The sequence below is a fragment of the Scomber scombrus genome, chromosome 1, assembly GCF_963691925.1.
Source record: "Scomber scombrus chromosome 1, fScoSco1.1, whole genome shotgun sequence".
Classification (NCBI taxonomy): domain Eukaryota; kingdom Metazoa; phylum Chordata; class Actinopteri; order Scombriformes; family Scombridae; genus Scomber; species Scomber scombrus.
The window spans coordinates 18237379-18308009 of record NC_084970.1 but is presented as its reverse complement, the minus strand read 5'-3'; the positions used below and the strand labels follow the sequence as shown (position 1 = coordinate 18308009).

The window sequence follows — 70631 nt, the reverse complement described above, 5'->3', positions numbered from 1 at the left end:
CCTTAGGGTAGCTTAAGTTAAGTGCATAAATCAGTCCGAAGAGCATCATGCATCCAAGGGTGACACTTTGTAGGTTTTGCAGAACTTCCACACCTTCAAGTACAACACCAACATCTGCATATATCTCGTCTCCAGGTTCAGCACCATCCACCCGAATGACGTAGATGCCCATTGTTGTTTGTGCAATCCCCAACTCAGCCTCTGCACACTCGCTGTCCTGGAGAATAGACAAAGAAAATGAGTTGTGTTCATTCATTTTTTAAAGGCATGTGGTTTTAAAACTTCACAGGGAGTGTTCTCCAAAATGAGTAAAATGGATATGGCCCACCAAAACGACTTTAAGAGGCAATCCAAAGCTAAAGTTTTGAAGGATGCACAAGACTCACTAATATTGCTTCTTTCCAGCCCTCACATTTGCTAACCAGTAGTACTACTCTATCCCTACACAAGCGCTCCAACCACAAATTACTACAACAGACAGTGTTGAGTACAACTGATACAGGAACAAAATCCACTATTTTGCAAGCATGAGGGCTGAAAGAAAGTCCTTCTTCTTCTCTAGTGAGTGACTCTGAATTTGAATTTCAAAGGCCGTTGACACACCAGTTGCATTACCGCCACCTACTGGACTGGAGGGTGGAGCATGGACGTACTAAAATTACATAAACCTAATGGAAACCAGTCTCATAAATTTTAACTAAATGAACCTTGGTTGAGCCACAGCTCATCATATTTAAACTATATTCATACGTTTTAACTGATTACATTTCATTGGTTTTGCAATTAACAGATTTATGTTGATTTTAAGGAATCTGAATAAATAAATTCTTAAAATTGTATTATTTAAATAAAATCAAATAGATGCAAATACTTAAAAATAAACTATGGGATAATTCATTTTTCTGAGTGTACTTGATTCCCCTGTCCCTCACTATTTAGCTGTGCTGTCTCTGGCCTCCCTCTCACCATCTCCTCATCTGTCCTTTATTCTGTCACTTTTCTGCCCTGTCATCTGATGCAAAGTCAATGGGATGTACGTAGATGTTTTTGTCCTGCACTAAAAATATATTTTTGTGTTTATGCCCTAATAAAAATGACCTATGCCTCACACCAAAATGTCCTATAAAACCTCCATGTTTGTATGTGTTGCAGGGTCTCCCGTGAGAGAGGACAGTCCAGCTGGCTCACCGTACGCTCTGTCAGCCAGCAGTCCCGAGCACTCCTTCTCCTCCCTCTCCCCACCCAGCTCCCGCCATAGAATCCACAGGGAGAGCCCTGACCTGAGGGAGCCCGATGATGACCACCACACGGTAAATGAACATAAAGACTCTACACACTTTCTCAGGAATGACTGAAAAGTGCATCAGAAAGGGACAGTTTTGTTCTGTGAAGTCTCCTTATTCTACCTTAAAGCATGATGCCAGTTTTTGGTGATAATATTGAGATTCTTTAAAATGGTCAACATTTTTTTTTTTTTAATTTCAAAATCAGATTTGACTTTTTGAAATTTAAGTAAATTCATCACAATCAATGATTTCAAGAACATGTTTTAGCTGTTAATGAATGCAGACAAAAAAACTATAGGTTTCAGGCCTCTAGACAGGAAACAACTACTTAGAGTCCACTACTGTAAAATCAATTTATACTCACGTGATAAAATGTTACTTAGTCATTCTGAGCTTGCAGTTTAGTGAAATGTATCTTGTTTTATCTCACTGTTCTGTCTCTATCCTTCTTGTCTGCCTGTCACAGATGAGCAATCACAGCTCTGACCCTGAAGAGGAAATATGAGGGTGGAAAAAGAGAAAATGTAGAAGACGTGGATAAAGTGCCAAACATTGAGGAAGAGAACAACAACCGTCAAGCCAACACCCATATCAGAGTGTGCATATCATATAACACTTCAGTACATTCAGTTTTATCACAGCAGGTCAGTTTCCATGACCATACTTTTAAATAAAACAAAAACACATAACATGTGATTTATACTGTATACACCCAGCACTCGTACATGTGATGGAGAATAATGTGTTAGATCAGACAAAAGAGGGAGTGATCTTGGAGTAGTTACATAAAGCTTGTGGCAGAGTGGTGAATTCAAATCCCACCTCAGCAGGCATTCCTGTTGTACTGTACAAGTGAGACTGTAGAAACACAAATATCCCAGTTTTAATCCAACTATTGCAGTATTAATCCAAATGAGACAATATACTTCCCGGAGTAAAACATTATGTAAGCAGCTTATAATTTATCACATTCATTAAAGTCTTCTTCTGAAAATAGGCAGAATATGCCAGCATCAAACTGTACAGTTCTTATTAATGTGTGGAGTCATGGGGTTTACTAGAAGTGTGAGAATGTTTCTGCTGCTTCACCAGTTTCTCACAGGAAGGAAACAAAACTTAATGAGTCTCTATTTATAAAGGACTTTTAATTAGACTTATGCACAAAAAATGTAGAACCACGAATACTGATGAAGTGTGGGCTTTTTCGATACGGGAAATCTGGGATTCTGTGCATATGTACTGTCAAAATTAAAATTATTTCTTTCTGCAAAAAAAAAAAAATCTATACACTGTCAAGTTTGATCTTTCAATTTTTAATCGAACTTGACTCACATTTTAACTTCAACCTTCAAGGTATCACAATTCAAACATTTAAAGTAACCCAATCTTTATGAGATTGGACAGTCATGCTGGTCAGTTAGCAAAGAAACCAGTTGTTTTCTGTATGCTTCTTCTCTGAGTGTGCTTCTCTGACAAACTTGTAAACCACCTTTCACACCTTTTCAGATGTACTTTCTCTACTTTAAATGTGTTAGAGGAAAGTTAGCACTCTCTTCCACCATGTACTTGGCACTAAGTTGTGCAGAGGCCCAGGTCAGTGTGTAATATTGTGTATTATTGTAAACTCTACTGTAATTGTTCAGCTGTCTGATTTTAATCTTGATTTAGGACTTACTCATATGTTTTTTTTTAAAGAAAACAATGTTATTATGATTCGTATGGTGGTACCTGTTTTTGTTTGCATTCTTAAGATAAGCCAAGTGGAAATACTCATTGTCACAGTAGTAAAGGTATTTTCATATTGACTATAAATAGAGTGTGTGTTTTTATTATGCCGAATACAGACACAGAAGAAAATGTTTCAAAACTTGATCAAGTCAAGTATTCAACTAATCAGAAGTGTATATTATATGATGACTGAGTTCCTATTGTAGGCCATAATGGTAATATTATCTATTGGATGTAATTGTGCACAGCAGTATTCATATTGTGTTCAGTGCATTGAGGACTACTGTGTGTCTAGTTCTGGATGATGCCACCAGCAGACTCAGACAGAAGCAGTTTCCTCTGTCAATATCATAACACAGCAGCCAGGTCTGAAACAGGTCAAAGAAAAAAATAATATTTCCAGTCTGCCCTTCTCATCAACAGCATGTGGTTTCCTGCTGACTCACTACAATGAAACAAAATCTGCGACATTCTGTCTGGAAAAAGGACATTTCCTACCTGCAGCCTACCACCAGCTGTTTCTCTGGAAAACCAGCTCAGTCTGAGTAAAACAATTAAGTTAAGAGGAGACATTGGCAGAGTTAATACCTGAGATTCTGAGTCTGTAGAGGAAGAAAATTGTCTATACCAATCAGCTGCTCCTATGTATGTATAGGGTCATGTATACAATATTTTGGTGTAGCATAAAATGCAAAAGTGAGACATTGATATGATATAAAGTAAGTAATTGACAAACTGGAAAGACATTTGATAGTAACAGAAACTATGTCAAATCACATCAGGTAATTTAGTTTGGAATAATTCATGTTAATTGCTGACACCAATGAATTATTTATTCTATTGTAAGATGAAAACCTATAAAATACTACTACAGTCTCAATTTATGATTTATGACTGATAAAGACAGACGACAAAAAAAATCTAAACGTGTGATTCAAAATGCTTGATTAGGAAGTTCTCATCAGAAATAAAGGGTAGAAAAATACATGAGCCAGATCATCTTCTGGCATGACAAAAAATGTTATAATTTTTCATTATAATATAATCAGCAATGTATATTAGACTATTTAGTAGTATATTGTTGTCTTTGGATCAAAAGCCAGCACAATCACCATGATTTAACCTTGTTATAGTCATGCTTGTTGTCAAGGTTGTCGCCCCAAAAGACCCTCCATATTGAAACATTATATTTAGCACATTATAATAAGCACATGAGCACACATTTATGGAATTCAAGCAGGAAGTTGTACGTGGCCAGCAGTCAAATAATATCATTACATAAAAAATACTTTTTAAAAAGATCCACTAACCGTGCTCATCTGCATGTGCCTCAGCCACAGAGCAGTCTAGTTTGATCACCCATTTCCCCTAAGTTCAATGTCCTGAAAGCAAAGTGTGACAAAAGAAGCTCTTGCACAACTGGTCTCATGTTGACAAAAAGATAAGATCATGTGTACTGAGTGTCACACTGAATAGAACAGCGTGCAGAACTGCATGAGGGTTATGTGAAAGCTGATGCTGTGACTTAAACCTTGTAATTACAATTTTCGGTCAGGACTGCTGACCCAGTACCTTATTCATCAGCACAAATGAGTGCATACAGGCTGCAGCAACTCAAGGGTCATCTTGTGGCCGAAAATAAGGTAGGCTAAGCAAAATACCTTGAAAATAGAGATTTCAAGAGATTTTAATTGAATGGGATAACTGTAAAGTCATACTGTATCATACTGTATATTCAGTATAGTATATTGTATAGTACTGCATTAGTACTGTATTTTGTAGCACCTACTGTGGCTCAGGAGGTAGAGCGGTCATCCAACAATCAAACGTTTGGCGGTTCGATTCCCTCCAGTCCATATGTCGATGTGTCCTTGCTCCCGTTGCTGTGCCAACGTTGTATGAATGGCTAGTTTCCCTCTGATGAGCAGGTTGGCACCCTGCGTGGTAGCTCCTGCCAGTGTATGAATGTGTGTGAATGAGATGTAGTGGAAAAGCGCTTTGAGTGGTCATAGTGACTAGAAAAGCACTATATAAGTACAGTCCATTTACCATTTACATGAAATCTGTGGCGGAGATGTTTTGTGAGAGGTAAGAAGCTTCAAAAGGAGCAAGCAATAGCACTGAAATAACAAATCATTTGACTTAATAATTGTTCAAATTTGGACATAGAAATGTAAAATCCTATATCCAGAGTTGCTGTTAACAACCATTTTAGAGTCATATGTTGTGGCTTCTTTAAAGACACAGTATTAGACACCACCTTGTACTGTAGCTATTAGAGGTTATTCATTTATCCTCAGTATTTATACATAATACATCTCAACATGCATGTTTGACTTAATACTTTCATTTCAGTTTTTCACATTTTGATAAATGACAGACAAAAAAAATATGAATGTTGGCAAACATCATTACTATCATTTGATTTTCATTCTGCATTCCCAAATAACTCCAACACGTTGTTTCAAATTATCACAGCATGTATCAATGTTTTTGTTCCAGGGTAGTGAGGGTCATTTTTTTTCATTTTTTCCTAAAAGTATAGAAAATGGCTATTATTGCCTTCAAATTTTGCTTTTGTGACAAGTGATTGCTTATTTTTCATGGGAAAATTGACATATTTTCATTTACATGCTTGTTTTCCCATTTGAAATTGGCTAATATTTAAGGGAATAACAGCCATTTTCTATATTTTTCAGTCATAAGAAATTAGGAAATAACACTTACTACAAAGGAACAAAAAGTGTGTTACATATTTTTCTCATCTCTGGATTTAAAGGTTTCCTTTTTAAATGATGTACAATTATTAATATCATGGTCTAATATGATAGCTTCAAATTTAAGCTGATCCAAAAAAGTCTTGTCTTGTAGACCGCATCAATGGCAAGCTCACAGAGTCCTCTGACCACCCATGTGCTGAACACTGCAATGGGTATCCCTGGATCAAACATGACCCTCAATCTCTACCGACAGGACCCCTCAACTAAGGCCTGGAGTTTGATTATCACGCGGTAAAAACCTGAAAATGCAATCACATGAATAATAGCAAGTGACCACCGAGTATAATCACAGATACATCTCAAACATTACTACTCCAAGATGTTCGTTCATCTTTCACCATATTTTTTCTCAACAGGACCACTAATGATGATGGTCGTTGCCCAGGACTCATCACAAAACAAATGTTTATACCTGGTGTGTATAAAATGCATTTTGACACTGCACAGTACTGGGAGAGTATGGGTCAGGCCAGCTTTTATCCCTATGTTGAGGTGAGAAATGGTTCATGATATAAATCCATCCTCAGCTGCCATTGTTAATCAGATTCTTCAGTCTATGATGCTGTCGTTAATAATCTTTATCAGTCTTACATGAAATAGCTGATCTATTTTATGTTGTTTTTTGTTTTGTTTCAGATTGTCTTCACTATAAATGACCCTAGCCAAAAGTACCATGTCCCTCTGCTCCTGAGTCGTTTCTCTTACAGTACGTACAGAGGAAGCTAGAGGTCAAGCATGATGAACCTCTTAAGGCTACCCCCCTCTATCAGTGGTCATTAATAGGCCACTTCCCCAGGAACATTCATCTCAGCACCAGTTCAACTGTCACATTCCTGATAAGACATTATACTCCAGTTGAATACATTCAACATCATCTTTGAAATGAAACAAACCATATTACTTATTTTACACTTAGGCTATTACATTTAACATCTCTCGAACAGTTTAAGATGTGTAATATCTAAATAAATATGCTACATGTTCACTGTCAAATGTCTTTTCCTTTTGTAAACAGTCTGAATCAATCCACTAATATTTTTTCCCCTGATAGTTCCTTTATAAGATAAGAAAGATAAGATGAGAAGTACTTTATTAATCCCTTAGAGGGGAAATTGAATGTCACCTTCACACAAAGACAGCCAACCAGTAAGGAAACATACAGACTCAGGCAGTACAAGATAAGTGCAAGGCACCACATCAACATCAATCAAACAATCCACAACCTTCAGCAGTCAGAATAGTAGCATTTTGTTCCAGAAAGTGATTACACAGATGTTTCTAGTCGGTTAGGGAACTTTGCTACCACAAACAACATAGAAGAATAAAAAATAGAACAAGAGTAAGGTATTATAATACACCGAACACTGCATTCGCTACGGGATGCATGGGGGACAATTGGGCAGGTTTGGTTGTTGTTGTTGTTGCTGTTGTTGTATCTGGCTTAGATATCCTATTCTGATAAAATCAAATGACCAAAAGATACACAGACTCTTTGTACAATATGGTACCTTTTATAAACAAGACTTGGTTAACCATATTTGGTAGCATGCATTCTTTCATCCTTTTCAGCTTCTACCAATCAAGGCTTTCCTCTTAATACCTGAAAAACTAAAACTAAATAAAAACTAAACTAAAACTCAGAATAAAACTAAAACTACTTAATCACTTGTTAAACTAACTAAACTAAACTGAAAAATAAATAAATAAAACTAATGAAAATGTCAAAACTATAATAACCCTGATTTGGGCTCCTCAGTTCATTTTCCTTCAGTTCAATATGATCCTGACTCTGTGCTCAATAGCTTCAGCCTGATGATGTGGTTATCGATGTTGATTACTCTCCCCTGAGCGAGGCAGGGCCCGTACAGTCAATGATAGGGCCTGATGAGAGTTTAGTGTGCGCACAATAACGCTGTCTCATCCAGTTTCAGTTTTTTAGGTCTACATTATTGTTACAAACAATGGCAGACGACGAATTAGAGGCGATTAGGAGGCAGAGGATGGCGGAGCTACAGGCAAAGCACGGGGTAAGGACAAAACATGAGCAGGAAAGCGTGTTTTGTTCACCTTATAAGGAGATGCTGCTACACGGACATGTCGCTAGCTAGTGTAGCTAAACCAGCCACCACGTCTCAAACTAATTTAGCTGTCACCCAGAGGATATACATAGCTCACATGTGAGAGTCATGCTCAATGTAAATGGACTGTAACAAGCTAATTAAAATAGCTCAGCAGTTAGATAAATAAGTGGGGTAACCAGCATTAGCTTTGTCGAAAGGACAGCGCACACCCCTCTGACGTTAGCGGACCCAAACTATACTAACTACAATGTTATTTAAAATCCAAGAAAAATGAAGCTATTAGAGTGTATTTGGCAAAAGTCACAAATAAATAGTGAAAAAGGTGTGCTTAGTTGGGGTATATTGTGTTTCTCTGTAGAAATCAAGGGTTTAAATAATAAGCTGACCAATTAGTCAAAGGTACGTTAAGTACTTTGTTGTATGACTGTAATAGATATATTTTAATTCTGAGTGGCGACATTTACAGTGACACATGTCATTCCTCCTGTTCTTACTGACCATTAGAAGATCCCTTCATAATGTAGAGGTGGAGACCAACATCTACAAGCCTCCTTCTGGTGCAAAATATATTTAAAGGTTAACTGAAGCTAATATGAAGCTTCAGCTGTCCAAATTAGTCAAATAAAGTAAATATCGTTCAACATTACAATCTTAGTTTCTATAGTGTCAGAGTCCTTCTTTTTGTCACTATACTTTGACCACAGCTGGACAGGGAAACGCTGTCCTAGGAAACATGAACAGGGAATTTGATGCTAAAAAATCTGTAAATGTGGCGGATATCCACATGATATGACTAACGCAGACTGCTGAAGCCTAATATAAGCTCCACATCAACTTTTAAATGCATTTTTGCACAAACTATGTGGACACACTTCAGATTTAGTCCCTCATCACTTACATTGAAAGCGCATATGAAATTAATCTTCTTAATAGCCAGTATGAAAAGAAATAATGATTACAGTGAGGAAAACCTCCTTCAGTGTTCATATGGACATCTGTTTGATGTCTTAAGACAAATGTGGAAAATGATGATTATTTAATGCATAAAATGGTAAGATCTTACTTTTTTTAAAAACAGGTTCCAATCAGTGCCCCTAGACTTTACCTAACTGAATACACAGTATGTTGGTGTGTTACTGAGCCTAAACTATGTAGAGCTGAGCAGAGAGAACTGCACACCAAGTAGCTCCTGTTTAAAGGAGAGAGGCCAAGACTGTAGCTTGCATACAGAGCATTTTCTTAGCTCAGTTTAACCACCCTCACATAGAAAGAAATTACAATATCAAAGGTGTTATTTCATGTTCTGCTGCTAATGTCATATACATGCTCATGTGGACTGGCACATAATGGTAAGACCACCAGACCTCTAAAAACCTGAATCACTAAACACTGTAGTGCTACCAGAAATAATTTAATATCTAGTCCTGTGGCTGTACATTTTTCCAAGACAAAACGCAACACTTCCAGTTTCAGATAAGTGTGGATTGAAGTTATAAAGCATTCACACAGAGGGGTAGACACTAAATCTTTGCTCCTAGAACATGAGCTGTTCTGGATACATATACTGGCCACTTTGGCCCCAAAAGGCCTTATGAGGACTTTGACAACCATTTTTGTAAATGCGTGCTCTATTTGTCAAGTCTCTAACAGTAATATTGCCTTTCTGTATGTTGTCATCTTTTCAGAGCCTGACAGATGAATTTACTGAGCCAGCATTTTGGCAAATGTTAGCATATCACAGATATATTGGTATTTGCACAAACATTAACTTAGAACTAACAAAAATGTGTTATATCTTTCAGAGTGAGAACTGACAAGTTTATCTTTGAACTGGGGTTGCATATCTTGTTACACATAAGCAGCAGTTTTAAAATTAAATTGAAGAGATGCTTTTCAGAAATGTTTCCTCATGTTATGAACATAATATGTTACAGAACTAATATTGGTTGATATATTGTTTCCAAATGTCATCCTCAAGTGTCAGTCTCTAAATCCAGATTTGATGGGGCTTTAGTGCTCAGGGCTCCTGATTTCTGTCGTCCCTCACCTCACTGAGTTAGGCCAATTTCAGGCTGATAATATCAGCTGACTGATATATCAGAAAGGCTCTGATTCCTACTTAATGTAAATAAGAATAGGATGCAAAATTGTAAAAAAAAAAAAAATGGTTTGCAGGGATTGTGCCAAATTTTGATGAAAACAGTACACAGAGATTGCTTTGGTTAGTGGATTATTTTCTAATATATAATATACAACATATAAGACTAATGTGATTGTCCTACCTTCTTTTATATTCTTTCAGGATTCCTCAAATAATCAGCAAGGAGAAGAGGCCAAACAAAGGTAAACTTCATAAATCATTTACATGCACACAAGTATAGAGATGAAATCTTAGTTATATGCAATGTTTTTTGGATGAAAGATTTTTATGGAAAAAATGCTGTATCATCAGCTGATTTGTTTTTTTACTTTTCTTTTTTTATTACCTCAATTCATATTTTTTAAACTAAATATATTTCATGAATTATCTGCAAAATATTGTAAGCAAACTACTGTTACACAAGCCATTTGGAAACCTAGGGTTAAATCCAGGGTTTCTGCAAATGTATTGCAAACCTGGTGACCTGCGAGGCCTGAGCATTGGGAAGTTGAAAAAAAGCAGTGTTTTTAAGATGTTTTTTAAACTAAAATGTGTTCTACACGTAACAGTTCCTTTAAGGAATAGCTTCGTATGTTGATTATGTGCTTACTGAGCAGTCAAGAGAGAGAGTGTGCGCATGACAGTGATTGTGAAGTTATAGCAGTAACATTATAGCTTTGAGTGTGGCAGTGTGTGTACAGTTTAGGCAATTTGTCGGTGTATAAATGCTACAACTCCTCAAGACCCAGGCTAGGCCATGTTTCCATGTCTTACTTGCCACCCAGCTGAAGTGAAGTGCAAATCTTCATTGCTGCGTTACCAGTCTCAGATCCAAGCAGCTGTGGTAATGATGTTGTGGTACTTTTTATTCACAGAGACACAGACATGAGAAACTCCATACTAGCCCAAGTTCTAGACCAGTCTGCCCGTGCCAGATGTAAGTGTGCTCTCAAATTCATTGTGTAGCCGAATTTTCCCTTATAGAATAATATGAATAGATGTTCTCATTTAAAATGCTGTACAAAAATGAACTCATATGCCAGATGATGTTAACTAATTGCATAACAAAGACTCTAAAAGCTTTTAAAAATATTATATATGCATAAAGCCACTTATGAATAATGTAGTAAATATTCATAACAAAATTTGTAACTTACTTTTGGTTTCAGTTACACAAATGACAGCATTATACAGGATTTACTAATTGCTTTTAAGACTCTGAGTTTTGAAAATTGTTATTTAAACTATATTGTGTGATGTTTGGGTGGTAATACACTACATACTTATTACTGCTAATCAACCATAAACACACAGTGGTAAAATTATTTTCTCTTTGCAGTGAATAATCTTGCTTTGGTGAAGCCAGAGAAGGCCAATGCAGTTGAGAACTATCTCATTCAAATGGCTCGTTTTGGAAAGTTAGGAGGAAAGGTAAGAAAATGACCTCTGATGCTTGAAATATTATTGTGGATTCTCTTCCACATTGCAGCAGTGCAACAAATGTTTTCTCTCCTGTCAGATTTCAGAGTCAGGCTTGATCGAGATCCTAGAAAAAGTCAGTCAGCAAACAGAGAAAAAGACAACTGTCAAGGTAAGTTCCACTGAAATATCACCTATTTTTATTCATCATCAACCACTCGTCTATCTTACATTTATTTTAATGTTGTGTCCTTTTCAGTTCAACAGACGGAAGGTGATGGACTCAGATGATGATGATGATGATTACTAACTTTCAACTGGAGCCCTGGAATGAGCCAAGAAGTTGGGAGGGGATCTGCTTCACTGGGACTCTTATTAGCATCTTTGACTAGCCTGTTCCTGTTAGCTGAATCCTTGGATGCCACACTATCCTCTGTGTGTCTCTGGAAACTACAAACCAAGAGGGAGGAACAAGGATGTGAAGTTGATATGATGGCAAAAGGGATTGGGGGGGTAAAATACACAGTGTCTAATAAGCAACTTGCTTTTTTCAAGCAGGTGCTAAAAAGTTGCACTGTTTGTGTTGTACTCCTGACACCCCATGGCACTATTTGCCTCCCCTGGTCCTTCTCAGTTACTCTTTTTTCCTTTATTTTTTTCTGTTTTTCAAACACAAAATACTAGACAAAATGCAAAACATAAGTGCTGCTGCTGCATTTTATCTAGACTGTGTGAATAATATACAGTACATTTTTCTCCATTCAGGGCCACCAACTTTGGATGTTGCACTTGGATGTTTTCTTTTTGCTGACATGAATCTTGAAAGTTTACAAAAAAAAAAGGCTAGCATATAAAACTTCTAGTATACCTTTTTTTCCAGTTCAGTTATAAGAATTTGTGTTTAACCCTCTTAAAAAGTTTTCTATTTGAGATGATATTCCAAGGCTCAGATTTATCACGGTTGTAAGAATGGTCAATGAAAAATCTTTGCAGTATCATAAACTCATGATTCTTACCACCTAACAAAAAGTTTGACTGTATCTGTATGGGTTTGTTTTTTTGTTTTGTTTAGTTTGTTTTTTACAATCTACAATTTCAAGTTCTGGATTTCATTTCAGAAATAAGAGTTAACAGATTGCCAAATGTATCCAACTTCTTTTCAAATAAAAGGCATAAAGGAGAAACATGGTTTTATTGTTTGTACCCAAATGCTCTGTGTTATTATTTAACACGCAAATGACGTTAAAAATTCAAATCTGATTTACCAAATAAATGCTTTGTAAAATTTATATACTGCCCCTTTGGCATTATTTTTTGTAAACACTACAAGTAAGTGACATTTCTAGTAATCTTTATATCTTAAATGTTATCATTGCTTTGAGTATTTGTGTTCCCATTGCCAAGTAAAGGAGAGGAGACATCCACTTCTTCAGTCTTCTAGAAAAGGAGTTTCCGATTGACTTAACAGTTGTGTTGTCAGCAGTGGAAGTTTATAGATCCTTCATTGTAGTAAAATTAACTACCACTGTGTTAAAATGCTCCATGACAAGTAAAAGCCATGCATTAAACATTTTTAATAAAAGTTAATTAAAAAAAAAAAAAAAAAAAAAAGACCAAGTATTGCAACATGTACAGAAAGTAAAGGAGTAGCAGAGTTAATTGTAATTTGGTACTTAAATGTATGGCAATGTATATTTAATTTCGCAGTGTATGTGTTGTTTGTAACTAGTGTACTCGCCAAATAATGGATTCAAAAGTAGTTTGCCTGTAAAACGTAGTGAGGAAAAAGTCTTAAGGACTAAAATGGAGAAAATGGAAATCCTGAAGTACAGTACATGAGTACTTTAGAATAGCATAGCCCAATTCATTTTATATTTCAATGTTTACATCTATCTAACTGCAACTTTAGATATAATTTACAGTCGTTGAGATATTTTTCTTCACAATCTCCATATTTTCTTGTCAGTTGTATGGATTTTATAGTCCATGTACATAAAAAAAACCCCACAGATATCAATCTTTTTTTTCTTTTTTTATTGTATGTATTATAGCATTACAAACGACAGATATCAATCTTTCTGTGGGATGGTCTGCTACCATTGCCTCATTTTCGCACGACCGTGGTCAGATAATTTCTCATTGGCTGTCACAACTGTTTATTCTGAACGGCACGGTGCTGATTGGTGGCGGGGTTAGCCACATGTTTAACGCCAGCCAATCAGGAGAGACCTCCAAGAAACCCTACAACGTCACATCAAGGTTGAGTTGTCTTAGCTGCACACCGTACCTGCTAAACACGAGAAGATCTCTCTCTCTCAGCCACCAGCTCAATATAAACATCGGTTTAATAACGCAGCGATGCCTGAGAACAGTATGGAGAAGCCAAACATAGTTACATGCACCGCTCCTGTGAATATAGCCGTCATCAAGTACTGTGAGTATCACATCAGTTGATTTTAATCCAGTGTAACGTGAGTAGTTGTAGCGTTAGGACGCAAACTGAACTTCTTTATTGCATATAAACATGTATGTGTCATGTCTCACTGAATACTGGTCAGTAACAGGCTACATTCAGTGTCCAGCATTTTTATCTTGTTTCATTGAAACAACATGATGATATCTCAGTAATGTGCTGTGTATCAAATGTACGAATGTGTTGTTTTTCAGGGGGGAAGAGAAATGAAGAATTAATTCTTCCCATTAACTCATCTTTGAGCGTCACGTTGCATCAAGACCAGGTGAATATATTCATGAGAACATTGAGTGTGTGTGTGTGTGTGTGTGTGTGTGTGTGTGTGTGTGTGTGTGTGTGTGTGTGTGTGTGTGTGTGTGTATAGCCAGGTAGCTTCCTCAGTGTTATGTACTGCTTGTGTCCACAGCAGCAACAGTAAGTAAAACTGTAAATGAGATTAATTTGGTGACAACAAATGTTTTCCTACCATGTTGACTGGTAGTTTCAGTCTTGAAATACTTCCATTCACTTATACTTTGTTGCACGCCATACACTTCTCTACTTATGGGTTAGGGTTAGGGTTATTCCAAAAATACTGTGGTATTTATATATCTCGTCTCCCTTCTCCTGTTAAGCTGAAAACAACAACATCAGTGGCAACCAGCAGATCATTTCAGGAAGATCGAATATGGCTCAATGGCAAAGAAGAGGATATCAGCCATCCCAGACTGCAGTCCTGCCTGAGAGAGAGTAAGTCTTTTCTCTTTAACTGTTCCCCACGACAAGCCTCTAGAGAACAAAAGCAGGAGAATTACAGGGAGTGCAGGACTCTTCATTGTAATTGTTCTGTCTTCTTTCTAGTTCGACGACTAGCAAGGAAGAGACGTAACAATGTGGACCCCGGTTTGGATTCGACTGGTTTGTCTCACAAAGTCCACATCTGCTCCGTTAACAATTTCCCCACTGCTGCTGGACTGGCTTCCTCTGCTGCTGGATTTGCTTGTCTAGGTGTGTGTGTGTGTGTGTGTGTGTGTGTGTGTGTGTGTGTGTGTGTGTGTGTGTGTGTGTGTGTGTGTGTGTGTGTGTGTGTGTGTGTGTGTGTGTGTGTGTGTACATTATTCAAATTTCACTGCTCAATAGTTGCTTTAAAATATACTTGAAGTCTGTTATGTTGCCTGAGGTGTAACTAAAGTGTAGAAGAATTAAGATTCATATTAATTTTGTAGTGAGATTTAGATTTGTAAAATACTAAATTGTCATCATGAAACTATAATAAGGCTTTTCTTTTGTCGCTGTCTTGCAGTTTACACGCTGGCTCGGGTGTTTGGTGTAGAAGGAGAACTGTCTGTGATTGCCCGGCAAGGCTCGGGCAGCGCATGTCGGAGTATGTATGGAGGATTTGTCCAGTGGATCATGGGACAGCAAAGCGGTGGCAAGGACAGTCTTGCCCAGCAGGTGGAGCCAGAAACTCATTGGCCTGAGCTCAGAATACTTGTACTAGTGGTAAGTCTGTGTACTTTTGTGTATGAGTGAGTGACTGAGAGTGACAAAATAAGAATGAAAGCATGATGTGAGTCAATAATGTGTTGGCACATCTGTTCCCTCTTGTGAAAGCCACTTGCCTTAAAAAATGTCCTTCTATAAATGGCAATTTCTTGTGCAACACATAGCGAAGGTGTTTTGACTCATGCACAAAATGCACACACTAATTGAGAATATACAAGTTATGTCAAGCATAATTTGATGCATTTGTTTGTCACAGGCCAGTGCTGAGCGGAAGCATGTAGGCAGCACATCTGGGATGCAAACCAGTGTACAGACAAGTTGTCTCTTAAAGGTACTTTGCTCAACCTCAAACATGCATGAATCGAGGACCAACATTACAGCACTGTTAAATGTGAGATTATGTTTGTTTAAACCTTACTCATTGTTACTCACCTGAAAGTCTATAAATGCATCTTTCCTGTGTGCGGGTAGCACCGGGCCGAGTCTGTCGTCCCAGGCCGGATGGAGGAGATGAATGAGGCAGTGCGCAGAAGAGACTTCACTGCATTTGCTGAACTAACCATGAAGGACAGTAACCAGTTCCATGCCACCTGCCTTGACACATACCCTCCTATCTTCTACCTCAACAGTGTGTCTCATCAGGTCATCCACTTGGTTCACCGGTACAACCAGCACTATGGGGAGACAAGGGTGAGCAATTCTCCAGTTATCTTTCTTAAAGAAAGCGCAGAAAATAAGAATGTAGTAGTCCTCTTGTTATACTGTGTTAACTCAGTGTTTTCATCATTCCATTTGGGAGACTTACTTACTTACTTTTGTATCCCTCCTATCGTGTGTGTGTGTGTGTGTGTTCTTTTTTTTTGGTCAGAAATTTGCTTCACTTCATGCCGCTGAATTTCTGAGATGGTGTAATGAAGATGTGAAACTTGTGGGGTGGTTTTCAAAGTCTATGGGGAAGAAAGCAACTGTTGCTTTTTATATGACTACCCCAGTCTCTGTTTGTTTCCCTCTAGGTGGCCTACACCTTTGATGCAGGACCCAATGCTGTGATCTTCACTCTACAGCAGCACGTTCCTGAGTTTTTCCAGGCGGTGCAACATTTCTTCCCCCCAGAGAGCAACGGAGGACAGTAAGTTGACAGTTACCAACTTGCTTAGCATTAGTGCAAAGTCCTCTGTGAAATAATACCTCCATTCAAACTAAGTCGTCTATCTGAAATACAATTTATATACATAAACACAGAATGAAATGAATGAATGAGTAAACTCAGTGACACTGTTGGGGATAAAGGTGTGTTTGCATTCAGCCTCTTTGAAGTGTTATTGAACGTCTCTCCCTTCTCTGCAGGTTTGTTAAGGGTCTTCCAGTTAAGCATGCTACTCTTTCTGAGGAGCTGAAACAGGCTATTGGTTTAGAGCCCATGCCAAAAGGAATTCGCTACGTCATTAGTACCAAGGTACAAACACACACACACACACACACACACACACACACACACACACACACACACACACACACACACACACACAAACCCATATCTAATTACACTGTGGGTACGTTCTTTTAACAGTTAGTTTATCAGTTTTACCTATTTTAAATATATATTTGTCTTGGTATAAAGGCTGCACAGTTTAGAACAATATGAATCAGAAATTTTCTAAAAGAGTCTAAGACAAGTTTAGAGTTATGCTTCCATTTCCACTGTTTTACACAACATTAAGTTGCACTATTTCAGCAAAATATTGTAGCATGTACTGTGAAATGTTATAGCTCACCTGCTTTGCTTATTTAACACTAGAGAGCTAATCTAGTCTTTGACCTTTGGATGTTTTATTATGCAGCTTTGGGGTTTTTTAGTTGCTTTTTTTTAGGATCATATCTCATTGGAAATTGCTTTTGATTCACTTGCATTTTTATATGTTAACACAGACACACATACAGAGTCTGTTCTTTGGTTGTACTCACTTGCCCGATCTTTTCTTGTTGTGTGTTTAAGGCTGGACCGGGTCCTTGTGTTGTGGAGGATGACACGCAGCATCTGCTTGGATCTGATGGGTTGCCTAAGAATAAAGTGTGATGCCATGCAACCGATAAAGAGACAAAGGAGCAATAATGAATCTTAATTCAGGACAGATAAAAATTTGTGTGAGACATATGTAACAGGGTTTCTACAAACAACAACAACAAGAACGACAACAGGCAACTCTCTTACAGTTGTAGATTGAGGTTGTTAATATATGTGTCACTTCAATTATCAGATGTCTCTCAGTCATTTATATCACACTCTCTTTCTGTATGCTCTTGTGTAGCTCCTCATATGTATCTCTTAGTATCTGCTGGTAGATACAGTTCAAGAGGTATTTGACTAATGGGTTCAGTCATAGACATGAGCATGGGCTGGACTCTGAGGTGGTTAATTAAGGACTCCAACACTACCAAGGTGCCCTTCAGCAAGGCATAAAAACTGTTCACCACTGCAGCTGACTCCGTGCTCTCTGATCTGTCTGAGCAAATGCCCATGCTTGAATTTATGTAAGCATCCATGTGTTTTACAAGGGTTTTTAAATTATCGGATATGTACCAGTCTTTTTGGCAATCCGTTTTAATTGTCATCTCATGAAAACATGATTTCAGACACAAACTACAGACCTAAAGGATTTCGGGTTTATTCTGTAACATTTTAATAAAATATATTTTAGTCATTATACCTGTTGTTGCATCCTCTTTCATAGCGAGTCATTGAACATTCTTTGGTGATTAACAGTGTGTACTGCAGAGCAAAAGATCCTGGCAACTGAAAGATGAGCTTGTATTTGACCATTTCTAGGTAAAACATGGCTTCTGTAAAATCCCTTTGTTTTCCTGGACAGGTGCAAAGAAAGCTAGATGAAATGCCAATTTTTATGTTCTGCTCGATCTACTGAACATTAAATGACATCATGTGTACTGTATGACATATCGACAGTATACAGTCTATAGTAAGCAGGCTCTTGGCAGTAAAGAAATGCTTTTAAAATCTTCTAGACCAGTCAAACTAGAACCACTGTGGAGAACTGGACGTCTTTAGGGAAGTTTGTTCATAAATGTTATATTTTAAAATGTGCTGAAGACTGACACATTGCAAGATATGACATTTACCACCTGCTCGTTCATATAATTTCACCTGTTGGGTAAGTTAATAACGAGTTTTTTGGCTCCTCCCCTCGTAAAATGGTCCTGCACTTTTCGGGAAATGACGACTGAAACGGGGATTGGCTAAGGTAGGTCCGGCCTCCCCATTCTTTACATGAACACCTCACCCACATCTCGAAAATGTAGTTTCTTCCTTGTGCGCTTGTAGGCTCAATCAAAGCAGTTAGTCGCTGTGTGGAAAGTATCTGCCGTCTGCAGAAAGGCTTTGAGGTGAATACCATGGGGAAAATTGAATGGGCTATGTGGGCCAATGAGCAGGCTCTAGCTTCGGGACTCAGTGAGTATACACACCTAGTCTAAAGTTTTGTTTTTTTAATGTATTTTAAGGTATTTGTTTCACTGAAATTAAAGTGTGCATATTGTACATAAGTAGGCTAATTTGTGATGAAATAATATCTAAACATTTTTTAAAAGCTGTATACACCAGACTGTTTAAAAAGTAAAACTGCTTATTGATTTTATTACAACAATATTAAATCATTTTAATCAAGTGTAGCCAAATCTGTTTTGATTTTTTTTTTTTTAAAGAATCAAGTCAAAGTAAAGTTTAACATGGACTTGTCTCGTAGCAGAGATAAAGAGAATGTGCATAATGTTTAGTTAAAATGTATCTCCCTGCTTCCTTGTTTCAGTTCTCCTCACCGGAGGCATTGTGGGGGTGGCTGGACAGTTCAGAGGATGGCAGTTTGCTGCTTATGCAGTGTATCCTTTAAGTTTTGCATAAACCATAAATATGGTGTTTAATCTAAAGAAGTAACACTGAGGTTGTCTCTTTGTGAAAATTAAAGATTCAAGGAAGAGCTCAATATTCAGTCTCCAGAGTCCCTCCTCAGAGATCTGCAATTACATATGTGTTACATGTATTATAGATGTTGAATTTCTGCAACAATTTTGTTTGTGGAAAAGCTTTCTACTGTACTTACTGCTGTTATGACTTAAATGTGATAAATGTAGTAGTATGTTGTGAAATAATTCATAAAACTAAGTATTAAAATACAGATGTGGGTAACAAAAATTGTACTGTTGGTTAAGTTGGGACTCTTTGTTTTTGTGCTACAGCAGTAAAGCACATGCACATTTATTGTATTTCAAACTGTGCTGTGTATATGTGATTTACAGAAGTTGGAATACTTTCTGCAAACACAGGCAGGCTGAGCACAATTATGTGGGAAGTCAAACCTGTCTCTACATCCCACCATGTGAAGTGCTTGGACCAAAATACAAAACGCAAATCATGATATTTTTACTACAGTAAAAACATAACAGGTAGGAGTAGTTTTTACCTGACTGTCTCATGACATTGTGCATTTATTCTCCTCCATCTCAGAATCAGTCCACCTATCCATACCTATTTAACCCGCTCATGGTCACTAATAGCTATTTTAAGTTCCTTTGATGTCCAATCAGTTATCATGTAACCTGGAAAACCCTTTAAGAAGCTATTAAACAGCCTTGACAGAATACACACAGTGCTGCCGGGGTGTTTGTGTGTTTACTTGAGTACCCAAGAGGCAAGAGGGCCAAAGGCACAAGTGTGGAGAGGACGTAAGTGATGTCATTAATTAAGTGTAATTCATATGGTTAAGTTTTGTGATGTTATATGCTTTTAGTGAAGACATTGAAGCTTATTGGTCACCACTGTCTCCTGTTTTCCCTCAGGGGCCAGTACTGCTTCACTGTGTGTGTAAAAAGCTTTGGGCCATTGACAAGGAACTACTATGTCAGAGCATTTTTGCATGCTGTGTAAGTCCATTATATCAGCCACTTTCCATTGCTTGACAGCATTATTCGCATTCATAGTCAGTCACTCCAACAAAAGACTAACTACATCTCATTATAATCTGAAGTCTTCCAAAGCCCTTAACTCTCTCTCTCTTTGTCTCTTTCTTACAGGATCTGTGTCCCTGGAGGGTTTATGCTTGCTACTGTTCTTGGGTGTGTCTGCCTTGGTATTGCCAGCCTCATCTACCTTGCGGTAAGTGTAAGCTTTTATCACTCTAGTTAAGCAGGTTAAATATTGTTAACTTTGATAAAGTTGTTTTGCTGAGGAAGGAAGTAGACAGTTGACGGAAACAAGGAAATGGTAACAAGGAAGAGATTGTTTCATTACTGGTCCCTCTATTGAGACATAACTCTGTAGAAATCAGACCAATCAGGGGTGTGACTGAATTATTCAGCAGTCCTTGCTGTGGCAACTAAGTATATATAAAACCTTCCAGGATACACTATTATCTTATTATGAGTGTAAAAGATAAGAGCCACTCATACTCAATTACTCATCATCAAACAATAAGCAATAATACATTACAATCAAGATTAAGTTGATTTTACATTAACGATAATAAAAAGCTGCTGCAGGTGACAGGCCACTTGCATTAGTGGATCCACCATTCATTACTGATTTGTATTTCTTTTAATCCTCTTGCTTTCTAGGCAGCCATCCGGGGTGAACATTGGGAGCCCATTCTTCCACGAAAGGAGGTCCGAAACCCTAAAGTTGGGGAGAGCATCAAGCAGCCTCCTCAGAATCCTCCCCCAAGACCTCCTGCAGAGATGCGCAGGAAACGAGTGGATGACCTGGAGGCAGCAGCCTATGACAATCCCATCCCTGTTACTGCCAACGAATAGTGCTGCCCAGTGCCCCATCTTAACTTCTCCTTTCAAACCAGTCACAGTGGGACGTCACAAGATTCTGTGGTTCTGGTCAAATGAAGCTTAGCGAAGCTAGTGACTGTTGGGTCCCCACCTTCATACCTCAGCATGCAGAGGATTGTACTGGTAACAGGAAAAAATGTTTGTTAGGTGGATGGGTAAAGTGAATTGTATTTGTGAAAAAAATCAATGATGCAGAAGGAAATAAATGTCAATGCTAAAGCTGCTAAGTTAAAAGACTGTAGGTGATATTGGTGAGTTTACCAGTACCTGTTTTCCAACCGCAATATATATTTTAAGCTGTACTGCCATGCATAGATCATACAAAATACCCTATTCTGAATGTATTTACACTGTTTCATTTTACCCTGTCTTCACATTGTGTAGGTGTTCTTCTTTAAGTAAATCAATTACAATACTCATGTACTATTGGTCTATACAGTATACCGGTTTTTAGATTAAATTGACATGTTGGTTTTTCATTGCATATGGGTAATATTAGCCATTTGTTAAAAATGTAGGGTTTTATTTCAGTATTCTTGATGTCCTGTAAATAAATCCTTTTCCCTCTCTGAACGATTATCTGTTGGAGGTTTGCACTTTCATGTGTTTGATATTACAAATATCCTTTGGAAAATTATTTTAAGTAATGGCATTTGCAACTTCCCCATTTTCCCCTTTCACAAGCACCCTGAATTTCAATACATCAGAATTTCCCTTTGTCATTTTGAGTCTTTGTTTTCTCACAGTTCTCTGTCACGTAACTGTCCATTGTTGTCTTGTGATGAAACAAATGTCAGATTCATGTATCTGGCTCAGCTAGTTGTCAGACAAGTTTTATGCATTGGTGTCATTTCTTTCTTTTCTCACTTCTTAAGGTTGTCTTTTTTGTTTTTTTCGTTTTGGTCACAGCTGACTTGCTAAGCAGCTGGAGTCTGTGGCAACCACTGAGGTATAAAAGTACTTCCTCATTTTAGTTTGTGGGGCTAAAACATTTGAGTCACACTAGCAATGTACAATACATATGGGTTTTGCATTATTGTTATCATTCTATATTCATGCTTCGTATGAACACTTATAGGTTAAACAATCCACATTGTAAGACGCTGTTTTTTAGATTGAGTGTATTTTCCAACTTACAATGCTTAGCTTATTACAAAAATATTTATTCGAAACTTGTTGGGCTTGTTCAGGCAGTTTTGCCTCACTTTGTGTCATGATATCTGGTCAAAAACAAAATCTATGTAACCCAACCTTTTTTGGCAATCTTTACCGCTTGTATGATATGGAATGCACAAAAAGTCCATCAGATTACGTTATAGTTGCTTAGATACAGGTTGTGCTCATGTATAAATGAAGAATCACACAAATCAGTGCTGACATAAGAGATCCTGCTGGAGACATTTTTGAAGTTGAGTTTCATTTTTTCATCTTGTACACGAACAGAATGAGTCTAACATGTTTTTAAAAAGGTTTTGAACAAATGAGGTCTGAATGAGGTCTGTAGAGGTCTGTAAAACATAAAATGTAGAGTCACTGAGAAAAAAATCTACAAAGGGTTAGGGTTACAAAGTTAATACTGCCCCCTCCTGCTACGTGAGAGAACTACAAACAAGAAGAGCAGTGTATCAGATGTGTAGGATTTTATTTTTAGGCAAAGTGAGGAAAACAAGCACAGTTAATGTACAGAGGCCGTTTCAGAGTACTTAAATTGTAACTTACAAGAAATGAAAAACAATACAACAAGTACAAACCATGAGATATAATATCCGTGTCCATAAGTGCATAACAGAAGTACCCTATTTAGAATGATTTTTAAAAATACAGAGGAAAAAATGTGGAAACATATGATGTATGTTCCAACAACTTATATTTTTGAAAATTTAAATGTAAAAGTGAAATTATAACATTCTCAGAGCTGTAGACATTGCATCCCTTGGCAGAGTAGAATTAGGAAACAAAAAAAGGTTGTTTAAAAAGAGTGGAAAAGAGGAAAACATTACTTTGCTTAAAAGGTGTCTGTGGTTCTGGGAATCAGAGATATATGGTTAAATCGAAGTCCCCCTCCACTTAAATTTTTTTTTTCTTGTTACTTAGCTTCACTGTGCAGAATGTTGTAATATGCAGAGCTTGACACAAAAAGTCTGTTTTCACACTCATCTGCTGAAAGTGGAAAGTTTCTCTGCAAATGTCCTCAGATCACAAATAGGAATTCATTGTTCAATAGAGATGTCAGGACTACCTCTTTTCCTATTGAAATTGAAATTGTCTGTGGGAGAACCTTTAACTGAAAAACATGAACAATTTCTACACTCAACGGGATGGTATCTGTGACTATAAATACTGTTGTCATGTGTCGACTACTTGCATTGATTGTTTGCATACCATATTCTATGTTTTGTATTAATTGCTTGCATTGTAGTGTACAGTATATTTCCCTATGGTGCATAATACTTGCCTTGCTCTTTTTAGCTCTTTATCATCTAATCCTCGGCTGTTACATTTACAGTGATGTATGTGCAATGTCCTCTACAACAGTGTTGGGGAGTAACTAGTTACATGTAACAGCGTTTAAATACAAAATAAATGTAATTGTAAAATGTAAATGTAAAAAATGTGTACTTAAATTACAGTTAGTTATGAAAATGTTGATGATTACAAAGGGTGTTACATCTGAAGTCAGACCTTTTAGATGTTGTTCAGGAGGAGGGTTTTTTCCTCATTTTTGTTGTCATCATGTTACTGAATACATAAATTGCTTTTTTTAATTATTTGAAAACAATATTTTTTATATTTTGTAAATAAATCATGATGTGGAGTTATTTGGAGCACACATGGGCTTAAAACGTAATCAATATATTAGTAGTGTTTAGTGCATTTTCCCCTCTATCCTGTAAGGGGCAGTAGTACACTCAGAGGCGTTTAAGCTGCAAAAACATTTAGAAGAAGAAAAAGGAAAAGAAACCAATGGAATTGGTCTGTTGTGTCTGTCAGCCAACTAAAAAACTATCCTAGTCGCAAATATTGAGGTGGCTGTTTATACATGAGCAGTCGATAATGTCTAGCCGGGCTTTGAGACGGCTCAGAGGGAAACAGCGGGGTCAGGAGGCCTTAGACCTCGGGGATCTAACTTTGGTTGACAGCCCTGAGGAGGAGGAGGAGAAGCTGGACACGGCTGGTGTTAGTCCACCGTCTAACAGGACTGGCAGCAGCAGAAAGGCAAAGAAAGACAAGGCCCAGAAAAACTTCAGTAATATTTATGAACTGGTAAGGACGTAACAATCCCGCTGCTACACGTCAGTCGTAACATACCTTTAGTATGTGCGGTGAAACCTGCTAACACCGGCTAGCGTTAGCTTGTTTTTCAGTTTATTTAATGTTAACCCTGCGGTGTCAACTCAGATACATTAGCCTGACGTTACATTATTACCATTAACTTTATTTATCTTTATGTACGGTCTTTGATTATTACTCACAAACGTTAATAAACAAGCTAACAGCAGAAATATTCACCAGTATCAAGAAGCACAGAAAATAAATCCAGTGTACAGAGGCAACAGGCAGGGTTATTATATTATATAATGCATGACATACATATCTAAGATACAGCAAATTGAGTTTACTCTTTCAACTCTGGTTTACTTAAAATTCTTGTTAGAGACAGCCAAGTGTAAAGTCTAGAAATAACAGAGCAATAACGATTAGTTGATTAAACATTTAGTCCACCGACAGTTATTTTCAAAATTGATTTATCGTTATGAGCCTTGTTAAAGGAAAAAAGCCTGAATTCTCTTGTTTCAGCTTGTGAAGTTTGAATAGTTACTGTTTTTTCCCCCTCTATGACAACCTTTGGGTTGAGGCAGGACAGGTCGACAGGACAAAACAAGACACTTTAGATTACACCTTGGGCTTTTGTTAACAATGATTACCATTTTCCCCATTTTCTGATATTTAGTTGAACAATCAATCAATTGATAAGGAAAATGATAATTTGTTGCAGCCCTAAATTATTTAAACTGTGGCCAGATATGGTGGTAAAACCACAAAATTCATCAGCAAAGCCAAGTTAGTCATGAACAGACCTTGCCCTTTGTAGAGGAAAGAAACCAAGAAATAGAAACAGCATCACAACATTGAATGCATATATTCTATATATGACACACTAACCTTGTCTATGACTAATGGATGGAACTAGATTGTTGTAACCATGTCATAATTTTAGGAAATTATGCATTTGTCTTACTAGATATGTGATGCAGACAAGGAGGCAGAGAAAATCTCACCTGATGAAGATTTAGAGAAACCAGATGGAAATAAGACAAGTGCCACAGGAAGGAATGATAACAAAGATGTTGAGAGGAGCGATCAAAAGCACCAGCATGAGGAGGTATCTATAAAGGTAAAGATACAATTTGAGAAGGACTTGTGTGGTCCTGAGATATCTAAATATGTTCTATATTTGCTTTTAATACATTAAGACGTCATCTCTCTTTTCTTTATCATTAGTCTTTGTCTGGAGACAGAGCTAAGAAAAAGAAGAAAAAGAAGAAGACAAAAGTGACATCAGAAGATGGACAGGTACATTTATTGAGAGAAGATTCCATATCCGCTCTGGCAAGACAGCTGTAAAACTTTGCCTACTTAATAATCTACATTATAGTCTGATAATGGATTGCATTTTTACAGACTTACAATTTTGGTCCCATTTATTACAACTCATAATGCCTTGCAGTCATTATTTGGAGACATAAACTATCCACCTGATATATAAAACAGTTTAGTTCAGTACAAGAATCAAGTGTTGTCTCACTTAATTTGCTCTTTTTAAAAAAATTATTATTGACTTCTCTTTGTAACATCAGGATGCTGCACGAGATGATAACATTGATCTATTGCTGGAGAACCTGGAGCAGTCCAATGGTCTGAGTTTGCAAAATGAGGATTGTGGAGGCTTCGACAGAAGATCTGTGCTACACGTGGAGCACAGGTGAGGAGACCATCATCTCTCTTGTAGACAAAGTAGATTGGCTCAAATCAAATTTTATTCAAGTTCAAGTTTTATTTTATGTTAGACACACTTTAAAAACTGAATGAAGAGTGTAGTGAAGTTGTATATAAAACACGTTGCCTGTTTAGTTGGAAAATTGTGTCACTAGCTGAGCTATTACTACATGTATGTGTACTTATTATATATTTACATGCACACCTTTTCTTTTCTTGTACTAAGTTTTACTATTTCTTTTGGATATGCTTTTAAGAATAGTTTTATCTGAAATAAATCTCTGCACACCTGGATATGTGACACTTGTGTTGGACGAAAGTGTAACTTGAAAACAGTGAGAAGACCTCCCGCACACTGTCTTGCTTCCTGTTGGAATATTAATGAAATCATGTTTCTGTCTGTCAGACCTTATCCGATATAAATCCGAAGTAGTAATATATGAAACAGCTCTTGATCAGTACATTCAGTCAATTCAGTGGCCGCACATACTCAAGATATACATCTGTAATTCCAGGTTGACACCAAGTGATGGCGCTTAGCTCATATAAGAATAGTAAATCATTTGGAGGCTGTTATCACAGAAGATTAAAACTCATTGAAACATGTTGCACTTCTGGCCACACAGCAAATAGTGACGTCAAAGGCATTTGACATATCAGTCCATTTTCAACAGCTGTCAAACTAAATTTCACTGTGTTGGTATGTAAGCATGTGATGTTATGTGTACTCACCGCTGATCAAGAGCAAGCAGGTTCCTGACCTCTTAAGTAGAATGGATTTTATATCTGCACATTCTGTGCAGCCATTATGTTGTTGATGCAGTGTCCACAGTATGCACTGATGTGAACTTTTCACATAACTATCATGTGAAAATGGTAACATACTGTATATTTATTATTCATATTTATATTTATATTTATTTTTGTTCATTCACAGAAAAGACAATAAAACATGTAATAGAGCTGATATCAACACAGGCAAACAACCGTGCATGTCACATAGTTTTGTTTCAGTTTTGCACTCTGGCAATCACATACTATGAGCCATGAATTGGGTGTCCCACCAGTATGATTACATTTTTACTTAATCTTGCCTTCCATATGTATCTTATTTGTTCAGTTTGGTCAGCAGTGAACCTGTCAATGTTGTGTACTCTTGAAAATCACAGGACTGTAATATCAAATTGCTTGCCCTGATTTCCAGCCTTTTTTAAATTAGAGTCTAGAGTACACATGGACTGACATTAAAAAAATAAGAAAAGTTTAATAAAACAGTCTGCTTCATTCTCTTGAAATATTTTTCCTTAACTGGTCCACATTATAATTTAGCCTTCAAGATATGAATTACATTTTCTTTGTTAATTTATTAGGAATCTCAACCCAGAGACGGAGCTGAAGAGATATTTTGGGGCTCGAGCTGTTTTGGGGAATCAAAGGTAAAAAATAAATAAATAGATAAAATTGTGAGGTTTTTTTATTTAAATGGTCCACATCTTCTGTCTGAATTCTTGTGCTCATTGGGTCTTCTTTTGACAGACCACGACAAAGGAACAGGCAGTTTCACCGTAGCACCTGGATGACCAGTCCCAAGGACAGCTGGCCTCGCTTCAGCCGCCCAGGTAAACCTTTCCTGATAGTCATCGGAATTATAGTTTATGCCTTTTTAAACATATTGTTTAGATGTTTTAAATAAATAAGTGCAAACTTTAATTTCTGTTTTGATATTGTGAGCTTTTGCACAAAATAGAATTATATAACTAAAAATATTGTATACAATTATACAATTTAAAAAATATACAATATAAATAATTGACCCCACTTCACTTCTGTATTTCTCCTGATCTCTTGATGGACTCCTGTCTGTTTACATACCTCTGGTGAAATTTTGTGGACATATGTTCATTCATTCGGTTATTATATTAGTGTTTACACTTTCATACAGAAAATGGTAGCGTTTTTTTATTCTGTATGTTCTGTTTTAATTATACATAATTCAAACTGACAAGAACATAACCAGCCCAAAATACTATTAGATGCTCCTTCACCTTGGAGTCTGAAGGAAGAACAAGCAGCAATTTATTAATGGTGAGAGCCTTAAACTACCTCAGTAGCAACAGATATTTTAAGATTTAACCAATGCAATATATGCTGAATGTAGCTTTTGTTATACTGACGTCATCATAAAGACTGCCTAATTGTGTACAGACTGAAAGTCACCAATGATATACTGTGTACAATTTCTTTTAGTAGTTCATGCCGCAGTTGGATCAGATTTTTCCCACAAATGTCATCTTTGGTAGCTATTGAAGTGACCGACACAGCCTTATCTGTTCCTTCATGATAAATTAGAGATATGAAAAGAACATGTGTCCTATTTAAACACTTACAACAGTGTTTAGAGAGTAAAATGTTACTCTTGTAACATCTTCATAATATTATTTATAAGTTAATACTGTTAAATGACCTACAATCTAGGATGTCTTGGATCTTGTTATTCTGTTGTTCCACCATTATATGCTACAAGAGGCCATGATTTATAGTCTTTATCAGTGTTGGTAGACACAAAATGAAACAAGCAAATAATCATGGCCTAAGATATGTTCAATAACTAATATGTACTAACTTTTTTTATTTACAATAAGTAACAATGTTTTTCTTTTTAAAAACAGTGTTAAACTGCCATAAATAAAATAGCACATAAAGCAACATTTTACTGTCACTTTAAACATGATATAAAAGTTACAAGTTGGAACAATCAGTATTGTAATTCAAATTCTTTATGCATATCAGATGCTATTTTATGGTATATCAGTTGCAAGGGATTGCCTCATCTTTAATATGCCTCGTCTTGCAGATTTAATCCTGTTGTTGTGAATTACATCTATCCTAACATTGCCTCACCTTACTGTGTCAACGTGTTGTCTTTGTTAACTGGGCCTGATGTCTCTGTAGGAATCTCAATGACCTTAATTCAGTCAAAGGATGGCGTTCAGCACTTCACCTTCGAGCACGGTCGAGACTACCAGCAAGTACAGTTCAAGTTCCTCGATGCTGTCGAGTCCATGGACCCAAACAACATTGTGGTAAAAAGTTCATCCTCTGCTGTGCACTTTGTTGTCTGAGTTCATATATTGTAATATATTAAAGCAGGTATGCTTATTGTTGGTGTTGCCTGGAATGTGTTAAGTAATCTAATAGAATTGTAGTGAGGGCTGAGTGATAAGGGGTAGCAAAGCCTGTCATGTAACATTACATAGATACTAAAATGTGTCTTCAATTCTAATGAGGCATGAAACAATACTATTGAATCATCTGTACAAACAGTCACCAACTGCAATACTAACATCCTGATTAGTTGATACAAAGTCATAGGTTTAGGACTATATATAGCAACTTCAGGAGAGAAGTCAGGTACGTGCCAAAGAGCACTGCAGTAAAAAAAAAAATCACATGCTTAACATTTTGTGGTGAAGCTTAATGTTGAGCTTTGTTGTACATCAGCAGTGGGAGTAAATCAAATCAAGAGGATATCTACCAAACTAACACTCTTATTTACTGTAAAATTCCACTGTCTTTTCTCAAGGATAGTTTCTCTCTGTTAATCTGCAGTAGAGGTACAATAATATAAAGAGGGAATTACTTTATATACAGCAGTGTTCTTCCATTACAGATACAGCCCAGTTTGTCCAATGAAAACAATGAATACCTGCATGTCTGTGCATGTGAACATATCGACCAATCAACAGTTGAAGGAATAGTGTAACCACATGATGAGATCACACACATTTATATAAGATTTTGACCCATGTCTTGAATTGTACTCCAGTAAACTTAATACTTACACACTGTCTCTTTTTTCCATGCAGGCTCTGCTGCAGCTGAACCCATACCACATCGACTCTTTGCTGCAGCTTTCTGATGTCTGCCGTATACAGGAGGACCAAGAAATGGCCAGGGACCTTATTGGTGAGGATCTTTCTATTAAAAAAACAAAAACAAAGAAATATTTATTCTAACCAGAGATAGAAAAATGTATTTATGACCCAGTCACCAACTCGATAATCAGTGGATTTTAGAACCTCATCCGGGTCCACTACACTTCCCCATAACTGCATTCTCCCTGGATCTATTTAAGAGCAGCTCCTACATATGTACGCTGTATGTAGCTTAATGGCAAATTGATACTAATAGTTGTATTAAGGGTTTGATAATGTTCTCATATCTTTAACTTATCATCAAATATTACACCAAGAAACATTCAGCTAGCGAGTTTGTATGAGCTGAATGCAAAGTTTTTCTGCCCCAATAAGAAGCTTCAGTGTTTGTGTTTGTTATTGCGGCCAGTTTGATACACAAGCTCCTTCTTTTTCGATTTAGGCATAGGCATGAAATAAAACAGTCCCTCTTCAGACATTATTACACTTCTTAAAAGTGCAGTGTGTAGCATTTAGTGGCATCTAGGGGAACAGACTTTGCAGAATTTTGCGCCGACCGCAAGATGGGGCCCTATACGTGCTTTAGAAAGTAACTGCTGTAAAAATAACGCTTTATTTCTCTGATTGTTGTGGAAATTGGCTGAACACACAAGAACACACAAAAACATTAAACATTGTAAACTGTTGAAGCAGCTGTAGACCGTGTACAATCCATTAAACCATCAGTAACAATTATAAAAATGTCCAAATACAAAAATACAGTTATCTTGTATTTTTTGGAAAGAAAGCCTGTTGTTCTGTTTGGTTTGCTAGCACAAACCAGTTTTATAACTCACTATGAGCAAAGTTCAAAACAGTCAGCTTCCTAACAGGCACTTTCACAAACTGGTACACTCTCTTACAAACAAGTATGGTCATAGATGATCTCACAGAGACTTAATTGTCAACTATTTCAAACGAGGACATCCTTCAAATTTAGCTTATTTTGGTTCCTCATGATCCACAGTTTCTAAGAAAATAGATTTATGGGAAAGATATCTCTAGCTAACTCCAGAGGTCAGCAAACAACCCTCAGATAAAAACAAGCTCAAGAGTTAAACTAGCCCAGGAGTGGGATTTCTAATACCAGTGTCATCACTGTCACATTAAACTGAACAAATATTGACCCCTTAGTTTGAAAACAACATTAGTAACACATATAATACATAAAAGAAACACATGCAATGATAACCACCATTTAAATCTCTCTTACAAGATTAATTCCTTTATTCTTGCTCTCGCTCTCTTCATTCAAAGTTTTTCATTCATTCAAAATGCTCCTGGTCCTTCTCCTAGAAATGTCTCTGTACTCCCTCATGCTACAGTGCTACATTTAATGTAAACATAGGCTTTTCCGGTCTGCGTACTGTAAGTTGTTTCATCTGATTTCTCAGGGAACTTGACCGGGTTGCAGGCATGTAGAATAACTACATATCTGATGGTCTCATTTGCTTATGTAGGTCATATAGAGACATCAGAGGCATCATGAGACCGTTTCATAACCAATTAAATTAATTTGATTTAATTTTCTCCAAATATAGACTTGGATCAATTATGTTGAGCCCATGAAAGATCTGCATCTTTGCTCTCACAATTTTTAGCATTTTTGTTTAAAAAAAGAATCATTATGATTTTGTATTGCTATTAGGGCTTCAATGATTGGAATTGATTCATTTAATGGTGTATTGACACATTTGCTGTTTGCAGCTTCTCAGATGTGGGAATTTGAAGCATTTATGTGTCATACTTGTAAACTGGGTATATTTGGATTTTGAACTGTTGATCAGATAAAACAAGAGATTTAAGACGTCATCATGAGCTCAATTATAACAGGCATTTTTAACTGTTTCCTGACGAAACGACAATTGATCATGAGAATAGCTGTTAGCTGTAGCCGTAATTGCTATCATTAAAGCATTTTAATCGTATCAATACTTTTATCGAACTACATGTCATCATATAATATGTCAGGCACGTGCAAAATCTTTTACTCTGTTATGTTGTTGTTCTGTACACCTTTTCTTGTTAGTTAGCTGATAAGCAATACCGTGTAAAATCCTCTAGTAATGACTATCCAAGTTTTCAGATGTTGGTAATATGCACCATGTACAGATCAGTGCTTTGTGAATTTAATATCATAACCATGCACATTCAAAACGTTAAACCGATCTCAAAGCTGATTTGGTGTTCTGTGTTACAGAGTTACTGTGTCCGTGTTTGGTCAGCATGATGGTGATTTGTTAAAAGTATGCTAGGTATGGATTTAAAAATTGCTGTAGAAACTTGACTGAAAATTCTCAGTTTTTGTCAAATTATCAAGCAAAATAATTGTGATTGTCTTGGCATCATTAAAACTCTTGTAAATCGTAAATTTAAAGAAAAAATTCCATCAATGTTGAGCTCAATGCCATGTATCAATACAACAGAGATGACTTATTCTGATTTCAGTCCCCCCCAGATTGACTGTATTGTTGATAGCGCTGCAGACTTACTGAGAACAACTCTGGACTCCATCGCTCCTTTAAAAAAGAAGATAATTAAACAACGGAAAACAGCTCCTTGGTATAATTCCCAAACTCGACAATTAAAACAAATTTTACGAAAACTAGAAAGAATATGGCGTTCCACCAAATCAGAAGAATCTCACCTAACCTGGCAAGACAGTCTTAAAACATATAAGAAGGCCCTCCGTAACACCAGAGCTGCCTACTACTCATCACTAATAGAGGAGAATAAAAATAGTCCAAGGTTTCTTTTCAGTACTTTGGCTAAACTGACAAAGAGTCATAACACTACTGATCCATGTATTCCTTTAACTCTCAGTAGTGATGACTTCATGAGTTTCTTTAATGACAAAATCTTAACTATTAGGGACACAATTAATCACCTCTTGCCCTCAATAAGCACTGATTCATCCTCTAACATAGGAAACTCAGAAACTGCTTTTAAACCTGATATTTATTTAGACTGTTTCTCTCCAGTCGACCTTATAGAATTAACCTCAATGATCACTTCCTCTAAACCATCAACCTGTCTTTTAGACCCGATTCCAACTAGGCTGCTTAAGGAAGTCCTTCCCTCTGTTAGTACTTCCTTATTAAATATGATCAATCTGTCTTTAGTGACAGGATATGTACCACAGTCTTTTAAAGTAGCTGTCATTAAACCACTTCTTAAGAAGCCTACTCTTGATTCAGAGGTTTTAGCTAACTATAGGCCCATATCGAACCTCCCCTTTCTCTCTAAGATCCTCGAGAAAGCAGTTGCTAATCAGCTGTGTAACTTTCTAAATAATAACAGCTTATTTGAGGATTTTCAGTCTGGATTCAGAGCTCATCATAGTACAGAAACTGCACTGGTAAAAGTTACAAATGACCTCCTAACTTCATCAGACAATGGACTTCTCTCTGTCCTCGTCCTGTTAGATCTTAGTGCTGCCTTCGATACTATTGATCATCAAATCCTGTTAAAGAGACTTGAACATTTAATTGGTATTAAAGGAACAGCATTAAACTGGTTTAAATCCTATCTGTCAGATAGATTTCAGTTTGTAAACGTCAATGATAAATCCTCCATGCAAACAAAAGTAAAACACGGTGTTCCTCAGGGTTCAGTGCTTGGACCAATACTATTCTCCTTATATATGCTTCCTTTAGGAAATATTATTCGGAAACACTCAATAAATTTTCATTGTTATGCAGATGATACTCAATTATATCTATCAATAAAGCCTAATGAAATCAACCAGTTAACTAAACTACAAACATGCATCAAGGACATAAAGGCCTGGATGACCTGTAACTTCCTGTTGTTAAACTCAGAAAAAACTGAAGTTATTGTGCTTGGCCCTAAACACCTTAGAAACACATTATCCAATGATATAACTACTCTGGATGGCATTACTTTGGCCTCCAGTACTACTGTAAGGAACCTAGGAGTTATATTTGACCAGGATCTGTCCTTTAATTCCCACATAAAACAAATTTCAAGGTCTGCCTATTTTCATCTGCGTAACATTTCAAAAATCAGACATATTCTGTCTCAAAATGATGCTGAAAAACTAATCCATGCATTTGTTACTTCTAGGCTGGATTATTGTAATTCATTATTATCAGGCTGCCCTAACAAGTCTCTAAAGACTCTCCAACTGGTCCAGAATGCAGCTGCACGCGTTCTGACAAAAACTAGAAAGAGAGATCACATTACTCCTATTTTAGCTTCACTGCATTGGCTTCCCATAAAATCAAGAATAGAATTTAAAATCCTTCTCCTCACTTTTAAAGCTCTTACTGGTCAGGCTCCATCATACCTTAAAGAGCTCATAGTACCTTATGTACCTACCAGAACACTGCGCTCCCAGAACGCAGGCCTACTTGTGGTACCTAGTATCTCTAAAAGTAGAATGGGAGGCAGAGCCTTCAGTTATCAGGCTCCTCTCCTGTGGAACCATCTCCCAGATTCGGTCCGGAGGGCAGACACCCTCTCTACTTTTAAGAGTAGGCTTAAAACTTTCCTTTTTGATAGAGCTTATAGTTAGCAAGCTCCTAGTTTATGCTGCTATAGGCTTAGACTGCCGGGGGACTCCTACCTCCATGATGCACTGAGCTCCTCTTTCCTCCTCTCTCTCTCTCTCTATCCATCCATCTATATCCAATAACATTCATGTACTATTAATGCATTCAGTAACCTACACTTCTTCCCCGGAGTTGTCTGTGCTTTCTCATCTCACAGGCAATCTGGGCCTGTAGACGTCCGGATGACAGATTCCAGTCCCGGACCTTCTAGCTTCAATGTTTATTTTCAATGTGCTACTCTCTCTCTCTCCTATTCTTCCTCTCTCTCCCCTCTACCCCAACCGGTCGAGGCAGATGGCCGCCCACTTTGAGCCTGGTTCTGCCTGAGGTTTCTTCCTGTTAAAAGGGAGTTTTTTCTTGCCATTGTCGCTAAATGCTTGCTCATGTGGGAATGTTGGGTCTCTTTATAAATTAAAACTTGAAGAGTACGGTTTAGAACCTGCTCTATGTGTAAAGTGCCTTGAGATAACTTTGTTGTGATTTGGCGCTATACAAATAAAGATTGATTGATTGATTGATAAATCAACAAAACAGCCATTGTTAAAAAGTTTAAGTACAGATTCTTGGAATGCAAAGCAAGGGATTGTCTAGGAGAACATGTCCGACAGAACTGCAACATTGTATGTGATTACTGATTACCACCAATCTCTGTACATTATGCCATACCCTGTGTGCTATTGCTTCAGGGAAAATGTTATATTTTTGTTTATGTAGATATTTTTTTTTAAAAGTCATGATTACTCTCTTTTTTTTTGTTTTCCAGAAAGGGCCATGTACAGCTTTGAGTGCGCTTTTCACCCTTTGTTCAGTCTGACCTCAGGTGCCTGTCGACTTGATTATCTCAGGCCAGAAAACAGGTTGGCTGTTTCTCTCTCTTTTTGCTTATTTTTATGACACATTGTTCTTTGGATTATCATTTGTAACTTAAATTGTGTATTAAGGACTCTGACATTAAAATGATTAATGAATGAAATGCCTCAATGATGTGTTTACAGGGCATTTTATTTGGCTCTTTATAAGCACATGATGTTCCTGGAGAAGAGAGGATGCCCACGGACAGCTTTGGAGTACTGCAAACTGATCCTGAGGTACAGACAGAAAAGCATGAGTGTTGGGAAAGACTGTAGAGTTAAAGGCAAATAGTAATTTTTTTATGAGACATACAGGGAAAACCCACAAAAAATCTCCTTCTCTATGTAAAGGTTGCCCCCAATCTCTTCATGACTTACTTATTTATTCTGTGCCGATTATGCCAAAATAAAAGTTTAGTTGCTTTGTTTTTGCCATCACATTGAAAAGCATTACATATGATCACATGGCTTTCTAGCTAAACAAAAATAACTCTTATTTCCCTGAATTAAGTAACCACAGAGAGCAGTCATCAGACTCAGAAGATAGTCTTCAAAGACGATTAACTATTAGTTTTATATTCTGTCTGTTCAGGCACAGTGTAAAGTAACAGTTTTGTTGGTTGTATGACATGAGTATATACCCTAAATTTGAGCGACTTTATTAATGATTAGCTATTATTTAAAGACATCTTTACCTATTTATATAAACAGTGACATAGTTATATACAGGCCAGTGTAAGCAAATGTTTGTAACCAAGATAATACAAATGATAAAAGCATTTACATTTAGATTGATATAACATGCAGAAAAGTGTTAAAAGTCTCAGTACATAACATAAAACCTCCCATATCATGGCAGTAAAAAAAACACTTACCTAGGTCTTTCTCCCCTATAAGAGTCTTGCTCCCACATGCTGCTGCCATCAGACTGTCTTGATTAAAGCTTTAGAGTCTATCCATATCATGGTCAATGCTTATCTCTGATTTCCATCAAAGTCTGGCTTCTTCACTTCATGAGATCTTTGCTCTGGTACTTTTGTAAAGCAGCATTGTGGGAATAAAAGCTGACGGCTGTTCCCCTCCGACAAGCAGAGATTAAATCACTGTTATTTTAAAATTGACGCATAATTGATAACAGAATCTGGAAACGCATTGTCAATACACTGTTTTTAGAGAAAAGAAGCAGTACTTCTATTTTTATTATCTCATTGTCCTTCACACTGTATTCAGTATCATCAGATAGACTGCATGCCCAGATGGTATTAAATACATTCTTGTGGCTTTTAAAGGAAACCAAGAGATTAACTTACTTTGCTATCATTGTCGGTAGCAATTTGTGCTACAAATTGTCAGAGTGGACTGACAGAGGACCTTAAAACGGTACCTGGGTTTACATATTAGTCTTTTTAAGTGGAGTCTTTATTAATCTCCAGCCTGTGATCTTGTCTGCCACTCTTGTTAGTTTGGACCCAGATGCTGACCCACTCTGCATGCTGTTGCTCATTGATTTCCTGATGCTGCGTTCCAGAGAGTACCAGTCTGTCCTCCAGCTGTATCAGGACTGGGAGGTAAAGTGTACTCAAGTGCGCACATATGTTTGTATACAGGTGCATCTCAATAAATTAGAATATTGTGGAAAAGTTCATTAATTTCAGTAATTCAGTTTAAAAAGTGAAACTCATATATTATATAGATTCAGGATTGTCAAGCTAAAGCCATTCAAACATTTGAGGGAACTTCACAAGGAGTGGATTGAGGCTGGACTCAGTGCATTAAGACCCACCACATACAGACGTATCCAGGACATGGGCTACAACTGTCGCACTGTCGTGTCAAGCCACTCCTGAACCAGAGACAAAGTCAGAAGCGCCTTACCTGGGCTAAGAAGAAAAATAACTGGTCTGTTGCCCAGTGGTACAAAGTCCTCTTTTTTTAAATGTCAATTTTACATTTCATTTGGAAATCAAGGTCCCAGAGTCTGGAGGAAGAGAGGAGAGGCACAGAATCCAAGTTGATTAAATTGCAGTGTGAAGTTTCCACAGTCACTGATGATTTGGGGAGCCATGTCATCTGCTGTTTGTTGGTCCACTGTGTTTTATCAAGTCCAGAGTGTATAGGGTTTTCATTAGCTGTAAGACAAGGCAAGGCAGTTTTATTTATATAGCGCATTTCATACACAGTGGCAACTCAATGTGCTTTAAACAAACATTTAACAGAAAAAATTGAAAAAAAAATTCCTCCCCCCCCCCCCACACACACACACACACACACACACACTAATAATAAAAACAAAGTACAGAAACATAGAAAGAGAGAGAAATACAATACTATAATAGAGCATTAAATATAAGGTTGCAGCATAAAATAATGATTTGCTTTAAAATCATTAAAAGGACATAGAGTGCAAATGAAAGATTAAAATTTAAAGTGCTTTGAAAGAGCTCAATCATAAGCACAGGAGAAGAGAAGTGTTTTTAACCTGGATTTAAAAATATTCACAGTTGGGGCTGATTTCAGTTCTGCTGGTAGTTTGTTCCAGTTGTGTGCAGCATAACAGCTAAAAGCTGCTTCACCATGTTTAGTCTGAACTCTGGGCTCCACTATCTGACCTGAGTCAGTAGATCTCAGAGCCCTACTGGGTTTATATTCTACTAACATGTCATTCATGTATTCTGGACCTAAACCATTCAGTGATTTGTAGACCAGTAGCATAACTTTACAATCTATTCTATAGCTGACTGGGAGCCAGTGTAAAGACTTTAGAACTGGAGTAATGTGCTCTGATCTCTTTGTTCTGGTCAAAACTCGAGCTGCAGCGTTCTGAATGAGCTGCAGTTGTTTAATGCTTTTTTGTGGGAGTCCAGTCAGAAGACTGTTACAATAGTCAAGTCTACTGGAGATGAAAGCATGAATCAACTTCTCCTGGTCTGTTTGAGACATAAAACCCTTCACTCTGGATATGTTCTTAAGCTGATAGAAGGCTGTTTTGGTGATTGATTTGATACGACTGCTGAAGGTCAGATCTGAGTCTATCAGCACGCCAAGGTTTCGGACTTGGTCGCTAGTTTTTAGAGAGAGTGACTCAAGACAATCATCAAGATTTAAACAAATAAAGGCTTGAAATATTTCACTTGTGTGTAATGAATCCATATAGTATATGAGTTTCACTTTTTAAATTGAATTACGGAAATACATGAACTTTTCCACGATATTCTAATTTATTGGGATGCACCTGTACATGTGATTTAGGCAACTTTTCAGTCTGACCCAGAAATGGTTTGTTTATTGTATTTCAGGAGCACAGAAATCTGTCCCAGCTGCCAAACTTTGCATTCTCCACTGCGCTCTGCCATTTCCAGCTCAGTCAGCAGGAAGATGTGGATCCCGAAGAAAGTGACAAACAAAGAAATAAAGCTGACCAGATGCTGCAGGAAGCTCTCATCATGTTCCCTGGAGGTTAGGCAGTCAGGAATATATCACTACCAGAGTATGAATATTTAGATGTGATTATCCTTCAGTCACTTCTGGTAATAAAATGATTTCTATAAATTAACATCATAATATAACAAGTTTTAAATGTATGTTTTCATATGCTCGTGCTATAATGTGTTTCCTGCAGTTTTGACGCCTTTACTGGATCTGTGTACTGTGCAGCCGGATGCAACAGTCACCTCACATGCCTTCTTTGGCCCAAAGAGTCAGATAGGGTAATGTATACTTTTGTTTTCTGTGTTGTATAACCCATCATTCATTATAATGAAGACTAGCTCAATTATAGTAATGTTGCATGGTATAATTAATTATCCACTACTGTAGCCATTTACTCGAACAAATGCATTATATTACAGTTAAAAATATTTTCCTGCCCATTCATGTTTGCCCTAATTTTATATTCATTTTACTTTTCCATTGTTTTCTTTCTTCACCTCCTCTAACCTAACTTTCCAAACCTATCCATCTACCCTCTCTGCCCTCTGCTTCCCACTCTCTAGGCAGCCCCCAGCATTGGCTGAGCTCACTGCTCTATATGTGGGGAGGACTTACACCCTGTGGAAGGAAGCAGCAGTAATGCTTTGGTTGGAAGAGAGTGTGAAGGAAGTGCTGCGCCGATGTGATGCAAAAGACCCTTTGGTGGAGGACTCACAAAACAAGTAAGACACGAGATGTTGCTACTGCCACAGGTCCACAGTGAATACTTTGGACTGTTAACAATAGAGACACTAGTTAAGCATAATAAAAGCAGACTAAATCACGGTAATTAAGTATGCTATCATATGAAGTAATTATATATAATATCAGATGAATATGTTACCATGTTTACTTGGTTTTCCACTGAAATAACAGTTTTTCACCTTCATCACTCTGTTGTAGGAGAAAGCAGAGGTACCAGAGTGCACCGCGTAACATCCATCGCCACGTTCTACTGTCTGAGATCAAAGAAGCCACCTCCAGTCTACCTCTAGTAAGACACCATATGCTGCCATATTCTGAATTGTGATTGTGAAACACACATTTTTCATAGTTGTTTGTTTCTGAATCGTAATTATAGTCATATAAGTACCAAGAAGTACACCAAGAAGAAGTGTTATATACATATAAAGCCACATCTGGTGTTTCAATAGTATCATAGTATCTATAAAATGCTGACCATGCCACACTGATCACTTATGGAATATGCAGAGGAAACAACTCGAATCTTGCCTATTTGTTTGACTCCCTCAGGAGGTGACCACTCAGCCTGTGATGGGCTTCGACCCTCTGCCTCCACTGGACGCAGTGATATCTTACACCAGACCAGAGAGGTACACAACCTGTATAACTACACTCATAAAACTCAATTTTTCAGTCAGATGGTGTAAATAATGTGGTTTATAAATAAACAGGTGTTATATCCTCAATTAACTGTTACATTTATATATTTCTGTATGTGTGTATGTACACATATAGGCAGCATGTTGGAGCATCCAATGAGAGTACATTGTCGCTGTTTTTCCGGTCTTTGCTGCCAAATTTCAACCTTCAGGTGAGTTGCATACATATGAAAATGTTTTGTGTGTTAGTTTTATGAAAGACACAATTAAAAGTTTCTTCCATGACTTAAAACAAATTGTTCAATTGTTAAAATTGGAAATTACACCCTTAAAGAATTCACAGTCTCTCCTCAACCCAAAGAGCAAACTGAAATCTGAAGAAAAATCCTGGTGCTGCCGAATATATGCAAAACTGTAGTTATGGACTGTAGTTGGGCTGAAATCGTGTAGAAGAGGACATATACAGAAAGACCATATTGCGAACACCTCAGTTTTTCTATACTGTATTAGATTTTTGTCTATTTCATCTTTAAGTTCAAAGTCAGTTTGCAGCACAGGCCAACTGCTGCCTCATTAAGACACATGTATCAGGTACACTCACATGTAGAACATCTTCAGTCAGCCATATATGCTTGATGTTAATAGATTGGCCTGAGGCATGTTTCCATCAGGGCAGTTCCATCCATCCTGATCACATTATCCACTTATGGAGAGGAAGAGATACAAAATGGATAAAAGAATTATAGTTAAGACTACCAGGTTCTTCTTTTTTAATGTTCAAATAGAGTTACATACTTGAAAACAACATTATGTTATGTTATGTAATACAAACATAGATTACTCTGGTATTTTTTAAAATTCAGGTCACATGCATTCAATGTTCAGTGCATCATTTTTCTAAAACCATAAAAATGCCTTGTGATTATCTGTAACGATGTTAAGAAATAATATCAGTTTGACAAGGCCAGATACTAACAGATAAGAGCTTGATGTCTGTTTCCTTATCAAGGGCGGACAGAGGCAGGAGGATGAAATGGAAGTGGCTCGAGCTGGTCAAGAGCTGAACCAGGAAGTGAATCGTCTAATGGTGGCAATGAGGGACATGCTGGCAAACATCAGGTTTCAGGAGCCGCCGAGAGAGGACAACCCTTACAGAGATGAGGACGAGTGGGACTGAAAGAGGAGTGAAGCGATAAGTGTCGAGGATAAAGAAGAATCAAATAGACAAAACCAAGTTAAGACAAATGAAGATATTTAATGGTGTTTATAATGATTGAGAAGAGATGGAATTTTTTTTTTTTAATTGTCACAATATCAGAATACTAAAGTAAAAGGAGGAGATGGCTTGGTGTTATGAGTCTGTCCTTTTTGCTTTAAAATAAAACACTCTGGACCAATCCAGATAGTTATGAACACAAGCAACTTTCTCCCAGACTCAGAAAACAGACTTTCATGTCACCTAGGTTGACATTGTTCCTTAAAATAATCATAATAAAACATTTTGCAGGATGTACATCTCCAGTTATTGTCAATTCAGCAGCACCAGCACACAATGGATGCTTTTCTTTCACCATTTTCCAGCCTTCTGAGAATTTTTCATGTTCACAAACAGTGAGACGTTTCATGAAATGTACTTAATCACAGATTCAAGATTTTGCTTGGCAGCACTTCACATTGTTTGGAAGTCAGAACAGTCAAGATCACATTAACTCTCGATGGCTGAAGATGCAGAGGTGAAGTGGGGACATTAATTAATCATGTTAAAGCACATAGTTCCTGTCAAGCATTTTTAATCTGTTAAATCTGTGCTGCAAGTGGAATATTAACCTCTTTCATTCTGGGGGTTTTGTTTAAAGGGTCTTGCTGACATTTTTATGACCACAATTACAGTTAATGTTTGACGTGTCACTGATGTCCACCCACTCAACCAGAAATCATTATTTTTCACAGAAGCATTTATGATGGAAGCTGTAACCATAATCAGCTTTTACGGAGTACAAAAAGAAAGAAAAAGGCAAGTAAAAGTAAATAAATGTTAAGTTCTTAGTAAACAAGATTTCTGGAAAAAACAAAACAAACACATTGATTAATTGAATACAGAGGGGAATCCACAAAGTGTACCACATTTTATCTGAGACGGTTCTGCACATTTCATTTCTGATCACAAAAGACGTTATTAATTACATTTTTTTATGACCTTTCATCCAAGCAGTAATGGATTGTTTTACAGCTGACATATCTCACTGTAGGATTTATTACATAATTCATATTTTCCAATTTCAGATTGTACCATAAATATAATTTCAATTTCAGTTCATATCTGCTAATTTCACAGTTTACTAAATTCTAATAGTGCAGGGTATTTTTTCTTTCCCAAAAATAAATCTGTTGGTTTTAAGGTTATTTTTCTTACTTCTGTCGCACAGTGATTTCAGGGGAAAACTGCGGTCTGGGAATCTGATCACATTTTCTTGGGCCTGTGGCGTGTGTTTTTTTTTTTATTCTTGTGTAAATCTTATCATTACTGCAGGATGTCTGCTATTTTCCTGCGCTGTTATGCACCCTCCCTCCTGCTCTGTTTGGCACAAAGTCTGACATTTTAGTCTAGGCCGTCTTGCCAATATTTGATTATTTGTGGTTTACTCCACCCAGCAGGACAGCACAGAGGACTGGCCTGAATTGTTTCTTGTAGTCTGCTGCTGTCCATCAAGTTATTTCCAGTAAAAGCGTGTGGCGGATATTTTATCAATTTTGCCTTAAGTGATTTGAATATTTCCTTTGTGCTTGCAATCAGATACTCATGACCTCACTTGATGACGACTGATTCACTGCACCGCAAACCTGGGGCTGTAAATGTTCTTATGGCAACACACCAACTATTTACTTATAACATTACTTGACATGTTCCACCATTATCCAAGTATTTCACTCTTGTGTCGTCAATTTTTCATCGTAATTATGTCTAAAGAGCATGAGATGTCTGACAGCCTGAGAATCAGTCTCATGAGGTGCTTATTTTCCTTTCAAGTCTCAAGCTTCAAGACAAAAATATATTAGATAAGCCTTTATTTTTATGCACCTCTTTCTTAAGGTACAATTAGCCAAACACATTTTCATTACAGTTAAATTGCAGCCATCCAAAACAGCTTCTATATATCAAACAGAAAATAAACTCTGGAGACACTGAACTAATTACTCATACTGTGGTTGTCCATATACTAACTTTGTTACTTAGTGAGCCACATGATAACACAGTGTGACTGTGCTTGATGGTCAAATGATGTCATTGTTCTTACTTCACCTGGAGCTATGGTTGAGGTTATGAGAACTGTTCATGTGATCAGTTGTCGGTATAGAAAGGCTTTCATATCAGTGCCTCAGAAGCAGCTTGTGTGCAGGGGTCGGATGCTGCCTGATGGAGCCACCACTTTCTGTCATTACCCTGTAGTTCATGTCAGATACTAGATCTCAGAATGAAAGCTTGGCACAAATCTAAATCAATACAATAAGTCTACACTGCAAAAAAGAAGGTAAAGGTTTTTTTCAACTTTTATCATGTATGCAGGATTATTTTCCCTATTGATTCATGTGCACATTCTTTATTTGTAAAGGTTTTCAATGTAATCCATTACTAGTAAATGTGAAAACACTCACTGAATCAGCCATGATATCCTAATTCATTCATTGTTAAACAATTATATCTACTTAAAGATTGCATATACACACACAGCACATGATGTCAATAAATAAACCATTGCATTTCCTTTATCCCCGCAAATTTAATTGACATTAACTGCATGATTTGCAGGTCAAAAGATATAAAGCTACCTACGTTAAAATAAGCTAATCAGGTTTTTACTTTAATAACACCATTACACTATGTTTCAAAGTTGTTGTCATTTAAATAATGCTAAAACTGAATACTAGATGTGTAACACATTTTTGCAAGCACAGATAGCCCAATTTTAACATACTTGAACATCCTTTGAGCTGGAAATTTCCAAAAATGATATTTATTGAGTTCCTGAAATTCTGCTGTGTTGTTTTGCAAGGTAGTATGGGATCTTTTTACATGGATAGTTTCATTATGTTCATACCCATCTATTGTTATATATATTATTTATCGTGAGAAAAAATTCACTTTTTCAAACTCTGCTGTTAAACCCACTCATCTGGGCAACAGTTGTAGGGCTCAAATGGAAAACAGCTTTACTGTGTCGTTCCAAATGTGTTTACTCTGCCGGTCAATAATAGTGTAAATGTCACATGTTTTCAAATATATTTCATGTATGGTGGCAATTGTTTGTTCAGCTGACATTCTCTACCCTTTGAATCACAAACACGAGTTTATCGTTAATGACCTTAATTTTTTGCATGACCTGTGAGCTGAAGAGTCAAAAACTATATTTATTGCTAAATTTCATTTTGTTAAATTCTCAGCCCTGGTTTAGTTGTTTAAAATCTACACAGTTATACAAAGTTAAGAGAAACCAACAGTCAAATTCAAATTTGTTGCTGAATTAAATGATAGGTTCATATATTCCATTCCATAATTGTCTTAAAACAATACTCGCATATGTACAATGAACAAGTTTTGTTAGCTGTAATTGTGCTAAAAATGACTAATTCTAAAAAATGTGTGATTGATTTGTCTAACTCATTGGCTCATTTTTACACACAATGAGGAGGGATTTTACCCTCCATCACTGACACTGAAATCACTTTAGGAAGGGATTTCTTGGCAGCCAGTATGGACAAGAACAATAACAGCCAATACTAACCCTTTCAGTGTACATGGCACAGTTTCAACAGGGCGCTAACTGCATGCATGATTTCAAAAGTATCTGCTGCTTTTTAAAGCCCTTAATAAAGTGCACTAAGACGAAAGTTTACAGTGGGTGTAGATTAGCATAGCTGATTAGTGAAGCGCAGGCTGTTGTGCATTGTGCGTAAGAGTGTTCATTGAGTGGGAAAAGTGATTACTATATTAACATCAGATAGTCTACCCCGAGTTGTTTTTTTTTTTTTTTTTTTTCAAAACTGCGTGCCTGTGAGACATCACTGTGGGGACAGAAGTGGAGCCCAGCTGACGCCTGCGTGAGAGGAGGAGTCCCCTGAAGTCTTTCAGAGTCCAGCATCACTTTGAGAAATGTTCAAGTAAGCCACAGTCTCCAACTCCCGAGGTACCAAAGACACTTCGATCACTGCCATCATGATAGTCGGAATATTCTGAAGCGATACAAGGCACTGTGTTGGACGGGACAGGCCTCCTATGCGAGTGATAAGACATGAATTGTGAGCGCAATATTTTGATGCAGGAGGACATTCTATGGATAATAGAGCTGGACCATTTGCAAACATAAACAAGAAGTCGAGGAGACACTTTTTCAATGGACTGCCATAGTGCTCTAGTTTGATTGATCCCTCCAGCTGCCGATGCGTATTTTTAGACAGCTGAAATGATGATCAATAGGCTAACAAACTGTTATTAGGAGGAAGCTTTTCATTTTCAGTATATTAAATGGGAGCACTAATCGCTCAGCTGCTCGGGCGAATTGTTTGACTTTTCCAGCTGACTGTGCGCAGCAGTTGATACCGAGAAAACGTCCAAACTATAGAGAAATTCTGGTAAAATACTAAGTTTATCACTGTGCTGAAGTTAACTCCAACATCTTGTTAACCTGTCGGTTATCATATAGGCTAGAGGTTAGACATGGAAAGTGCCAACAGGACCCAGCATAACGCCTTCATCCTACATGCGAGTCTCAGCCCGCTAAATGACTTTTTGGAGGAAAACGACACTAACATCACCTCCGGGGAGACAAATTCGTTGGGCTGTGTGCAGATACGCATCCCTCAGGAGCTCTTCTTGGCGCTGGGGCTCATCAGCCTGGTGGAAAACATCCTTGTGGTGCTAGCCATAATCAAAAACCGCAACTTGCATTCACCCATGTACTACTTCATCTGCTGCCTGGCCGTGTCCGACATGCTGGTCAGCGTCAGCAACGTGGTGGAGACCATGGTCATGCTCTTCAATGACCACGGCCTGCTGGACGTGCAACCGGGCATGTTGCGACACCTGGACAATGTCATCGACGTGATGATCTGCAGCTCCGTGGTGTCCTCGCTCTCCTTCCTGTGCACCATCGCCGCGGATCGCTACATCACCATCTTTTACGCGCTGCGTTATCACAGCATCATGACCACGCAGCGCGCGGTGACCATCATCGTGGTGGTGTGGCTGGCCAGCACCACCTCCAGCATCCTCTTCATCGTGTATTACACCGACAATGCTGTGATTGTGTGCCTCGTGACTTTTTTCTGCACTACCCTGGTGTTTAACGCCGTGTTGTACCTGCATATGTTCCTCCTGGCGCACGTGCACTCCCGGCGCATTATGGCTTTCCACAAAAGCAGACGCCAGTCCACAAGTATGAAGGGAGCGATTACACTGACCATCCTGCTCGGGGTCTTCATTTTATGCTGGGGTCCTTTCTTCCTCCACCTCATCCTCATCCTCACCTGCCCCACCAGCCCTTTCTGCAACTGTTTCTTCAGAAACTTTAACCTTTTCCTCATCCTCATCATCTGCAACTCGCTCATCGACCCGCTCATCTACGCCTACAGGAGTCAGGAGCTGCGTAAAACCCTGCAGGAGCTGGTTCTGTGTTCCTGGTGCTTCGGCGTGTGACCTCATATAAAATATTCAGGAAGAAAACAAGAGAAAATAAAGTTATCCACAACTTGGGCTATCTCTTACTCCTGAATGTGCATGTTGTAAGACGCAGAAGTAAACCTTGGCTGATGCATTCTTGAACGGACAAATGATGCCCTCAATAACATACCAAGACTCAGACTTTTGTACATCTCATCGTGGATTTGCTCATCATTTCCACGCATTGCTTCAGTTTTATTTGGGTATTTATTTATTGTTGCGTCATGGCACAACTATTGCACAGGTTCCTGCTCTGTGAAACATCTGGACATTTACACATCCAACATAGAGAGAGATCCTGAGATTGTAAACGTTCTTAATTAAGAGAGGCAGAAGGTTTTTTGACTAAATAGTAATAACTGACAGATATTGTATTCTTGTTGAAACGAGTAAAACCATCTTTAAAAATCTTTCTTCTGTAAATCAACTTATTCTGTATATAATACCTCTTTTTGTTGATATGCCCTAACTTTGCTCTACAGGACAATTTTTAGAAACTCAAAAAAGAAACTGGAAAACTGCACTGGAAATATGTTAAATTATATGCCTGGACTGGATTTCTTGTATTAAAAGAGAGTGTAGTGTTTGTTGCATACTGGGAAACATAGTTAATAAGACATAATTTCGTCTATATGAGGCTTTTTTTCCTCTGAAATATCGCCGAACGAAGGTCTGCATTATCCCACTGGTTGAATCTAGATTCAGTCTTTAAATTTGATAGTGCTGCAATGTTTAAAGAATGTGAATGTGTATTGAAATTGCAGTGTAAGGCCTGGTGTTTTCTTCCACCCAGGTGTCGTGCTAATGCTGTTCATTTGCAACAACTGTCGTTTTATCTAATCAGCATATTTACGCATCCTCCAGGAATAAGAGATGCTATAAAAAGCTGAGAGAAGCATCACTCCTCAGAGAAGATATGTGGCTTTCATTTAGTTATAAATTGGCCAGAATGTATTTAAGCAGGGTACAAGAACCGAAGGGAATTGCTCACAAGTTAGAAAGGAAAGAGGAAAGTTATTTGAAACCATTTAATGAGACGCTTACTCTGGTTTGTTGTTTTCTTTGTATGGTGTTGTGTTTGGATGTATTTCCCCTAAAATCCTAAAAATGTTTGGGTAGCTGAAGAAGAAAAAAAAATACAGATGGGCAAAATCACATGAATAGATTGGCCTGGCGGACCTGAGGCCCATGCGAGGGTCCCATAAGAGGGTTTAGAAAGTTTGAAATATATTCTCAGCTTTGAACTTACCAGATCAATAACTTGTAGGCGAAATACCCTTAAAACACAAACAACCTCTCTTTACTACTGCAGTGAGGTAGACAACAAGCTGCAACCTAATTTTCATTTAAATGAGCCTCCAAGCTCAAGATAACATTGGTCTCTGTTTACAGCCAGCTGTGAGAGGAGTGTGCAGGAACTGTTTTAAAGAAAGTGCAACTAAGAAAAGAGATACTACAAAAATATAGTGTAGTGACCGCAAAATCACCACACCTTACGAAAAGTGGGCTTACTCTGAAGAGTTAATTGGTACATTATGGTCCTAAAATAAAAATATTTTTTTAGGAAATGATTTGTGACTCCATATGTTTTTATGACCAATGAGAGAAACAATACACAATCATTTTTGAAAGGTGTTGTCCAATTCTCTCTGTGGTGAGGATTTCAAGTTATATTGGTATAAATGATCATGTGATTTTGTCAAACTGGTGCAACTGTGGACCTATCATGGTTTGTATGGTGCATTTGTCTTGAATAAAAATATCGTATCACATACATCAAGAGAAGAACCTTAAAAAATAGTTCACTTATTTAATCTTCAAGAAACTACACACACACACACACACACACACACACACACACACACACACATACAATGTAGATAGATAGATAGATAGATAGATCGATCGATCGATCGATAGATAGATAGATAGATAGATAGATAGATAGATAGATAGATAGATAGATAGATAGATAGATAGATAGATAGATAGATAGATAGATCATTATATGGCCTACATAACAAATTCATATATATCTGTACAATTAAATTCTCTCATACTCTGAAACAACCTTCTGATGAGTTTTGATACAGTAAGATTTTATGAAAATAAATATGGCAAAACAAACACACCTTAAATGGTTATACCACACATCTTACTGTACATTATTAATGAATAAATCCACAATCCTATGTCTGAAAAATAAATTAGTAAAAATGAAAAACTATGGACAGATGTTTATTTCTTTTTTTCTTTTTGTTGGCTTCACCTTATGCTTGTTTTGATAAACTAGAATTTGAGTTTGAATTTATGCCTGTTTGAAATCACTTCAGACTCAACTAGAGTTTCTCTGATATGCAGTTTCTAAGTGTACTGCTGCCATTATGGTAATAGTGAAAAAAGGCACGATTCCCATTTTGATATCAAAATGTCGATTTAGCATTTTTAACAGTTTTGGACACCTAAATTCTCCAGACTTAAAACCTCCCTATTGCTGGTAGGCGTTAACAAAACTCACCTACAGCCTATTTAGTCAGGGCTGTTGTACAGCACAAAATACCAAGTGGTTATCTTTGTTTGGTATTTGTGCTGCTGTCATTCCAAGACATTGTGTGTGAAACCATCTTGTACAAGTGTGACACTGAATCTACATGCGGAGAAATACATTAAACATATTAATGTGTAACAGTATACAATATTTGGATTCTGATTTTCTATTTGTATTAACTTGATTATATGTAGTTATGAATCTTTATAGCAATTGTAAGGCTGATAACCTTTAAATGCACTAACCATGAGTCATACGTAAACAATGAATAATACATAGTTAAAACACTAAACAATACAGGGTTGGATTTCATGAATCATTTAAAAGGCTGATAGCAGCAGGAATTAATGATTTTTCAAACCTGTTTGTTCTGCATCGGGGCAGAATGTATCTGCACCCTGATGGTAGCAACCTGAATTCACACCATAGTGGATGGCTTGGGTCATCCGAGATGGATTTGGCTTTTCTTAAGCACCTGACCTGATACTGGTTTTGGAGGTCGTTCAGTACAGTTACTGCGATTTTGCTGCAAACCTTCACAATACTCTGTAGGCGATTTTTATGTTTAAAAGAAAGTGACCTGTGCCAGCAGATTAAAGAGAATGTAAGAACAGATTCAATAAAACAGGAGTAAAACAATTTCCTAAAAGTGGTGTCAACGTTAAAACTGCGAAGCTTGCGAAAAAAATACCTGCGCTGATGTGCTTTTTTATACACAGCATCGACTTGAGGTTTTTTTGGGGATGCTAAAGTTGTGGTTCGATGCAAATAAATTATCATTAAATATTAAAAAAAAACAAATTCGTGGTGTTTGGGAATACGAATAAACAACTGAATACTTGGATTGAATTAATGATTGATAGTGTTAAACTGGAAAGAGTAAATGAGAGCACATTTTTAGGAGTAATAATCGACCATAACTTTGGCTGGAAACCACATATCAAATATATTAGGTCTAAATTAATGCGCTCGGTAGGGATTCAAAACAGCCCGCTAAACAAGGTATATATTAAATAATAAATCATTACAAACACTGTATTGTACACTTGTGTTACTATATCTGACTTATTGTGTTGAAGTATGGGGAAACACCTACAGAAGCAACCTACAGCCAATATACAATATGCAAAAGAGAGCAATAAGAATAGTGAACAAAGCAGGTTATTATGATCACACCAATGCAATGTTCATAAAATCACAGACACTGAAATTTTGGGATCTAGTATAGTTCAAAACGGCACAGATTCTGTATAAAGCACATCATAAATTACTTCCTGGCCATATACAAAAACACTTTAGTGATAGAGAAGGGGGATACGATCTAAGAGGGAGATGGAATTTTAAACAACCAATTGTTCACACTACTCTGAAAAGCATGTGTGTATCTGTCTGTGGGGTGAAGCTGTGGAACAAGTTAACTGATGAGATCAAAAAAAGTAAAAATCTGGTTTAAAGGTTAGGGCATCTATAAGCTTGTAGCTTCAGCCCTGACCCTTTCGATCAGACATGCAGCCCTGTTATTAGAGGGATGTGTTACTGTTTTTTTTTTTTGTGGTTCTATTTATTTTTTTGCTGATTGAAATAAACTCAAACTCAAACTCAAAACACAGCTTGTTGTTGATCACAGTACCCGAGTATTTGTACTGCTGCACAAGTTTAACAGACTGTCCGTCCAACACCACAGGGGAGATGACAGAAGGGTTTCTGCTAAAATCGATACACATCTCCTTCGTTTTTTCCACGTTGATATTTAAAAAGTATGATTTGCACCAGTGGGTAACATTTTTCAAAACAGGACCATGATTGGCATTGCCACTGTTGAGGAGGGACACAATCACAGAATCATCCTTTTTAAATATCAACGTGGACTCTTTTTTTTTATAATACTGAAAGGTACTGTGTGTACACCCAATTCACACCATTTAGTCTCCTATCTAATAATACCCGTACAGAGTACAACACTAAAGTGATTAAAAAAAACAATAAAGGATTTCAGTTGTACTCACCTTTTTTTAACCCTTTTCTGGCCATCTGCTCTCTTGTTCCATGTAAAATTACACCCATGGTTTAGTGATGGATGTGGTATAATTGGTAAGCAGTATCCTTAGAACTTTCTCCTTTTGGAGAAGTTGTAGGTTTCATCATACAAAAATGTCAGGTAATGTAGAGGTTAATGTTAAGTCATATTTAATCACATCGCTGTCAACATGTTTGAGAATGGATCTTTTATATTAACTTTTGTAAGACTGGTTTGTCTGAAGTGACACTCCTGGGGCTGTGTTTACAAACATTCTGAGAATAGCTTCAAAGAGCTGCTAACTTAGCCTAAAGACGTATATGAGTCCTAGCTCAGGAGTGATTTAAGCAAGTTCTCACAGCAGCTCTGAGCAAGTAAGGGACATACATTTTTACCTTCCTGAGGAGGTGTGGTTGACCCTGTTGACCCTGTTTGAACCTGTTGCAAGGTATGACTCATTTTTTTAAAAGGTGTGATTGGTTGATCAAAACAAAAAGGAAAGAAATAAAAAAGACTGCTTCAGCCCCTTTCACACATACTGTACATTGCAACCCTGAAATTTTCCAGACATAACCTACAGTAGAGGAGCTATTTGTCTGAACACAAATGTCAGAATGAGTCGGACCAGGATTAAACAGATTCTACCCTGCCAGCTCCCTAGTACTGTCCAATTGAACCCATGTGCGATAACGGTCATAGAATGGACAGTGAAATAGATCGATTTTAGCCTCTATTAAGACATGGTGTAATTATAAATACTATCTTATATAATGAACATCTCTGTTGGATAAATTGTAAGCTATACTTTAAAAGTAGCCTATAAAATGTTTGAAAACACAGGCCCACTTGTCAGTAGTTTATTCACATGCTCATAGTTGTTATATTAATGTGCTTATACATTTATTTACCATGCAGGTCATTTTAATACTGAATGTATTTGATATTAACTGTGGAAAAATGGCTCGGCTTTCATCAATTTCTGTGATTGCTGGCCAGTTTATATAAATAACAGTCACTTTCATATCTGGCATTATAGTGTTATTGCATTGGTTGGGAGATGTGAGCGTATCAGTAATGAGATCAACCACAATCATTATCCCTGCACGATCTAATCTGTAGTGTTTCATTTAATTGTCATTCAATGTTTGGAGAATATTTCCCCTACTTCTTTGTCTCTTTTTCATCTGCCTAAAAACCTTTGTTTGTTAAAAGTCATCCGCCCTTCTCTTAACAGTTCACCTTAGGCACTCTCTAAAAGTTTAAGTGCAAGGGAAAATTTCTTCACATTGAGCAACTCTTTGTAATAGGGAGCTTTATGAATATGCTCTACTTGGATATCATTTTATGCAGAACAACTCATGACATTTTCAGATTAAAATGAGATAAATGATCTGGTTCAATAACACTTTAAATGAGAAACTCACCTCGCATATGATAAGTTCATCAGGTCTCAAACTCTGAAATTCACTGTGCTGCAGGGGGAAATTCAGCCTGCAACAACTTCAATTGGTTTGCATGTCTAAAGGGTGTCAACCTACAGCGTTTGTAAATTCATTACATTTAAAATGTCCCAATACCTTGACTGCACATTCTATTGTCCTGATAGGAAAGGCTGCTCACACCTTTCAAATTGTTGGGTTATGGGATTTTATAAAAGATGGCAGAATCATGTCCTTGGGAGAACACAGCTTGGATGTAAACACAGCTGCTTCACTGATGCTTAATGTTTCTTAATATTTCAGAGTTGATCTTGCTCTCTTTGGAACAGGAAAGGTAGTTGCAACAGTGTAAAATTTGGGGATGGCAGTGTGGTGCCTTGCTCAATCTCTCTTTGCCAACCCACCTGAGATTGAGTGATATCTTTTGGTAGCACAGGTTTAAGGAGTAACTGTTCAGAGAAGTTATGAGACATGATGTGTTCTCTGTATCTCCCCTGTGGAGAGCCACACCTTTTCCTGACAAAAGTCCCTGGCCTCACCCGCCTCTGTTTTTTTTCCAGAATTCCCTGTTTAACAATTCCAAACCTTCTCTCCACATGACAGTTTGTGTCTTTTGGGTACTTGGGCCAAAGGTGCCGTCTTCTTTGTCCGTTGCATACCTTTTTGAATTCACCAATAGCAGACCACTCCAAAGTGGAAAAATGCCCGTGTAGCTCTCAAAAAGGACAATGCCTGGGCAGAAATCTGTATTTACCTCATCATCCGTGTTCTCGGCATTTTGAAACCATATGTGAAAAGAGAATTGCCAACAATTGTGTGGACATTTCTTCTTTCTTCTTCATCTTCCTCCTGAGATAAGGTGCTGTCTTCTAATTTATCTGTTGCATGGATGTCAGGAATCTTGGATTATTTAAAAAAAAAAAAAGATCTAAGGCCTTCAGATAAATCAGGACAGTACTTGTGTTGTATTTGCCAATTAACGCATATATAGCGCACAGTGAATGGAGGGTTTTTAGAATACGTCATTGAAACAGTGTTTTACAACCTGACAAATGCAAATGTTGCAAAATCCTTCAACACTTTGTTGTCTGTTTTTGTCCCAAGTAACTGAGTGATTTGAGCTTTGAGCACTTGTGCAGAGCATATGTGTAGCACTGTACATTTTCTGATATCCTTCAATGTCTTCAGTTTTGAACAAATGGCAAATCCATGTCCAAGTAGGTGACAATGCTCTCCTTGTTGAGTGACAGAAGAGCACTTTGGAGTAGTGCCCAGCTGTGATCCGTTTCAACCTGATGTACTTTTGTGTACCGTGACAGTTTTCGGAGGAGCTGTACTTGCCAGAAAGTGTTTTGGTGGTTTGATGGTGTTTGGTGTTCATTTGTCAGTATTTCACAGACTGGAAGGGGTAGTGCACTCTGACTATCCCCAGAAGAGTGAAAGAATAGAAAAGGAGTCTTTTGGTCTGACTGGGAATTTTGGATGCAACATTACCTAGGTCTATGTCAGTGGGTTATTATTTCCCAGGTCTTGCACAACTATGCTTATTCCTCATTCAGTATACATATGTTCACCAAAGGGGTCAACTTGAAAGTGTTGTATATACTCAGGCATCCTGTGAAAATTGAAGTGACATTCTTCATGAAATTTTGAGTGAGATACATCTCCATGAAAACCTCATAAATTATTTTCATTTTTCTAACCTCTGAACTAACCACTTTGTTGAGACTTCATGTTTCCTGAAATCAGTTCAGCATTGGGTGTTTTTTTTAGGTTTATTATAGAAGAATTGGCTTACACCTTTACATAGAGCTCTTGCAGTTCTCCCTCTTCTTGTATTTGCTGCTGGTCTGAATTTTAGCTTGTTTTATGTGCCATTTTTCCTTCTGAACCAGGGTGTCTCCCAATGGGTCCCTATTCCTTTTAAATAGGTATTTTGAACAGCAGGAAGTAAATGTACAAACTGCACTGATGTTTAAATATGGACTACTACTTTTCCAGCTGCGAGGAGTTTTTTTATGCTGACTCTTGAAGGCAACGGTACAACATGGATTTTTTTTTGGAAACTGTTGTACGACACGTGGGTCCATAGTTGCCAAAGCTGAACCAGGCAGTGGAACAATTGTTTGTCATTTCTTTCTTATCACTGTAATGGTGAACCTCTTTGATACCACTGGCAACTTTCTTCATTGTTTTTTGTTCCATGGATTTCCACGTTCAGGTTGAACTCCACTCTGCAATGACGTCTTTTGTTGTTTGTCTTCTGCCTCATTTCTTTACTGGGTCCTCATCTGATACTATTTCAGTATTGTGAATCATGCTCAGAGGCAGTTTGTCTGTCTTAAATCCGTGTCCCTCCAACACATCTCTCTTCCTCTTCAGTATTTTGTGCCTTAATCTCACAGTCAGATTTTTTTTCTCCATTACCTGAACTTCATTCACTTCTAATAGCTTTTCCTGTTGTTTACTAATCAAACCCCTCACTCCATTTGAATTTCCGGTCCATGTGACCCACAGCCAGAGATGATTTTTCTTATCTTGACCAAGATACAGCCTAGGGAAATGATGACAGGCAAAGCTAGAACCAAAGCTAAGGATAAAGTCAGTGTGTTCAGTAAACTATTTTGACAATTAGAAAAAGTTGGCTCAATATGTAAAGCTGAGCCTGTCCCCCTACGAAAAATGATCCTAAGATCATAAATTCAGTCGCCAAGAAAATGCTCCAGTGGGTCACTCTGGAGTGCACATACGACCAGTTTGGTTGTTTTGATGTCAATGTTATGGTATTATTGTTTGAAATTGGTTGGTTCAAGCCTAAATAAGCACTTGTTTTGATCTTGTTTTACAGGAAGATAAATATGATTGGATATTGACATAAGAATACAAATAATTTTTTTTGTTGTAGATGAAGGGAGATGAAATTGCTTTTAATTTAACTGACATTGTAGTAAAACATCCATTGCACTGGAAATGAAAAAGCATGAAGTTTTATTTTTTAAATTTTGTATTTTTAATTTTGTATTGATATTGATTAAGTATTCGCAGCAAATAGGACCTGTATCTGTTTTCCCGCAAAAATGTTTGTTTCATTGACCCAGTACTGGAGTACAATTGGGCTGATTTAAAAGTTGTTTCCAACATAAGGGTGTGATATCCTGTGATGAGCCTCTACCAAGACAAAAATAATTCCACTTTACTTGTTAGATGGTGCCTATGCAGTGTGAATTGTGAATGTGAATATTGACTGTAAAGTATGTTGCACATCCACTGCAGTACTTGAACAGCACACGTCGATGTATTTGCTGCTGGGTATTAAACTGTAAAATCCCAACTATAAATGCATTTGCTGGCATATGCATCATGTTTTCCAGTGTATGTTTTTATTCTGTTGTTTCTTCCACAATTTATTTAGATTTTTTGTATTTTGAATAGGATATGCTTTTTTCATTACCGTAACTTTATTATTCGTATTTGTTTCTTTTTGGTATTTTAGAGGATTGTGAAAATTACAGTATGGTTGTCTGGTAAAATGTATTTCTATTAAAGGTAATTACAGAGGCTATTGTATTTAGTGCTTTGGAATATCAACCCTAAGTAAATCTAATTCACTAGAAATGTGTACAGTAAGTGCAGTGGGTATAACTAAAAAGCTGCAGTATGCATCTTATTTTCACAAGGAATTGAGCAAAACAAGATGTGTTGCATAGTTAAAAGGAACAGTATATGCATAGAAAATGTGTTGTATATAATCCTAGTTTAAATGTTGTCTATTTGTCTCAAATAAAGAAGTCAAAACAAGACATTGCAATACATAATTTCAGCAATTCTAAAGTATTATCATGAACCCAGTCACCCTCTCTGAACATTTCCATCATTTTTCTCTATGTTATTCTGTACAGTATGCCAGGTTAGAAGGTTTTTTGGGTGAAGACCAAAAATTCAAATAAGAGTCATGTGCATGCAATTTAACCTAGAAAATGGATTTGACCCACCATGGGAACTGTAAGAGATACTAGATAAGGAAGTAGATATACATACATATTATGAAATTATGGCTGCTGTTTATGGTTTCACATGTTCACGGTCAAATCACCTAGTACAGGTGTATTTGGGAAAACCTTATTTGTTGACAGAATATCCCAGAACTTAAACACACATTTATATGCAACATGGATACTTTGTTCTGCTTCATTAAAAAATTATACAATACAACACTGGCTCTCAGCAGACAGACGCACCATTGATATATAACACAACAGAGGCATTTTATGAAATGCTCCGTTTTTAAACTCATGATCAAGTTCAGTTGCTTTGCTGTAAATGACAGCATTGAAGAGAAGGGAATTTCCAACTGGAACAAATATAAATCCTCATCCTGTCCTCAGGGAACAAATTAAAAATCTTAATTGTTTTAAATCATTCTATAAATTCCTGGGTTTATTCTAGTTCACCCACATGGGTATAATTTTGGAAAAAATTAAATACAATATATCCTCTCACAGTTTTAGTATTTTAAGAGAGTGAAAACCAACTCAAATTTGCAAAACAAATGTGTTCCTTAATTTTTGGCATTTGTAGCCCTTAAAAGTTTGCTTATTGGCTAGTCCCACTCTGAATTTTCTCAAATATTTGTTTTATTACCATCATTGTTTATTTAATAAATAATAATAATACTAATGCATTGAATTTTAAGTTACTGCACTTTTCATTCATAGTGAAAAGTGTTACAGTATTAATAACATAGTACACACGACATAAATAAAATATTAACACGAGTTAAGATGAAAAAGCATTCCGGAATAGAGAGATGTTTAGGCCTTTTAAAAGAGCATAGAGTCTGTGCTGTCCTCAGATGTTTAGGAAGGCTTGATCCCCCATGGTGCAGAGCTTAGTAGTGGGGGCCTGGAGGACCAAGCTGTTGGCAGATTTGTATGTGACTATCGGGACTCTGCAGTCAATCCTGAAGGCAACAGGGAGCCAGTGCAATTAAAACAGAATTGGTGTTATGTGTTCATGTTTTCGCACTCTCATCATGATCCTGGCAGTGCTGTGTTGAATGTACTTGAGCTTCTGGATACCTGCCAGGGATACCTTTGAAGAGCATATTGCAGTAGTCCAGTCATGAGGAGATAAAGGCATGGACAAGTTTATCTGCATCTGACAGAGTTAGAGGAGGTAGAATTTGGAGATGTTTTTGAGATGGTAGAAAGAGGTTTTGCATAGATGTCTTGTGTGATCATTAAAAGTCAGTTGAGGGTTAGCTGATCGTAACACCCAGATTGATGACGGAGGAGGAAAGAGGGATGTCCTGGCCATCAAGGATGAGTTATGGGTGGTGACTGAACCTGGCATGGAGAGCCAATGAGCTTCAGTTTGGCTGCTGTGTAACGGGGGGAAATGTGTGCTCATCTATACCTTTATCCCCTTCAGACAGGTTAGTGTGATCCAAAGTGTCAAATGCAACACTCAGGTCAAAGAGACTCAGGGAAAAGGGGACCCTGCATCAGCTGTCATCAGCAGGTCATTCATAACCCTGAGCAGAGCTGTTTCAGTGCTCTGTTCTGAAAACCTGACTGAAATCTTTCAAAAGGTTGTTGTGTGTAAGGTGGTTCTGAAGCTCAGAAGCAACTACCTTCTCCAACACATTGGACAGAGAGGTTGGAGATTGGTCTGCAGCTACTGTAGCAAGAACTTCTGGGTCTAGGGTGGGCCTCCTGAGGAGGGGGTGGATGACTATGACCTTGAGGGAAGATGCAATGCTATGAGTTTGAAGGGAGAGCTTGACAGTTTGGGTGATCAGAGGGCTGATAATGGGGGATGTGTGATTTGAGAAGAGCTGTGGGAATAGGATCCCGGGCACAAGTACAAGGTCTTCCTGAGGATTTCCTCATTTTTGCTCTGCCTGATGGCAGCAAAATGGAGTAGAGACAGCAAGCTCCAAGATAAAGTGTTGATGACAGGGTAAGGCAGAAAGGAAGAGCTGGATAGCAGAGAGTAGATGTTGATTACCTTGGCTCTGAAAAAGTCAATGAAATTGTTACATGATTCCTCTGTAGCCTCAATTGTGGACGATAATTGAGACTTCAGGAGGTGATTTATGGTGGAAAAACGAAAATATGCTTAGTGCTGCCAGGATGTTATTAAATAGGTTGGAGTAAAACTATGAATGAACATTAAGGGACTTTGATGTTCACAGAAGGCCAGTTTAGAAAGTGAGCCCAGAGTCTCTCAAGAGTCGTTCCAGGGCACATCCAGCTTTTTTAGTGAGTAAGAGATGAGTGAACCAGGGAGTAGAGCATGAAATATCACCTCAAGTGTCTTGACAGGGGCATAAAGATCAAAGAAACTGTTCAGAGACATATTGTACAACCCCACTAGTTCATCCACTGATGCTGAAGCCAGGCTCTGCAGAAGGTCCATCGTCATGATGGTTGGTACAATGGTTTGCCAGTTCCGAAAAAGCATTTGACAGTAAGGTTTAGTAGGGGGTGACAGGAATATCAACACTGCGACCACATTATGGTCATCGGACACATCCAGGTCAAATGTGTGTCCCCTGGCGTGAGTAGGGACATAAACATGTTGTTCAGGCCAAGACACTCAATCAGACTCAGGAGCTTCACTGCAAAATGACAGGAGAGGATGTCGACAGGTATATTCATATCACCAATAGTGACAATGTTGGGTGACATGAAGCAGAGTGAGGTGAGGAGGTTGTTTATCTCAGGGAAGAAATATGAGTTTGGTTAGGGGGGCAGTATAAGCACCATTATGGAATATGGCGGTTTACATTTTAGAGCAAGGCATTCAATAGAGAAAAGATCAGGGGAGACAGTTTCAGTTCAGAAGTGTGATTGCTAAACCATTACTTTTGCCGGAGCTGCAGGATTTCTCCATGTAACTATAGCCAGGAGTGTAGACCTCATTAAGCACAGAGTAGTCCCCTAGTATATGCCAGGTTTCAGTTAGACACATGAAATTAAGCCCCTTATCTAAGATGTAGTCATGTATGAGGAGGGATTTATCGGTAAGAGATTGTACATTAAATAGTTTTATGGTGGCAGGAGACAGAGCTGAGAATGGAAGTGTCTACAAACTCACACTGTACACTGTGATCCACGAAATATGTTATACATCAAATGCAAAACTAAATTCATAACTTTATATGTCTTTCTTTTTGTATCATTTATTTATTTTTTAATTACTACATTTGTATTTTTTTCTCTGTTTGACCATTTGCGTTTAATAACTTGATTTTATGAACCATCATAATAAGTCAGGTTTAGTCCTTCATAATGGACGTGAAGGAGAACTCTGATCGGCTGCTTATTTTAGCTCTAACAGGCTGATTGATCACATGACACCCTGGGTGATAATCACAGGAAGAGAGAGAACTACCTGACATGACCTTGAGGTCATCATTCTGTGGGCAAACACCCTCTGACAAACTATCATAACAAACCATATTAGTTAGGATTTTATGGTAGATATTTGCTGAACAACCTCAACAACAAGTTTAATATTGCAAGTAACATGTACTACAATCAGGTAGAAGTCATTTTTTCCTCTGCAAGGATTTCTATCATCATCAGTGTTATGATAAATGTAACATAACATAAAGAAGCATACATAGCTATACCATAGCCAGGCCACTTGGCTGTAATTAGCCCAAAATGATGACCAAAGTGTGACTTTATAATTTGTAGGGAGCAGCATGTTTACAGTTAGGGCTAGAGTTATGACTTCTTCCTTCATTTAGCTGCACAAAGCAGCTCTGTTCACAGCAAAGAAAAATCTCCACAGCTGCCATCCAGACAACAAACACACACAAACTATAATGATTAGGGTTATCCATATGACCAGAAACCAAGACACTCAAGGATGGACCTTCAGGCACTGACACAAATACTTTTTAAAACAAGAACTCATTTTGATATGAAATTTATTTTAAAAATGCTCAGATATAGATGTGGCCGGCCAAAATTGTGAAACTAAGTGCAGAGGTTATCTTTATTTGACTTTGCTATCTTGAGCCTGTGATGTTGTTGTTTTTGTCTATGCCCATTTCTATTTCATGACTGCCGCTTTGATTTTTTGATATCTTAATTATATAGAGGCTTATCAATCCGTCATGTCACGATCACCCCTTAATTTTTTAATTCTTGTCTCAAGACAACAATTTGTACTCAAAACAAATCCTCACAGTTTGTGTGTTCCATCTTTATCCTCTTCTATGTTTACAAGCCTCTCTTCTGAGATGTATTTTTTCTCTCAAGGAAAAGAAAAGTGTCTCCATGTTAAAAACAACTTGAACAGACAATGAAGTGTCCACTTATTTTGTTAACATGTGAGAAAATATGTTTCTGTTAGATGTTCAGCACATTCATATTTTGCTTAGGGCCAACTAAAGACAGGGACACACATGCTTTTTGATCAATTATTTTCCTTATTTTAAATCAGAAATTTCAGAGGATCAAGTTGAAGTGGACTTGACTGGGTGGAAGTAAAAGTTCTCAGACTGAGTTTCTATGACTGACAGGATAAACCCTGTTAAAAAGTGATACAAAATATTGGGTCTGAGGTTGGTCACATGCTTCAGCCAAAAAAGTATTTTGTGACAGAAAAAAAGCTTTAAACAGAGGATCTCTTTATTAAGGAGAACACAGCATCCTTTGCACAACATCTCTCCTGAGGAAAGACATTTTGTGGTTAATGAAGCATGGGAAATTAAAAATCTATCTGTTTTAGGCTGCACTTCGTGGTTTTTTCCCAGTGTGGCACACCAGTACCAACCAGCTTTCTACAACAGGATAATCACTGGCATAGAAACTAAGGCAGACACATTCTACAAAGTCTGATACTGATAAGGGATCTTCCATCTCTCACTGGGGGGGGGGGGGGGGGGGGGGAATCCATTCTTTTATTGCCACTCTTAACAAGTTGATTGTTTTGTTCCTTCTCTTAAGCATTTTAAAGAAAAATCTAAATTACAATATGTATTTATTGCCTGTTGATTGGTGTGTAACATTTTTTTTCAAAGGTTCCCCTTTACCTGAGACAGATGGATCTGGTTTAAGAATGTTTTTTACATTTACAATAGAGGAAATAAAACAACAAATTCAGGGATCGAAAGCTGGAAAGTCTCCCGGTGATGAAGGATTTACAAATGAATTTTATAAAAAAAATTTCAGATCAAATAACTCTATTACTCATAAAGGCATATAACCACGTATTAGAAACAGGAAAATGGGCACAAACATGGCAGTCCTCTATAATAACTTTGATATAAAAAGAAGGGAAAGATGCCACAAAGTGCTCTTCATACAGGCCTATAGCATTGCTAAATACAGATTATAACATAATATCAGCAATATTGGCTAATAGATTCAAAACTACAATTAGAGATATCATTGATCCAGACCAATGTGGCTTTATCCCAGGACGACTTTTGGCGGAAAATATAAGGTGAATAATAAACTTGAATGACTATGCTCAAAATAAAAATATAGATCTTGTATAACTAACATTAGACGCACAGAAGGCTTTTGATTTAGTAAGTTGGCCTTTCGTGTTTGAGATTCTTAAAAGCTTTGAATTGGATAATACATTTTGTTCATGGTTGCAAGCAATTTATAGCAATCCGGTCTCTAGAGTTAAAACAAATGGCACCTTCACAAGGAGTTTCGCAATACAGAGAGGAACCAGACAGGGAGACCCTCTGTCCCCCCCTTTATTCGCCATATACAGTACATAGAGGTTCTAGCAGTAGCAGTGAGACAGAATACCAAAATAAAAGGAATACAGCTGGGCGAAGAAAACCACAAGTTAGCGCTCTATGCAGATGATATTATTGTATATATTACATCACCAGAGGAATATGTACATACATTGATGATAACAAGGTTTCTGGATATAAACTAAATAAGAACAAATGTGAATTATTAATAATTGGAAAAGGCCTAGTCAAGCATTGAAAGAGAGTTACAACATAAAATGGGATGAAAATAAAATAAAGTATTTGGGCATTAATATTACTGATAAACTGGCAGATCTGTATGAGAATAACTATGGTCCCCTGATAAGTAAAATAAGGCAGGATTTGAATAGATAGGGATTAATACCAGATGGGTATAAACAATAACAATGATGGTTCTTCTGCAATTCCTATTTTTATTCCAAACATTACCTATATCAGTCCCAAGACTTTATTTCAACAGTTGTAACAAAATGATTTTTTTGTTTGAATTTTATTTGGAATAATAAAAAAACAAAGAATCAAACTTAACATTTTTTTTCAAAGAAAAAAAGAAGGTGGGCTAGGTGGACCAAATTTACAAAATTATTTTTTTGCAACTCAAATCCTCATATTAATGAAGTGGATGAAGGGAGAAAAGTAAACCAAATGGTTTAACATAGAAAAAGAAGTAGCAACTTTATCAATTGGGACATTACCATTTATAAGGAAAACAACATTGAAAAAACTGTTGAAAATACACTAAAAAATTGGAAAAGGATTTGTAAAAGTTTGAAAATTGATAATGAGTGTAGATTATGAAGAGAAATGAAAGAAGACCCGGATTTCATCCCAAATGTAAGTGATAAAATCCTGGATAGCTGGGCTGAAAAAGCCTTGGTAAAATGTTCTCAATTATTGTCAAATAACACAATTAGTTCATACGAAGTAATTGCTACTAAACATGCACTAGACTCTAAGCATTTTTTCAAATATTTACAGGTAAGAAGTTACATTAGCAAGTACATAGAGGAATATAAATCAAATAATGACTTGTTTCAATACATGAGCCAGGATAGAAACAAAGATAAAGGAAACCTCTCAAAAATATACAAAATACTGCAAAAGTTCAATACAGTAGACAATAAAGTAAAGGAGAAATGGGCAAAAGAATTAGGAATCAACATATCAACAGAAGACTGGAAGGACTCCCTAAGGAGAAATTTTAAAACATCACAGTCAAAATACTGGAGGGAGTTTGCGTGGAAGGTGGGTTTTAAACTAAAGAAATAGTACCCTGAAGCATATAATCAATGTTGGAGAGGTTGTGGGCAACAGGAGGCAAATTATACACACTGTTTTTTTTACATGCCCAGTACGGACCCCTTACTGGAAAGAAGTGGAACATTTTTTATTTTTTTTTATGTAAAATGTGCAATGAAATGTCGGAAAGATTTGTGATTTGTGTTTATGTGATAGAGAAATCATTGCAATAAAGTATTAAAAAAGTAATGTTTTTTGCACTAAATGTCGTGCGGATATAATGCTCTAAATACAAATTCCAATATGCACCCCACATGATCACAACTTCCAGGAACAAACTGTTAATGTCTTATAATGTCTGTTTGTATTTAGCTTTGACCACATAGTCATTTTCCGTGTAATCACCAATCATTAAATGCTGGAGTGTTCTTCTGAGGACACTTCCACACAAAACAGCCTCAAAAACCGTCACAGCTTGCTATTTTACTTTAGGCTACTCAATTAAATGTTTATGAAATGTTTAAGTATCAAATACAACATAACCAGCTATTCATCCTGTTTCATATAGACACAAAGTTCAGATAACCCCCTGTTCTTTAATTCAATTTCTCGATATACTGTGAAAATGTAATACTTTCTGAGTACCCTGTTAATTCATAATGAAATTGTTTATTATTATGTTATATGTTGCAGAACTAGCTGTCTTGCACTAAAAGAAAAAGTCCAATCAATGAATGAATGAATGAATGAATGAATGAATCAATCAATCAATCAATCAATCAATCAATCAATCAATCAATCAATCAATCAATCAATCAAATTGTATTTATATAGCCCCTTTCATACAGGCTAGTGTAGTTCAAAGTGCTCTACAGTGGATGGACCCATCATAGCATGAAGCCTATACTAAAGAGATCATAACAGACCCCTACTAATTAGGACCATGCTAAAACTTAAGCTGTAGCCAATTAAGAGGTACCTACATTTACAATGGAAGGGGGTGAGAAACCGGGTATAAGACAAGATCACTTTCAAAGTAAAAATATAATTTGTTGCTTCCATATATCGCCACTGTTGCTCAAGATGCCACTTGAGACAAGATGCAGAAGTACTACGGTATTCATGTATTTATTTACTAAAAATGATGTCTCAAAACTGTTCCTCGAATCCACCTCAGTTCCCCGTTTTAATCACATAATTACTTTTACGCGTTTGCGATGGAGGGATTTGTTTTGAAAATACCTTCCGGAAACGCAGCTTCTAGCAACGGATGACTTGACACATTTAGCCTTGTGATGTTGCAGATGACAGAGACGAAAAGACAACACGGGCAGAACTCCATACATTTGACCACAAGCGTCGACAATTAAACACATTTCATAACTGCCCAATCATTGATGTTAAGTAACGTCAACAACGGGGTAAGCTTCCGTTAAATTAGCTAACATATCAGCATCAAAACACGAGTGATTTGGTTAGCAGTAGTTGGCTAAGCTAGCTTTAGCTTGACAGCTCTGTTTTTGATGATGGTTTACACTGTTATGTTTGTAGCATAGCTGTGATTTATCTTATTACGCATCTTACGTGTTCAGCAGTAATACTGGACACATAATCAAGGTTACCGCTTTACAGGGGAGGACTGTCAACAACTATTCTGATTGGTTGTAATTGGTTAAGGGATTTCAGCCTGCATTGTAACGCTCCTCAGGCTTTGTTATGTTTCCTTGTGTGACCCATGTGCTGAGCTCCATGATGAATGGTGCCCCTTAAATTTCAGTTAAACAATCAGAAATTACTTCCTGTTTCCAGCTTTGCAGCCTGCTCAGTGACGGTGATGAACTGTCCATCTGAATAGAGCAGGAGTGATGTGGTTTTCATTTCACTACCACTTTAATTTGCCATTTTCAATATGGGACAGCCAAAGTTCAAGTTGAAGCATGCACTCGTGCTGAGGTTCCCTTTTATCATTTAGCTACTTCTGATGAGATTGCAGACCACTTTATGGAAGCTACATACAGTATGCTTTTGACATGCTATTGTAATTTTGAAAAGAGGTTTGGACTAGTGCATTTAGTTTGAACCTGTGTACAAAAAGATACGTCAGTAAGAGTTAACACACTGCCCATGAAAGTGCACTCACCTGCCAGTTCATTAGGTTCACCCGTGCAATCTTATGCAATCCAAATACTACAGGGATTAGGGGGCAAATACTAGGAGCACTATTCAATATAATACACTCCAGTGCACTACTACAACCCACTACGACCTCAGTAATAAACATGAAGTAGAATTATCACCTGTCTGACAATGTCAACAAAAACTGAAAATGTAGAAGCTTTGTAAATGCAGAATTTGTTGTGTTGGATTACCTTAGATTGTACCTAATGAAGTGGCTGGTGAATGTAGTTGTTTGGAGTTTTGTGGGAGATTGATTGCAAGAGATTGGACAGGATTCACATTTACGCTTTTACAATCAGTCAGGCCACATACTCTCATCTACGTCCATTGCAATGCAGCGTGGAAAGAATCTTTTGTAATGTCTTATCCACTGTCTGCTGCTACGTCCTCGCATGCTGCTCCTCAGTTGGGTTAAGGAAGGGGGAATAGGTTGGGAGGAATTTCATCAGCATCCTGTTGTGGGTCGCAAACCATTACCAGATGGTGTTTGAGTGATGGAAACTCACATTATCCCAAATTATCACATTCTTTGGGAAATCATCTTGAATCAGACCCCTCTCATCTTCAGGGATGAGATCCCTATAGTGGGTGTCTAAGAGGGTGGGGAGATGCTATGTGTTGTATAGCCTTATTATGGGAATATGAATTTACACACCATGCTTTGAAATAGCAGTACACACAGGTATGTTCCCTCCCTGCTGGCCTGGCACACCACTACTACCTTTGGCCAGGATGAAGCCAGCCTCATCCAGATATATGAAGTTGCGAAGTGGTTCACTTGATTCCAGTTTCATTACACGCTGTATCCCAGAAGATACAAAATTAGTTTTGTGCATTACATGTATTTTCATTTTGGACAAGATACAGTCACATGTGTATATATATATATATATATATATATATATATACATATTGCATGGTCTTTTCTACAGCCGTAGCAAAAGTGTACAGGTCACACTTAGACACATTGTACTGTATATTACTCTACAATGTTGCACTGTTTACTATAAAATACAGCTGCACATAGATGTTTTACCTGTACATACTGGTACCACAGCTCCTTCACTTTGTCACCATTATTTTCAAATGGTACATGGTCCAGCTGTTTCATACTTATCTGGTGTCTTTTCAGCACCATGTAAGTAGTTGAGATGCTAACAGATTTAGATGTTTTCAAAGACATTGTTGTTTTCTATAATAGCACTCTGTAACTCCTTTAGTGTAATTGCATTATTTGCTATGACTATGGTTCAAATAGCCTCCTCCTCCTGCTGAGGTGTGAAAAAAACCCTCTGCTACACCTGTGAGATAGTCTTGCAGTCCTATGTAGGAAAAATGCAAAACATAAGATTAAGATTTCAAACATGTTGTCACTGTGTGTATGTTACAAAGTATATCTAAAGTATATTTACTGTATACTGTAAAATGCAAGTGAAATGCTGTAATATGAAGCATTACAGTCAGTATACAGTATTACAGCACAGTTCACTTTGTTGGATTACATACCTGTTCTGTCTGTGACACATTTGAATACATTAAAACCTTATAAAATACCTTAAAACCAACCTTGTAAGTGTACCTTTGCACATAGCATGTATTGTGTACATTTTTTTGCTTGTGGCCTTTTGAGGGCTTTTATTGTCACTGAATGTCTTCAGAGCAGCACAGTTGTCTTTGGGATCTGATTGAGAACACACTGCATGATAATAAAATCCAAGCAGACACATTAGCTGACAGTAAAAGACTGCAGAGGTTATCCTTCCTGTCTCAAATTATAGACATAACAGAAGAAATTTGGTATAAATCTGACTAATCTATTTTGTCTTCCTTAGATGTAGCCGATGAAATGGAGTATGATGAGAGACTTGCACTTTTCCGCCAAACCCGCCTCAATCCATTTGATCGTGGAGAGGAAGAAGATGGTCCCCAAGGAGGCAAGACACCCCCACAGCATGGTAAAGTTTACCACAGTTCTTACAGCCACGACATTCAGTCTAGACCAAAGCCAAAAATCATATTCCTTCACGGACTGTCAGGTAAGGGCCGCTAGAGAACTACAAGTTAATTCAGTGTGTTTTCAGATAGTCTCAGTTGGAAGTTATTCATAGCTGTACACACAAAAAGTGCAAGGAATAGTTGTGTAACAAATGAAAGAGAGCTAGAGAGTGACGTTCAAATCCAGTTTACTTTCTCACCTCCTCATTCCTGAAGTATGTGCTCATTGTATAGTCTTTCATGACGTTCATCTTGCATTATCAGTTTTACAAGGACACATGGGGAAACTAATATAATGAATAATAATGAACTTAACTGTGATTGACTGAAAGTAATCCAATGTTTGACAGAGCCTTCTGGTTTTATTGATTTAATCTGATGGTCACAAAAAAACAAAACGGTTTTGAGCATTATTAGTCAAGTTTGCAACTGGAACTTCATATTTTGTATGATACATTTCACTAAAAGGAACTTCCAAATACATGAAGCGAACACCAACAACTCTGTTCGCACTTCTGGTGCAGCCGATAAAATTGTGAGGATGTCAACACTCTTAGCCACTATCGTGATGATGCAAATTAAGAGTTTGGCTGCAAAGTGTTTCGAATGTGTCAATAGACAATAAACGTTCCATACCTGTGATCGGTCATGAAGAGGATCAAATATACTCAGCTATCCTTTAGTTGTTTGCTGTAGGAACAGAAGGATAAAGATAAAATATTTTATTGATCCCTACTGGTTGAAAGGGGTGCTTTAAGCTGCCTAAAGTGTAGTTTTCTTTATGTTTTCCTCATTAAACAGATGGGTGCTGCAGTTAGAGGTGATTACTGAGATCATGGATCCTGCTTTTCTGAAGCAGTACAGTATGCACATGGTAAATGGACTGTACTTATAGGCCTTTATAGTCCACTCAAAGCGCTTTTACACTATATGTCATACATGTACATTCACCCATTCACACACACATTAATATACTGATGGCAGGGGTTGCCACACAGCGTACCAACCTGCTCATCAGGGGGAAGCTAACATTTATACACTGTTGGAGAAGCCATCAGGAGCAGTTTGCAGTTAAGTATCTTGCTCAAGGACACATCAACATACGGACTGGAGGAGCCGGGAAACGAGCCAATCTTGTCTAGATTTAAAAATGTTTCCCTTATGATGCCGAATACAGTGAAGCTTCAGAATGCTGAGATTGACTCCGGATTAAACAGTTTTTCACAAATTGATTCTCCTTCAAATGGTTGCACAGGCTAAAAGGGTTTCACAACTCTTATGGAAAAGGAAGTAGGAAATGCTGTTGCTGAACCAGAGGAAATGAAAAACATAAGTGTAAGCATTCCCTCAGTAACACTTCTTGTATTTGAGGATTTGGGACAATACGTTTCTTTTTAAATTATTATAGTCATTTTGACGGGCAACACCAGACACACTGTTAACTGAGCTGATTTGTCTGGTATCCTGTATGTTTTCTGCTTCACTATCCTCTCCCTGCCTGGCACTGAGAAGCTTAATTCACTCAACATGCTTTATTCTGAGGTGTATGCAGGTAATAAGAGCATTTGTCTTTATTTCTTCTGTAAGAAAAACATATGATTAGCCTGGTTGTTGTTGTGTTTTGCAGTTGTGGTTTCTTCAAGGACTATTTAAGGCTTGTTTCTCTTTTCAAATTTGGTTTAATTGTCTCCTTTGTTTAAGATTATTTAAGATTTGTTCAGTTTTGTTACATTTATGGATTTTTATGATACCTTATGATACGTTTTATTTTAAGTTTTCCAATTGAAATGCCTAAAATGATAATTTTTCTATTCTAATATTTCCACACACAACCAAAACCTCAAAAAATGTACTTGGCAAAAAGTGAAACTTACAACTAATTAAAGTAGTTAGTTAAGTAAAGAATTGAGGTTGATCAGATTTTGTGTTATGGAAAGTGTTGCCAGCCCATAGGTTTCATTTAATTTTAAACTCTAGAGTATACACAAGGACTGGACACATTTATCTGGACCTCTGTACTGTATAATGTTATGGGAGGAGAGCAAAACCCAAACTGCTCACAATATGATTGATTGAATTACAGTAAACCACTGTATAAAGCACTAAAAACAGCTGAATCATACATTATTTACATAGTTTCAACTAAAACTGTACTCCAGGGTAAGGTAATATTTATAATATTAATATTTGGTGTGTTTTTTTTAATTAATTGTTTTTTTTAATAGAAAAGTACAATAAAATGAACAACATTGATGAGCAAACATAATCTGAACAATCACAATGCAGAGCAATGCAA

General features: G+C 37.3%; 8 protein-coding genes across 9 annotated transcripts in view; all 8 read left to right on the top strand.

Moving 5' to 3' along the window:
- LOC133990010 (C-type lectin domain family 18 member A-like) overlaps positions 1-4311 on the top strand; it is an 80714-nt gene extending 76403 nt beyond the window's left edge. Inside the window, exons 16-17 of the mRNA XM_062428224.1 lie at positions 1153-1310; positions 1753-4311. Of these exons, the coding sequence (XP_062284208.1) occupies positions 1153-1310; positions 1753-1791 (197 nt within the window). The 3' untranslated portion in view covers positions 1792-4311. The remainder of the gene's footprint in view (positions 1-1152; positions 1311-1752) is intronic.
- Positions 4312-4488: 177 nt separating this feature from the next.
- uraha (urate (5-hydroxyiso-) hydrolase a) lies at positions 4489-6786 on the top strand. Its single transcript, XM_062422072.1, has 4 exons — positions 4489-4657; positions 5886-6025; positions 6151-6286; positions 6431-6786. Exons 1-4 carry the CDS (start codon positions 4604-4606, stop codon positions 6518-6520), a joined length of 420 nt encoding a protein of 139 aa, XP_062278056.1. The 5' UTR covers positions 4489-4603; the 3' UTR covers positions 6521-6786.
- An 865-nt stretch (positions 6787-7651) lies between these two features.
- Positions 7652-12642, top strand: pdcd5 (programmed cell death 5). Its single transcript, XM_062414588.1, has 6 exons — positions 7652-7821; positions 10178-10218; positions 10891-10952; positions 11355-11446; positions 11535-11606; positions 11694-12642. Exons 1-6 carry the CDS (start codon positions 7756-7758, stop codon positions 11742-11744), a joined length of 384 nt encoding a protein of 127 aa, XP_062270572.1. The 5' UTR covers positions 7652-7755; the 3' UTR covers positions 11745-12642.
- Positions 12643-13635: 993 nt separating this feature from the next.
- On the top strand, positions 13636-18099 carry mvda (mevalonate (diphospho) decarboxylase a). The gene is made up of 10 exons (XM_062414473.1): positions 13636-13868; positions 14102-14172; positions 14522-14636; positions 14748-14894; positions 15190-15389; positions 15649-15723; positions 15864-16082; positions 16406-16521; positions 16740-16848; positions 17389-18099. The coding sequence occupies exons 1-10, from the start codon at positions 13793-13795 to the stop codon at positions 17467-17469; spliced, it is 1209 nt and encodes a 402-aa protein (XP_062270457.1). The 5' UTR covers positions 13636-13792; the 3' UTR covers positions 17470-18099.
- A 615-nt stretch (positions 18100-18714) lies between these two features.
- On the top strand, positions 18715-21818 carry LOC134006602 (cytochrome b-245 light chain). Its single transcript, XM_062445569.1, has 6 exons — positions 18715-18861; positions 19217-19286; positions 20055-20129; positions 20244-20327; positions 20478-20559; positions 21018-21818. Exons 1-6 carry the CDS (start codon positions 18804-18806, stop codon positions 21210-21212), a joined length of 564 nt encoding a protein of 187 aa, XP_062301553.1. The 5' UTR covers positions 18715-18803; the 3' UTR covers positions 21213-21818.
- Positions 21819-24191: 2373 nt separating this feature from the next.
- tcf25 (transcription factor 25 (basic helix-loop-helix)) lies at positions 24192-41956 on the top strand. The gene is made up of 18 exons (XM_062422060.1): positions 24192-24503; positions 25483-25635; positions 25743-25814; positions 26099-26223; positions 27608-27673; positions 27774-27856; positions 29190-29320; positions 30104-30203; positions 35549-35642; positions 35781-35873; positions 37099-37204; positions 38933-39092; positions 39256-39343; positions 39629-39787; positions 40008-40098; positions 40359-40438; positions 40584-40659; positions 41457-41956. Exons 1-18 carry the CDS (start codon positions 24294-24296, stop codon positions 41622-41624), a joined length of 2055 nt encoding a protein of 684 aa, XP_062278044.1. The 5' UTR covers positions 24192-24293; the 3' UTR covers positions 41625-41956.
- Positions 41957-46160: 4204 nt separating this feature from the next.
- On the top strand, positions 46161-47138 carry mc1r (melanocortin 1 receptor). Its single transcript, XM_062445449.1, has one exon. It carries the CDS (start codon positions 46161-46163, stop codon positions 47136-47138), a length of 978 nt encoding a protein of 325 aa, XP_062301433.1.
- An 18324-nt stretch (positions 47139-65462) lies between these two features.
- def8 (differentially expressed in FDCP 8 homolog) overlaps positions 65463-70631 on the top strand; it is a 13624-nt gene continuing 8455 nt past the window's right edge. The window contains exons 1-2 of one of the 2 annotated variants that reach the window (XM_062422042.1): positions 65463-65583; positions 68173-68295. In XM_062422042.1, coding sequence (XP_062278026.1) covers positions 68187-68295 — 109 coding nt within the window. In that variant the 5' untranslated portion in view covers positions 65463-65583; positions 68173-68186. Of the gene's footprint in view, positions 65584-68172; positions 68296-70631 lie in introns of those variants that run through there. The other variant, XM_062422050.1, reaches the window with a different exon arrangement.

What these genes read in the sequence shown, in the direction of transcription:
- mvda (XM_062414473.1), top strand. Translation starts at nt 13,793, where the DNA reads ATGCCTGAGAACAGTATGGAGAAGCCAAACATAGTTACATGCACCGCT. An exon ending in TCAGAATACTTGTACTAGTG is followed by an intron (nt 15,390 to 15,648) that starts GTAAGTCTGTGT and finishes TGTTTGTCACAG; the next exon opens with GCCAGTGCTGAGCGGAAGCA. An exon ending in AGCACTATGGGGAGACAAGG is followed by an intron (nt 16,083 to 16,405) that starts GTGAGCAATTCT and finishes GTTTCCCTCTAG; the next exon opens with GTGGCCTACACCTTTGATGC.
- mc1r (XM_062445449.1), top strand. Translation starts at nt 46,161, where the DNA reads ATGGAAAGTGCCAACAGGACCCAGCATAACGCCTTCATCCTACATGCG.
- pdcd5 (XM_062414588.1), top strand. Translation starts at nt 7,756, where the DNA reads ATGGCAGACGACGAATTAGAGGCGATTAGGAGGCAGAGGATGGCGGAG. An exon ending in GGAGAAGAGGCCAAACAAAG is followed by an intron (nt 10,219 to 10,890) that starts GTAAACTTCATA and finishes TTTTATTCACAG; the next exon opens with AGACACAGACATGAGAAACT. An exon ending in AGAAAAAGACAACTGTCAAG is followed by an intron (nt 11,607 to 11,693) that starts GTAAGTTCCACT and finishes TGTCCTTTTCAG; the next exon opens with TTCAACAGACGGAAGGTGAT.
- uraha (XM_062422072.1), top strand. Translation starts at nt 4,604, where the DNA reads ATGAGTGCATACAGGCTGCAGCAACTCAAGGGTCATCTTGTGGCCGAA. An exon ending in ATCTTGTGGCCGAAAATAAG is followed by an intron (nt 4,658 to 5,885) that starts GTAGGCTAAGCA and finishes CTTGTCTTGTAG; the next exon opens with ACCGCATCAATGGCAAGCTC. An exon ending in TGGAGTTTGATTATCACGCG is followed by an intron (nt 6,026 to 6,150) that starts GTAAAAACCTGA and finishes TTTTCTCAACAG; the next exon opens with GACCACTAATGATGATGGTC.
- LOC134006602 (XM_062445569.1), top strand. Translation starts at nt 18,804, where the DNA reads ATGGGGAAAATTGAATGGGCTATGTGGGCCAATGAGCAGGCTCTAGCT. An exon ending in GGCACAAGTGTGGAGAGGAC is followed by an intron (nt 20,130 to 20,243) that starts GTAAGTGATGTC and finishes GTTTTCCCTCAG; the next exon opens with GGGCCAGTACTGCTTCACTG. An exon ending in AGAGCATTTTTGCATGCTGT is followed by an intron (nt 20,328 to 20,477) that starts GTAAGTCCATTA and finishes TCTTTCTTACAG; the next exon opens with GATCTGTGTCCCTGGAGGGT.
- tcf25 (XM_062422060.1), top strand. Translation starts at nt 24,294, where the DNA reads ATGTCTAGCCGGGCTTTGAGACGGCTCAGAGGGAAACAGCGGGGTCAG. An exon ending in GCCTCGCTTCAGCCGCCCAG is followed by an intron (nt 27,857 to 29,189) that starts GTAAACCTTTCC and finishes ATGTCTCTGTAG; the next exon opens with GAATCTCAATGACCTTAATT. An exon ending in GGCCCAAAGAGTCAGATAGG is followed by an intron (nt 39,344 to 39,628) that starts GTAATGTATACT and finishes CCCACTCTCTAG; the next exon opens with GCAGCCCCCAGCATTGGCTG.